This window comes from Physella acuta, unplaced genomic scaffold (assembly GCF_028476545.2).
Source record: "Physella acuta isolate Inbredline_101_S28 unplaced genomic scaffold, ASM2847654v3 ptg000190l, whole genome shotgun sequence".
In the NCBI taxonomy this organism is placed as follows: Eukaryota; Metazoa; Mollusca; class Gastropoda; family Physidae; genus Physella; species Physella acuta.
The window spans coordinates 63,280-135,368 of NW_026731709.1; the positions used below are offsets into that span (position 1 = coordinate 63,280).

Here is a 72,089-nt window from a genome sequence, read left to right on the forward strand (position 1 = left end):
CGTGAGGTCAGATGACATAAACACGAGATGTGTCATACACCTACACACAGGTCAGATGACATAAACACGAGATGTGTCATACACCTACACACACGTGAGGTCAGATGACATAAACACGTGATGTGTCATACACCTACACACAGGTCAGATGACATAAACACGAGATATGTCATACACCTACACACAGGTGAGGTCAGATGACATAAACACGAGATGTGTCATACACCTACACACAGGTCAGATGACATAAACACGAGATGACAAGATGTGTGACCGGGCTACAGACAGACCTCCCCCGCCCCCCTAAAAAAAACAATGCACGTGACATAGGCGAGAATGACCCAATCTTCCCCTTGGCCTCAGGAACTTTTGTTTAAACTCGTGGCATTGCAGGCCAAACTGACAGGCGGTGAAATGAAACGTTAACGATTTCCTGGCCAAGACAACTAGGGGTGACAACCTGTTTGCCGCAGATGGAGCCAGACTGGCCAGATTTTGTAATAAAAAAATAAAAAAACTATTGCGATATATATATATATATATATATATATATATATATATATATATATATATATATATATATATATATATATATATATATATATATATATATATATATATATATCAAACTATTGCGTGATATATATATATATATATATATATATATATATATATATATATATATATATATATATATATATATATATATTACGCAATAGTTTGATATATATATATATATATATATATATATATATATATATATATATATATATATATATATATATATATATTACGCAATAGTTTGATATATATATATATATATATATATATATATTTACAGCTATATAAATACATTTATATATATATATATATATTAATTAAATTATAAAGGAAAAATCATACGTGATGTATGAGTACAGGCTAATACGACCTCCTTATTAGGCAAGAAGTAGTATCTCTTGCAGGAAACAATGCCGACGCATTTCATTTGATGTGGCACTGATACTTTAGTAGGACTAATTACCATGATATCTTAATGAGGCGTGACTATGTGACGGAGCTTCCAGCCAATCTATCCTGCTACAGCTAGACCGGTTCTAACTTAACACAAAGGTTGATGCCATTATCTGCGAGGATTTGAACCTTGTACCATTGAGTCACGAGACAACACTCTGCACCTAAGCACGGTGCTTCAGCATGCTGCCATTGACTTCTTCCTCTTTTTTTCGTTCTTAATTGTAATGTTGGAAGGGGTTACCTAACACAATTAAGTATTACATGTCTATGTGCCGTTGACTCCGATTTCAGCCTTATTTTTTTTCTGGGTTTGCATCCATACCCTTTGCCCAAACTAAGAACAAACTACGAGGCAGTAGTTGTTTGATTTTTGAGTTCTGTCATCTAGATTCTAGATGATTTGCTGTACCCAGTTATCGAGCCACATCTGCCCGGGGGTTTGAACTTGAGACTTTTCGATTTAGCAGCCTTGAGCCGAACCCACCCTCTTTACCCCCTCCCCCCTCCACCCATTTTACCACCCCCTCCCGTCATTGACAATGTTTCCTAGATCGTTATGTTCCTTTCTATACCTAGATCCGATAGAATTGAAAATTCCCGGTGTGTAATATTATGTGAATGTAGCATCTCCAGCACTACACACCATTACCTCAGGATTGTATTCCTCAAACCTCCATCGTAACGATTTTGTGTTTCAAAAGTAGTTTGTCTCGATCTGTGACAGTCTTCTAATCAAGGCATCAGGCGGGATAATATTATAGGTCAGGCAGCGGTCAACGACTGCCCTCATCTGTCAGACCAGGGGTCAGCTACTGGTCAGTCTCCGACCAATACCATGCCAGGGGGAGATAAAACACGTTCTATCACAGCTCCATCCCGGGCATATGCCCGTTGATGCCCATCTCGCGTGCGAGCGGGAGATAAAAGCCGTTTTGTGTCGAAAGAAGATTTGGCCATTCCACTGCGCATGCGCTGTTTGACCCGCCGTAATGTCCTTCATCAGAGAATCAGATAGGACCCCGTCAATCAACGCTGACCTTGAGAGCCCAAGCCTCCCTCATTAGGGCTGCATGTCGCTGCATACAAAGGGATCTTTAGAGAACTAGCGCCGACCACAGGGGCAACGACTGAACATTCCTTATTTAACAGAACGATGGAATCAAAGACTTGCTTCACATGGTATCAGCAGACGGCACTGTTCTATTAGCATGTCAGATTGCACCTCACATGGACGCTGATTATAATTACACGTTTCCTTGAATAATACATGAAGTCATTTTATAAATGACTTTAAATTTGCATCTTGGGTACCAGCATAGCTGACTTATGACTGAATCAGCTGTGTGGTTGTCTTATAGCTGGTAAGTCGCAGCTAGAGATGCCGACTTATGGCTGCAGCTATACAATATAGGTAATTTTTGTTGAAATACACACAAGCTTCATTAAAACTTGGCACATATACAGTTTTTAATTTAATAACACATGTCAATATCACGTGAACTTCTACAATCTTTGTATACTCACTCACCCCTCCCTTTGTATACTCATCCATCCCTTTTTATACTCATCCATCCCTTTTTATACTCATCCATGCCTCTTTATATTTATCCATTCCTTTTTATATTCATCCATCACTTTTTATACTCATCCATCCTTTTTTATACTCATCCATGCCTCTTTATATTCATCCATTCCTTTTTATACTCATCCATCCCTTTTTATACTCATCCATCCTTTTTTATACTCATCCATCCTTTTTTATACTCATCCATGCCTCTTTATATTCATCCATTCCTTTTTATACTCATCCATGCCTCTTTATATTCATCCATTCCTTTTTATACTCATCCATCCTTTTTTATACTCATCCATGCCTCTTTATATTCATCCATTCCTTTTTATACTCATCCATGCCTCTTTATATTCATCCATTCCTTTTTATACTCATCCATGCCTCTTTATATTCATCCATTCCTTTTTATACTCATCCATCCCTTTTTATACTCATCCATGCCTCTTTATATTCATCCATTCCTTTTTATACTCATCCATCCCTTTTTATACTCATCCATGCCTCTTTATATTCATCCATTCCTTTTTATACTCATCCATCCCTTTTTATACTCATCCATCCTTTTTTATACTCATCCATGCCTCTTTATACTCTGCCTTTCTTTCGAAGACTCACCTAGGCTGCCACTCGTATAAATCCCATTGTTAACACACGCCAACCCTTCATCAATGCCGCCCACATTAATCCCATTTTTTCAGGGCTCACTAGTTTCTTCTCAAAAATTATTTCCATCCCATCCTCATCTATTTTTTGCTTTATGTTAAACCTCTATTATTTTCGTTAAACCTTTCTTTACTGCAACCATTGTTAACCCTTATTTACTTCAACCACTGTTAAACCCCTCTTTACTTCATTCATTGTTAACCCTCTCTTTACTGCAACCATTGTTAACCCTCTCTTGACGATATAATCAAACTCAACAGTCGACATTAACACAATGTACCACAGATTACCACAAAGTACCATAAGAGCTCTTTAATGGTTATTTGTACAATTTTAGCTTCATTTATATCAGATAAACACCGACCATTATTCAAACTACTGTCCCCATGTGAACGAACATTAGTCTATTTTAAATTCATTCGCTGACCAACTTTCATTCGAGCTATCCGTATTTATACTTCAGCATCCATTACAATGTTCTAACATTGTAGTTATAAAAAGCAAAATCGATGTACTCCGGTTGTTTAAAAAAAAATCTTTTGTTTTGTTTTTAGATTCTGCATCCTTAATGAATTGGAGTTGTCGCTCTTCTGTTTCGAGAGTTAAGAGGATCGTTTCAGGTTACTTCCGGTTTCGTTTTGCTGCACATCACGAACTCTTTTCTCTTAAAGTTCAGATCACGTCGACAAAATTTTTGCCACGATTTCAGATCAAATTTTTGCGTGACGACATGGTTTTTTGATGACTTTGCAGAACTTTAGGGAAGAAGAGTTCACGATGATTAAATGGACGATAAACATTTCTAACAAAATCTCTTAGTTCTCAAATCTTAACGCAGTGTACATCAGCATAATGAGAAACATTTCTTACAAAAGCTCCTGGTTCTCAAACCTATGGAGAGTGTACCCCAGTAAGACATAACGAAACCTGAATCATCACAAACAGTAGACAAACATTTAATGAATTTTCGAACCAGGGAAATTTATTGTGATGAAACTAGACTCTAAATAGATTCCATTATATTGGAAAACGTTAAAATTGGCATTTTAATTAACCATCATTTAAATTTGTTAAATTAATGTTGACTATTAAAACTATGGTCTAACGCTAAATTTTACAAACATGTAATGTAAATCTAGGCCCTTGACTTAAACCTAGTTCATTAAGATTCAAGCTATAAAAGTATTCTAAAATTACTTTTCAATACCTAACCCATTAGCATCTATAAACGTATCTTATATCACATATAATACCTAATACATACTCAATCTGTCATGTATTCCATACCTAAGATCAAATATGTATGTGTGTGTATATATATATATATATATATATATATATTACCTTAACCAAAAACATATTGTTAAAATGTCATCATCGTTAGAAATTCTATTGTTAAGTGTTCGGCTATAAATGGACGGAGCTATAAATAGCAACCAATCACAAACTCGGCCACTGAACGAATATGTAAACACGAAACGTCAAATCACGAATTCAGGACACAGGAACGGGGTGACATGCGTCACACAGTCAATGACGTCAGCCCACGCGTTAATCATCCGCCCTAATGACCTCACTTCCGCCCCCCTCTCCGCTGACCACGTGGGTCTAAAAGCAGACGACCGACGATTAAGCTCCTCTAGCGCTGTACAGAGTCCTCAGACTTTGCCTAATCGCCGCTGTTGTTCATGAACTTTGCCCTCTAATCTGCGTGGGCGTCAGTCCCTTTCTTCCAGTCAATATTTAGCGTTCAGTCCTACTCTAAACATTTACCAGTAACTTACTGTTGTATGTGTCTGTGAGCATTCAACCCACAAATAGAACATTGACCATTATTACATATGGATTAAAACGTCCAAATCTTACGACACACAGTTCGATGTTATTGAAGCTTTATAACGAAGCAACTACTTGACTGGAATTAAAACTTCGATTTAATGTAACTTTATCATTAGGGCGGACATCCTTTAACAAAAATCTCATTTTGTAAATAGTATTTTAGCCTGCCTTTTTAAAATATGGATACACTGAATCACATAAAACACAGCAACTAAACGTGTGTAGAATATTGTAAAAGAAATGGAATTGGCTAATCGAGTAAACACCATTAACGAGTAAACACCATTAATATAATGTTTGGTGTGCGTAAGGTGTCTAGACAGTTTTAGTATTCTCCCTGATGCAAATATTCACCTCTAGGGTTTAGCGCGATCGTTTAAAAATAATAAATTCTATTATTTTATTTTGTAAAAATTCACACATTCATGGTTACAATTTTATACAGTTACAGAGGGTGATATTTTACTAACAACAATATTTCATTCTCGAACAACACGAACAATCACTCCCAGCCTTCCATAAAATTTCTACTGAACATTGACACAAAAAGCTAAACAGTTATTAACAATCCCAACACCATCACGCAATGAGATTTCTTGTACGTCCGCGCTGTTACTGTCGCGCTGGACCCGCTGTCAACAATCGTCATTTGATATTCATACATTCCTCTTTCATCCCGCCGTCCGAGTTATGACGTGTCAGGGTTTTGTTTGAGGATTTATGACGGGTCAGGATTTTGTTAGGCCGCCCACGTGCGCTGGCCACACAATGACCGTGCTCATTTCCATCGTATTGGCACCGTCTCTGGCATTACCCGTGCGGCAACTCCAGCACGGCCAGGCACGATTCCCGCCCCGGCCATTGTTATACCGAGGGTGGGGTTGTCATCAAAAGCAGATTGATGAAGGGGGGGGGGGGGTGAAATTTTTATTTGATGGCTGTGAATTTAGTGCTGAGGTTAAATTATTTTATCGTCTGTTTTCTATACAGTCAACTACAGTGTTAAGTTTAATAATTTCTTTTTCTTCAATTTTGGAAAAAATAATTTATTTTTTAAACTAGACATTTACAAATTAGTTGAAGGTGCCCTTTAATTTATCACCAGCCGTGGCGCACACTTAAAGGTTAGTTATATGATCAATCACCTCTACTTTCTGCAACTATTTGAAAATGCACTAATAGAATTGTTTATATCCTCATTAACGTCCTTCGTTACCAAGATCATTCGAAGGTCCGATGTACGTCTGACCTATCCATTAAAGACTTACTGTCCCATACACGTCTTTAAAGTCCTACTGTCCCTTAAACGTCTTACCCATCTATTAAAGACCGATTGTCCCATAAACGTTTTACCCATCTATTAAAGACCTACTGCCCCACTTCTTCTTTTTCTTCGTTCTTAATTATTAGTGTTGAAGGGGATCGAGATTTATCTGCTGATTTCAGCCTGCTTTGCTTTTTGGATTTGCTTCCATAGCCTTTGTCCAACCAAGAACAAACTACAGGGCAGCAGTTGTTTAATTTTGGAGTTGTCTCTCCTAGAAGAGTGGCTGTCCCCAGCTAACTAGCCTCATCTGCCCGAGGGTTCGAACTCGAGGCTTTTCGGTTTAGCAACCATGAGCTTTACCGACTCGACCACGCCGACCCCTATTGTCCCATAAACGTTTTACCCATCTATTAAAGACCTACTGCCCCACAAATGTCAGAGATTCCCAAAAGTATCCCTAATAAACATGCAGCCCTACAATTTAAAAAAAAAATTATCTAACTTTAAAATTATAAAAAAAAATGCATAAACAAAATGTTTAACAATCTAGTCTTACATAAAAATAGAAAGTTTCACATAAAATAACAGTGAGTACACTAACATAGAACATGCGGAGGATATTCAGTGACACAAACCCGATATATCTCTAGGATATCTTTATTTCAATTCGCCATTTAAAAAAAATTAACGCAATCAAGTTGACTAAATTTTATAAAGGCACTCTCACTAGACCCATACACAATCGTGACAAGAATCATCAAATATATCACATCATTATACTAGTCACAATTGTGACAAAATCATCGAATAGTTCACATCATCATAGTTATACTTGCCATAATTATGACAAAATCATCGAATATTTCACATCATCATACTTGCCATAATTGGGACAAATCATCAAATATTTCACACAATCAAGCTAAACAGGAGTGATTAATGAAGATAAGTTTGAGAATTATGCCAGCGAGCAGGTTGGTGCTTTGTTTGTATCTGGGAGAGACCAAATTAGAAGATGACGTGTACGAGAATGACGACGTGTATGTGAACTTTGTGAGGTTTATGCCATTTTGTATGTTTGTAGATGAGTAGGTCGGTTGGTAATTAAAAATGGGTAGGGGATGCTTTTCTTCACAAGAGCAAGGATTTGTCCAAAGGATCAATGAAGTCATTTTGTTCGTCATTTAAAATTTTAAAGTCAAGATGAGTTTGTTGTAAAATTCAGAAACGTGGATAGTAATGTGGATAGTAATGTGGATAGTAATGTGGATAGTAATGTGGATAGTAATGTGGGTAGTAATGTGGGTAGTAATGTGGGTAGTAATGTGGGTAGTAATGTGGATAGTAATGTGGGTAGTAATGTGGATAGTAATGTGGGTAGTAATGTGGATAGTAATGTGGATAGTAATGTGGATAGTAATGTGGGTAGTAATGTGGGTAGTAATGTGGGTAGTAATGTGGGTAGTAATGTGGGTAGTAATGTGGGTAGTAATGTGGATAGTAATGTGGGTAGTAATGTGGATAGTAATGTGGGTAGTAATGTGGATAGAAATGTTAGTGATCCTTTGTGTTTTAAATATAATTCGGGAATTTAAACTATTATAACACTTTAGGACCTTGAAACATATTTTTTTTTCATCATGAAACATTACAATATTTGCTACCCAGAAAAAGCAAAACAAATCATCAATGAAAATATTATCATCTGTAGTTGTTTTTACGCTTGGTGTAATCTTTTAGACGCCATATCACGTGTAACTAAAGCATCACGTGACATACTACAATAAATTAAAAAAAAATTAACTATAAAGTTTTAGTCACAATATTCATTATACAAACTAGATTAGTCTGTAGTTAATTCAAATAATTTGAAAATAATGTTTCCTTGTGGGTGTTCCATTCCCTTTTAAAACCTACGACTTTTAGATACAAATTAAAGATTCCTCTTCATGTTTCTTGACCTCGGCATGTGAAGGCTCGGTGTGGTCAGCAGTCTGCCAAGACTTTACTCTTCCCAACCTAAGCCTGGTACCCATCAGAGCTGGGTGGACTCAGGGACGTCTTACAGTCACAAGTCAGAACCGAGATCCGAACGTGAGACCTTAGGACTAGCAGCCAACTGTTCTACTACTCGACCATGCCATTCCACACGACTGCCATGTACTCTATATTAATTTTAGCAACTCTAAATGATTTTATAAAACATGAACAATTACAGGCGTCATACGTTACTGTTATATGACTATCATTAATGGGCTCTGTAGTTTGGCTTGTACACACTTACTACATGTACACACTTGAAATACATATTGAACACACTTAGTACACTCAAACACTTTGAAATAAATATTGTACACATAGTATCACAGACAAAAAAAAACAGCAAAAAAATTATCATTTTCAATTTATATAACAATTAAAACTATTATATACTTGGTACAAAATTATTTACAATAAATTAGTATTAATTAGTAACAAGGAATTATATAATCGTCAATATAAAATCTAACAGAATAAGGTATTAAAAAATTGAATTATGAAATCGAATATTTTATACAAAGTGTAAACATGTATATATTGATATGTACAGCGAAATTGATTTATTGTAAAACAATCCGCAACCAGGGAATATCAGAATGCGCCAGGGCGATAGATAGGATCTAATTTTGTTTTCTTGATTAAAGAGTCAGGCTAGTCCTATTCTAATTAGCCTTAATTAGCATTCCCATCTGTCATTTTAACTTGTCAGTATCTCCGTGTCAATTGACAGCAACTTATGTCATATCATGTCATTTGTACGTCTTAACGTCTGATCCATAACGTCTAAAATCGCTGAAGATTGATCTGTTAAAAAAACAATATAGATTTTAAAAAGTAGCTTTAACAAAACCCACATTTCTGAGCCGTGCTTTATAGTAGAGAAAACCCAGTGTCAGGGAACTTTGAAGGTATGGAACAAAACTATCAGGGAACTTTGAAAGTATGGAACAAAACTATCAGGGAACTTTGAAGGTATGGAACAAAACTATCAGGGAACTTTGAAGGTATGGAACAAAACTATCAGGGAACTTTGAAGGTACGGAGCAAAACTATCAGGGAACTTTGAAGGTGTCGAAAAAAACTATCAGGGAACTTTGAAGGTACGGAACAAAACTATCAGGGAACTTTGAAGGTACGGAACAAAGCTATCAGGGAACTTTGAAGGTATGGAACAAAACTATCAGGGAACTTTGAAGGTATGGAACAAACCTCGACAGGTGATGCAGGTAAGCGTAGACCGGGTATTGCCAGGTGGGAAATGAGCCACCGCCAGTAACGGATTTTTCTGGACTATTTTTAGAAGTGCGGATTTTCCGGACTATTTTTAGAATCTCTGTGTTTTGCTGTGGCGGAACAACCAATGACGCCACGTAAACAAACTCTCGCGAGACTTCACTGAAGCGTCATTTCACGTGACTTGTAGCTTTGCCATTTGCTCAAGGTTTTGCAAATATTATCGGCAGGTCTGTAGCCCCGACTTTATTAAGGCTATAGTCCTAACTCTAGTAAGTCTACAGCCTGAACATCAGTAAGTCTATAGCCTGAACATAAGCAAGTCTATATCCTGAACATAAGCAAGTCTATATCCTGAACATCAGTAAGTCTATAGCCTGAACATAAGCAAGTCTATATCCTGAACATCAGTAAGTCTATAGCCTGAACATCAGTAAGTCTATAGCCTGAACATCAGTAAGTCTATAGCCTGAACATAAGTAAGTCTATAGCCTGAACATCAGTAAGTCTATAGCCTGAACATCAGTAAGTCTATAGCCTGAACATAAGCAAGTCTATATCCTGAACATCAGTAAGTCTATAGCCTGAACATCAGTAAGTCTATAGCCTGAACATCAGTAAGTCTATAGCCTGAACATAAGCAAGTCTATATCCTGAACATCAGTAAGTCTATAGCCCAGCATCAATAAATATATAGTCCCAACATTATTTAGTCTATAGACTAATCCTATAGCCCCAAAAAACAAAATCGGCATCTCTAAAGACCCAACGACGTGACATATGGCACCGATCCCGTCCCCCAGCCCACCGATTCCCAGGTATGACCCCCAGGGACACCGGAACCTGAGACGCCCATACACAAACAGGTGTAAACAGGTGTAGAAGGGATCAAGGTAAATAACCACATACTTGAGAAAAATGTGATAATAAAACAAACAAAAATGGCGCCTAGGCCCAGCGCTACACCCACCTCACTGGTTAGCTAAAGCAGCGAATCTAAACAACAATATTTAGGTCGCACGTCTAGAACTGACGTGCTACCACCCTATGTTCTGTATCTAAATAAATAACATACAACTGTTGAATATAAGCCTGTTAGATTTGTTTTCTTAATAATTGTATGCCATTTTCACGCTCAGCGTATGTGTGGAGGTACATATGTCTCCCCAAGAATATCCTTCACTTGGAGGAAAAAATAGATGGAAGCGTGTTGGGGGCTGTATGGTTGACATACCCCCCCCCCCCCCTGTGCCCTGCTGAAATTGTGGTCCTGGTTCACAACCTCCTCCTGTGTCTACCTGAACTTTTGGCTCTGGGTACTCTACCCTTTGACTAGCTGCACATATACCCTGGACATTACGCCACCTGCTGTAGCTGGCAGCAAGTTTTATATACCGTAGTAACTTTTACGTATGTCCCAATATTCAAAAGTATGTCTGATTGTTGGCTGTTGGTTTTGTGGTCAAATCTAATCGCTCAATTATTTTTATTCGTGTTAGGGATCGGTTTAATCTAGAAAGACCTGAATAGAAACACAGTACTAATTTTATTTTTAAATATCGACATTCCCTTTTATCTTTAAAATATCTAATCACTAAACAAATATAAAATGTAATAGTAACATGTTTAAGCGTGCATACAACGAAGAAGATTCATAGATCTATTTTCTCTATAAAGGTAAAAGCGTTGTCGCTAAGTGGAGCCACCCAGACTATATTTATTTTTCTTTTCTTGTGCATTTTAAAGTTTTATTAACGAAGTTTTTCTTTCTAAATCAGGAGTTTGCAAGGCATTTATATCTAATATTCTGTATTGTTTAATACAATGTATTTTTTCAAACCGTAAATACGAAGGTAGATTTAGATAAAACACTCACAGCATGCTATTCAAACACAGGGCTTATAATAAAGGCATGATATTCACTATTCGGAGAAGGCTGTCATTTAGTGCTAGGGGAAATCACTCTCAGTGGAGAAGCCTCACAAGAACAAAGCACGCAGATTACCCGCCCTGTTCGGTATTGGGTCTCGCTATCAGAATCGCTGAACTTATTCCCAAGCCACTTTTTCATTGTTTTGTGCCGGATATTCCGTATAACCCGGCTTATGATAACGAAAGTACGGGTATGTTTATACGTCACTTCCTCGGGGAAATATCCAATCATGACACTGATGGTAAAGTATGGGGAAATGTGACTGAGTGCAGATAGGTATTGTGCAGGGGTTGGCAGTGTAACCGGGTGGGTGGGGGGGCTCAGTATAGCAGGGGGGTGGGGGTTCAGTGCAGCATGGGGTCTCACTGTAGCAGGTGGGTCTGTTGAAGAGGATGGGTCTAGATGAAGGAGGGGGATCTCTGTAGAAGGGGGGTCTTAGTTTAGCAGGGGGGTCGCGGGGTCTGTTGAAGAGAGTGATCTATGCGAAGAAGGGAGGTCTCAGTTTATCAGTGGTGTGCTTAGTGTCGCGGGGGTCTCAGTGTATCAGTGGGGTGCTTAGTTTTGCGGGGGTCAGTGTATCAGTGGGGTGCTTAGTTTTGCGGGGGTCAGTGTATCAGTGGGGTGCTTAGTTTTGCGGGGGTCTCAGTGTATCAGTGGGGTACTTAGTTTTGTGGGGGTCTCAGTGTATCAGGGGATCTTTTAAAGAGAAGGGGTCTTGGCAAAGCAGTGGGTCTTGTTGTCGCAGGGGGAGGGGGGTCTCAGGTAGCTGTGTGGGTCTCAGTGTAGCAGGGAGGTCTTAGTGTATCAGGGGGTCTCTTGAAGAGAAGGGGTCTCGGCAAAAAAGTAGGAGGGGGTCTCAGTGTAGCAGGTGGGTCGGTATAGCGGGGTGGGAGGTGCAGGGGTTATGTGTAGCAGAGGGGTCAAGCACCGGCTTTTCTGGCAAACTCCCCCCCCCCCCTCGACCTTTGTATAGACATGGGCGTGTTTACAAGAAGAGGATGATGTAGCCTAGTGTAAATGTCAAGAGCCTGTCAAATTTATGTAACATTTGCATGCTCTTACCGCCTGATCAAAATATTGCATCTAATGAGTGCACCATCGTTAATTAGATGGCCAGATAAATTATTTGATAGGGTTGGGGTGTCGGGTACTGTATACACACACTAAAGTGTATAGAGACGTCACCAGTCACGAGTTATTTGTCTCTCACAAATTGTTTGAAACAGTTCATAGGGTATTTCGTTCACTGACAGACACCTTTTGAGGGTCACTGTTGTTATACCAGGACAAGAGGGGGTGGGGGGGGGAATAAACAAGACAAAATTGCGCAACGCAAAAGAGAATAAATCCTTTCAAAAAATTCAAATGTAGATAAAAAAAGTCACGGTTTTGGAGGTGGTATTATAGCGTTTTAAATGTGGTAATTTAAAGGTTTTTAATGTGGTAATTTAAAGGTTTTAAATTTGGTAATTTAACGGTTTTTTAAAGTTGATTTTAAATGTTTTAGACGTAGTATTTTAACGGATTTTAGAGATGGTATTTTTAAAGTTATGAAGAGTTGGTTTTTCACCTTAGGTTGTAGGTGAGCGACCGGGGGGGGGGGGGGTTAGGGTGTGGGGAAGGGGGAGCACTAATTCGCTTTGTTAAGGGATAGAAATGTTCACACTGTACACACTTATCAATGTCGTCTGTACATCAATGTCGTCTGTACACACTTACCAATGTCGCGTGTACACACATACGATTAGAGTCTGTAAAATCCGCATTGTTTTACTTCGTTGGGTGTTGATAACATCGATATTCTCTATGTGAATTGCTAAGATTCGAAGTTGTAAACAATACAAAATGTTGTTAAATATATCAATGAATAAATGTTTCAAATAGCTAATTACAATCACAATATAAAATGTATAATTATTTTCAGTCAAGTTGTGCTCATTTCTCTGTTACATAACCGTCACTTTGTGACGCTTTTGTGATACAGTATCGTCACATTACACCCCCCCCCCCCTTTAACTCTAAGTTACTTGGAATAAAAATAAATAATATGGATGTTAAAATACTTCTCCATTACTTGACAATCCATTATAGACAATCCGATTCTAGGAAATCTAATTATGGACAATTTTATTTAGTCGATATAGACTTTTCTAATACCGATCTAGTAATTTAATGTATCACTAATGTAATATGCACTTATGCGCTGAACTTGCCCAACTCTCACTAACCTCTCGTCCATCTAACACAACTCTCACGAAACTCTCGCCCAACTCTCGTCAAACTCTCGCCCAACTCTTGCCCTACTCTCGCCCAAATGTCGCCCAACTCTCGTCAAACTCTCGTTAATCCCCCAATGATAAACTCGTCATCCCGCGGCGTCCACGGTACGGGTTTGTGCCGCTGTGTGACGTCACACTCCCCGCCAGAAAACCTGGATCCCAGCAGCGCTATCTCCGGCCCGCTGTCTCTCCTGGCTCCAACCCTGGCGGCGCCTGGAGCCGCAGACGGCGGGGTGCCGTTGGTTTTGATGATGTGGATGTTGGCTATCAACGACCCGGATGAGAACTCCTTCTGCGACAAAGGTGAGGTGACAGAATCCACCTCTGAAGGTTCCGTCTCTTCTGATTTAGTGCGGTGCTGCTCTTTTAAATGTATGGCGTCTTCGTTGGCGAAGAGCAGAGTGTTTTTGTTCAGTTTTCCTTTACGGTTAGCTTTTGGTTTTTTGTGTAGCGAAGGAAGCGGGCTAAAACGGAATTTGTTTAAAATAGAAAACGTTGAAGATGATCCCTGTTGTTGCGGCGACGGTGCCGACACGACGGTGACGTCGGCAGGTGAAACCATAGACGGGGCCTGAGAGTGTGTTGGTTCCCGGTTGATGTTCCGCTTGCTGGTGTTGTTGGTGCCGGGGGCGCTGCTGGTGTGGCGTATCAGCCTTGACCTCACGCGGTCAAGAAGCTGGTGCCTCTCGTCTGAGTACTGTCTGTGTTTGGTTCCAGTGGAGGTCGCTGGCCGCTTGGTGCAGGTGACGAAGGCGATGAGGTACTTGAGGTGGTACTGGCGTAGGGTGAAAAGGCCGTACAGGATAGGGTTGAGCGTGCTGTGCACCATGACCAAAAACTTCTCGAGCACTTTGATCGTGTCTAATTTCACTTGGTAGTCGCTGTATATCCGGACTAAATTGATGAAGAAATAAGGCGTGTGGCAGATCAGGAAACTCATCACCACGCTTAGCGTCATAATCAGCGCGCGTCGTTTCGACGCCGTGACCAGACTCCTCCTGACGCTCATCCTGGGCGAGCCCGGGTTCATATCGTCGCTCAAGTCCGACAACTTTAACTTCTTCTCCTCGGGGTTGTCGTTCGTGTCTTTCTTCTCCTTGACATTCCTCGCCCACCGGACTATGGGCGTGGTCGAGGTGTCCCTCACACTGACGTCACTCCCCTCACACCCACACACCACACTGCTGCTCTTCTCCTCGCTGTCCGACAGTTTCTTCCCCTGCGTTGTGTCCGTGGCCGCGGTTACCCGCGGGGGGACGAGATTCGAGGGACGCCGTCGGGACTCGTTCTTGGCCCGCACCCAGACGACGCGGATGATCTTGACGTAGCAGTACAGCATGATGACCATCGGCACGACCAGGATGTACACGGTGGTGAAGGTGAAGTAGACTTTACGCTGCCACGGGGCGGTGTAGCCGTTGCTCCCACAGATACGGCGCGGGCTGCCGTCGAACTTGACGCCGTCGTTGTACTGGACGAAGATGAAGAGCTGGGGGATGGGGAAGATGAGGCTCAGTATCCAGGAGATGGCTATCTTCAGCCAGATCCGCGGACGTTTGGCCAGAGACTGCATGGGCTTGACGATCACCTGAGTGGGGAGTTAAAAAAATGTATTAAAACATCGTTTGTTTTTAGAGCTCAATGGGCTATAAAATCATATGAAGGATAAAAAAAAATCATGAAAACTTTCTTCATTTTTGTAGCTTGTGTTTTTATAGGCGTAAAGATCACGAGAACAAAGAATTAAAAAAAAAACTTCTCTCATTTTTGTACATTTATATAAACCAATATAGTTGACTAACATGTCGGAATACGCAATATCTGTATAATTAGTTGAGCGTTTCACTTGACTAACCCCGTGCCACATCAATGATTCCATGTTCCTTGCTTTGGGTTGTAACTAAATTCACATTCTAATAAAACACATTCATTAACTACTCCCAAAACTATTTCTGTAAACTACTTTTTTTTGCATTCTCCAACATCTAGTGCCAAAATGTATTTTCACAAACCGCTCCTACAAACCACCTACACCTAGACCATCTGATGTACACAATATGGCCTCCAACATAAGGGAACAGGATACTCTTCTATCTTACACCCCCCCCCCCCTCCTGTCTCACACTCAACCCCCACATACCAGCTTCGTTGTGTGTGTATTAATGTATGTGTGTGTGTGTGTGTGTGTGTGTGTGGTGAGTCAGCAGTCAACTAGTTCTAAGTCAAGTCGATGACCGAAAGACAAGAGACTTGAGCAGACATGACTTCAATCTCCCCCTGACGAAAGTCTCTCATGTGTAATCCCACCAGATATTTACCCTCCACTCGACTTACACAACATCCGCGCTCAATTGAGGAAATTATTTTCCCCCGCCCTCACAGAAGTTGCCAGTCAACTGGCTGGGGGGGGGGGGGGGCTTTGTGGTTTGTTTGTGTTAGCTAGTCACAAACAAGAACGTCTTAGTATCGCGTTAGAGAACTGTGAGTAAGCTAATGCTGAGATTCTGTCTACTCACACTGTAAAAAGACAGGTAAGTAGATTAAAGAAACGGGGATATTTCTCCGTTAATCGGCAACACGCATCAACTAATTCTTTAGAATTGAGCATTTATTAATAGGACATTTTGAAATGATGATTAGTTTAGTTAAAATGCTGACTAGGTTAATTGTAAATATAGATCAGATGAAGTAGAGTTCATCTGATTCTTTGACCTCGGGAGAAGATGGTTGAATGGTCATCACTTTGACCAGGCGCATTGAATCAGGTCCTATCAGTGTAAGCTGAAGCCAATGGCTCTTCATGCTAACAACAAGGGCAGCATTCTAAATGATTTACTTAGATAAACAGTCACTTCTTCTTCGTCTGTTTCAACTAACAGTGCAGCATTTGCTATTTGCAACATCCTTCCGTATTTTAAATCTTCATTTCTATTTTACTTTCATTTCTATTTAAATCTTCCTCGAATTTCCATTGCTATCTAGTTCTTGCCCTCAATTTCCATTTCTATCTAAACCTTCCCCTTAATTTTCATTTCTATCTAAATCTTCCCCTAATTTCCATTTCTATCTAAAAATCCCCCTAATTTCTATTTCTATCTAACCATCCCCCCTAATTTCTATTTCTATCTAAACCCCCCCCCCTTAATTTCCATTTCTATCTAACCATTCCCCCTAATTTCCATTTCTATCTAACCATTCCCCCTAATTTCCATTTCTATCTAACTCTTCCCCCTAATTTCCATTTCTATCTAACTCTTGCCCCTAATTTCCATTCTCAGATGTTGACACTTCAAACTCATCTCTATTTACAATTTGTTTTTTTTTAAAACTCAATCTGATCTCGTATATTCTGTTCAGGCATTTCAAAGCGTACAAACTAATATTGTATTTGTGTGAATGATTTCAACTTGCCCCTTTAATGTTTGAATCATTTGCGGTCAGTGCACTCACTAATTTATTCAAATCTTTTTTATTTGCGGTCATTTGCGGTCAATTCACTCATCAATTTGTTCAAATAAAAAATGGTTATGTAATGTTTATCTAATAAACAACTTTAATAACGGCATTTATGTTGAATAGCTTATAAACCTTTCATCATTGTAAAGAAAAAAACAATTCATTTCTAGTTCAAACGTTCAATTTAGCTTCACACACACGAGGTGCGCTTTTATTCTTTCCAGGTTTTGTTAGCACGAGTCTACATTGTACCGGTATCAAGTCTTAAGCAACATTCCTACGTGATATAAGTTTCATTGCATAGTGTCTTAACTTTATTTTTTTAAACCATTGTTTTAAAACCTCGACCTTTTCTCATCACGCGTCAACCCTATATTTATAACACTAAAACAGCGTAGATCACTATCTAGTTTGACAAGAACAAATCGTCTGTCACATTTAAATGTTTTATTTATAAGGAACAGAGAAAAACAAAAATTAGGATTGGAAATTAAATTAAAGAAACGGGGAAATCTCGATGAAATCAATGACCCAAATTATAAGCAAAATAAAACTCAAAGTTAAAAACAGACATGATCTGAGCTAAAAAAAATTGTAAGCACTGCTGTAAAACCTCTCTATCTCGGGCATGAAATAATTCCCTTCCTCTCGTGAGATGAAAATATTCGTGAAATGTACCGCTCTATTGTTAATTAATGGAGATCGTATTGTTTGATAAGACCACCTTTACAGAAAAATAACTAGAAAACTAACGGTTCAATAACTTACCTGATATCGATCGATGCTCATCGATGTCAACAAATTGGTTGTAGAGCTCAGGCAAATCATCTGGGGAGAGAAAAATTAATTAATTTTAATTAATTAATTAAAATATGTCACAGCGTTCATCTGTTCTGAAGCTCTGAAATCCTTAATATAATTTTCCCCACAAAATCTTTCAATACTTTCATTCATGTGGGAGGACACTTACAAAAATTGAGTTAAAATTTCGAGGTTTTTGAGTGCGGTGGCTAAGTTGGAATAAAAGTCTGGCGGCATCTGGGGGATGGGCGTGAAGAGATTTGTCTGTTTAAATGGGATCTGTCTAGTTTCACGACAACCCACATTTCTATTTATCTTTTCTTGGAGATTCATTGACCAAGGTCAGGATAGAGCGTAGCAACATTGAGTAGAGCTTAGGTCGTGCTTAGTGCATGGCCTTAAGGAACAAGCCTCTATCTCACTCTAGGTCCCGCATCTATCTTTTTGTACACATCTAATTAAAGCCTCATCCCACCCCCCTCCCACTAAAGGTCACATCCATTATTACCTCATGGCCCAGCCCTTGACATGGCCCATGGCCCCGGCCCATAGCCGGAGCCACCAAACCAATTCTACTGCTTTCCTCTCCATGACCGAGATGGCCAGAAAAAAATTTCTCCCCCGCCCTAAACGTCACATTACTACCCCCCTCCCCCGCCCTAACGTCACATTACTACCCCCCCCCCCCCCAACGTTGAAAACTTGACAGGTCTATTTAGACGATAGACTGGCTTATCCGGTCAATAGACTAGTCTATTCTGAAGATGGACAGTAGTGAAATGTACATCCTCTGACCAACGCCCATAAAGCTCTAATTACATTCCTTATTAATTGTGGACCCCAACGACTGGGTCGCCCGATCTCATTTAACTGCTTCAATGGCCGTCTTCAACTTTCGATTTCGTCTAATTGCTCTTCAGTTCATCTGATTTTTTTTTCTGTCTATTTTCTAAGCTGGACTCTCGTGATAGCCCTTTTCTGTCTCATCTATTTTACCAGTCTATTTTATATTTCTGATATATTTTACTAGACTATTTCGTGGGTATAACCTCTATAAATAGCAATTTTGTACACACAATCTGCCGTCTATTTGACCGATCAACTGTTCGTCCCTTAGCGTTGTGTACGTCCATCTATCGAGTCTAGCCCTAGGGGAAATAGCTAACACGTCGTCTTCGCTAACTTAATAGCTTTTTAGCTCATAGAGCTAACGGCTAATGTGTCATCTTATAGCTACTAGAGTCGAATTAGCAATACTTTAACATGGGTCGATGTAGCAATACTTTAAGATGGGTCGATGTAGCAATACTTCAACAGAGGTTGATGTAGCAATACTTTAACATGGGTCGATGTAGCAATACTTCAACATGGGTCGATGTAGCAATACTTCAACATGGGTCGATGTAGCAATACTTTAACATGGGTCGATGTAGCAATACTTCAACATGGGTCGATGTAGCAATACTTTAACATGGGTCGATGTAGCAATACTTTAACATGGGTCGATGTAGCAATACTTTAATATGGGTCGATGTTACAATACTTTAACATGGGTCGATGTAGCAATACTTTAACATGGGTCGATGTAGCAATACTTTAACATGGGTGGAGGTAGCAATACTTCAACAGAGGTTGAGTTAGCAGAGTTAGCAATACTTACGTATCTTTTCTCAGTATATAAGTTTAAATAAAGCAAATGGCAATCAACATCTCCCAATTTTCACCCTTGCCATAGCCCCCCAAATAGGCCTCTACAACATACACACACAAACCTCACTTAAACAAATCCTGTCTCCACCCCACAAGCAAGTCCCCCCCCCCCCCCTGCACTCACGTATGCACATTTGAGCAGTTATTAATGCAGCAGAAACTGGGTCACGATTGTTTTCAAATGCTGGGCATCATCATCGCACTTGGAAAATTGCACGCTGTAAAAAAAAGTGCAGTTGCACCGGCCTTGCATTTCTGATGCGAATTAGGAAACAGAAAGGTATGGCTGGGGGGGGGGGGGGGGGTTGAGAAACAAACTGTCATTGTGCATCAAACGGGCTGTGTCAGGCTGATAAGACACTCAACAATCTCTAATTTACGCTTATGTTTGGGGTTAAGCTTAAAGCCAACATTAGGCGACATGCCCAATCATCTTGTGTTACATTTTTTTAAAGCCATGTTTTATAAACATGAAAAGAAAAACGGTCTACAGAGAGCCAACACTCAAGTGTGCCAAAACAAATTTTTAACTAGCGAGAAGAATATTTGAGAGTTTACTTAGCCGTCGTTACGTTAAAAGATAGAAGGAATATATTCAGATGGATGAACATTTGTGCCCATCAATGTAAGCTTTTGAAAACCAGTTTCAAAATGCTAACGCTGAGTTTGCAGATGAAATCTTTAAGAGTTGCTCTTTCTCGTGTGTGCCCAAGACCCATGGGACAGATAGAACTAATTTGTTTCAATGCCATCGGCATACGAGAGTATAGAGTGGCCATTGGCCAGCGCCATGCCTAGTCGCACTTGTTTTGTTGACTTTCTATAGAGTCAAGCCTGGGACCTGAACTCGAGAATCTCGGGTTAACAGTCGTGTGCGCTACCAACCGACATAGCCGTTGAGTTAAATAATGACAAAGGTGTAGAGGAGAGCGACTACATGCTGATTTTTGTGTCACCACTATATCTGTGATGTCACCACTAGACCTGTGATGTCACCACTAGATATGTGATGTCACCACTAGATATGTGATGTCACCACTAGACCTTGATGTCACCACTAGACCTTGATGTCACCACTAGACCTTGATGTCACCACTAGATCTATGGTGTCAACAGCTTTTTAATAATGCTGTTCAACAGTTATTTATTATCCTAAAATGTACAGTCGTTCACTGTCCCATAGCGAGCTATACATTCAAAAACCCACAACGGGGATGATATAAAAAAAAATGTCTATAATATTTCTCTTGATATTAGCCAGAAACATTTCTGTATAATTTCACTTAATGTTTGTCACAAGAAGAATGGCCAACTGTCGTTGCTTATGTCCACCTAATGGAGTCGTCATCTACAATTCGTAATGGCGTTTTAAAATCAATCTTTGGACGTGAATAGAAAATTCGCGAGAGGAGGGGGTGGGGGTGGGCGGAGGTCCACTTGGGGTGTAAGTGTTGCTGGGCTGTATAAAATGTTTGGGGGTAGGGGTGTGAGATGGCGAATGGGGTTTATAGGGGTGTGTAAGTTGTTAAGTGTAAAGAGGGATGTTGGTAAGATGTGTGGGATGGGGATGTAGAATTGTTGTAGTGATGTGTGGGGGAGTAGTGGTTGTGATTGTAGGTTTGGAGATGTTGATGCTTAATGTGTGTGTGGATGGGTTTTCATGTTTGTATTTGTGTGGTTGGGTTGTAGAGGTGTGTAAATGTTTAATATAGTGTGTGTGTTTATGTGTGTTTGTGTGTGGTGGGGTGAATGTGTGGGTGTAGTGGTTGTAGTTGTGTGGTTTGTGGATGTGTGTAAATGTTGCTAGTGAGTGTGTGCTAAATCGGTAGCAGCATTGGAAGACGTAGGTGTGTGTGTGTGTGCATTAAGTCAAGATGTTATACATGTAAATATGTTATTTTAAGTATTTTAAGTATATATGTTAAGTATAAAGGGCATTCGTTTTCAACTAATTTGTAATTTAACTTTTACTATAATGAGATACACAATAAACACAAAGGGTTCAACAAATACGAATTCAGATATAATTTATAAAAAATATATTTTGATACTAAGAGTGGAACCATGGAAGAAAAAAAAAACATCGTTGATTTAGTGTGTGCTGGCTGGGAGAGTGGTGAGGAGGGTGTGTGTGGGGGGGGGGGGGGCAGGGAAAGGAGGTGGGGGGGGGCGGGGTTTGTGGAGAAATATTCCAGATCCGGCATCAGGTCAGTTTCAGCATTTATCTTTGTCAGACGTGTCGTCAGATTCAGTAGTCTTTGGGTGGATGTGGTAGTGTGGACGGGTGGATATGGTAATGTGGACGGGTGGATGTGGTAATGTGGACGGTGGATGTGGTAATGTGGACGGGTGGATTTGGTATGGACGGGTGGATGTGGTAATGTGGACGGTGGATGTGGTAATGTGGACGGGTGGATATGTGGACGGGTGGATATGGTAATGTGGACGGGTGGATGTGGTAATGTGGACGGTAGTGTGTGTTAATGTGGACGGGTGGATGTGGTAATATGGACGGGTGGATGTGATAGATATGGTCGTATCGACGGATGGATGAAGTGGATATGTTGGTGGGGACGAGTGGATGTGATAGTGTGGACGGGTGTATGTGATGGATGTGGTCGAAAGGACGGATAGCTGAGGTGGATATGTGGTGGTATTGACGGGTGGAAATAGTCGATGATGTGGAAGTGAATGAAGTTGTGGTACGGCGTGCGGACGTGTAAGAAGAAAAGAAAAGCGGATGAAAAAAATTTCTGCAAGCAGCTATCGATAAAACTGTTTCTAGCAAAACTTGACCCCCTAAACATCTGCCAGATGGCGGGATAAATCTCTACCTAATCGAATTAATTGATTGTTGAAATACGCCTGGGAGAATATACAGACGACATTGTCTAGACTGTAAACTGAGATACCCTTAGACACACTCCAAGAAATATCCCTGGCCCATTGAGACAATCCTAAGACATAGAAAAAAAAAAACATCGTTTGTCTCGAATGTTATCATAAACTTCCTTTAGAAAATCTCCACTCACAGCGGTAAATGAACTATCTGCACCTACTGCTCAAAAGAACGATTGTTGTATTTTCAGCTTAGAAACCCAAATTAGAGTTTAATTGACCTGAAATTCTTATGGACTACTGAAACCGATACGTCTGTGCGCTCTTTTAGTTTCAATTACCAGGGAGATTTCAGTTCAGTTTTTTTCGCTACTCAGACACACCGGCACATAGTTTAGTCCATACGATACTTCAGTGTACACAGACGATTATAACCACCCCCCCCCCCCCGCCCTATCGCGTGCGGTCTACATGATTGAGTTGTTGGATCCTAGGATACAGGCCAAGCTCATGGAACTCCAGATATCTTGACTGACTCAGTCGGGAGATTCTTATACTAAGAGTATAGTCTAGTGCCGTCTTTAAATCCGACGTGAAACATTTATATAGACGTGAACATGTATAGAGAAGTGGACATTTATATAGACATGGACATTTATATAGGCGTGGACATTTTTATTCACGTGAAAATTAGAGGTTAAAATCCCTTAGGTGTAAACACAACGGAAACGTGAACACAATGTAGATTTGAACAGCACGTAGCAGTGAACTAAAATGACTTTTTCAAATCCAAAAAAAAAACTGACATTTTTCCAATACAAAACACGTCAAAATTACAGAATGACACAATAAGAAAGAATTTGAAATAATTCACTAAATCTAAAGTGTATAGCATTTTATTTTTGTTAAACTAGAGAATTTTGAATAATTATATAAACGGGAGGAAATGGGAGGGGGGAGGGGGAGGGGCGGAAAGCAAAGACAAAAGCTCGCACCGAGCACGGGATGCGTCGCTAGGCCTCTGTCCTTACCCCTACCCTAACACCACACTATGTTCAAATATTTTTTTCATTTATTACTAGAAAAATGAACGTCAATTTAATGAGCAGACCCAATAAACCAATTATGTACATCCAATACGAACCCCCCTGTAATAATATAAAGAAAGTAATTATATTCAAGGGAGAGCATTGCGTGTGGCCAACATGTTCCCTGAGTTGTCCTCCCCATCATCGACTTCTGGCACCACTCGCAGTCTCCCAGCCCAACAGGAACCGGAAATGTCCCCCAAGACAGAACAATCACACCCCCCCCCCCCCGTCACTGGCAGACGAACAAACTGGCTAGAGACAAACCCCAGACCAACGGCCAAAACACAAGACACCGTTGCCATAGTTACCTGAACGTAAACACTGATTTTGCACATCAGAGGCCCGAGCGCCCAGTCGCCGAACGCGATGAAAAAAATCTCCGTGGAGTTGACGAACAGGGCCACGGCCAGGTCCCCGATGGCCAGGTTCATCAACAAGATATTGACCCTCTTGATGCGTCTTGACCTCTTGCAGAGGAGCACCAGTATCAAGGTCATGTTCCCGATCAGCGTGACTGGAGAGAAAAAAAAGACACAAAAAAAAAATGTGATTCACTCCCTTTTTTTAATGCTAGAAGGCGAGATGAATTCAATAAATCGGGAGTGATCTCCCCTAACTTTCTCGTGTGTTTGTATACAACTATGAATGCTGGGAATTTGTCTATAGATCTAGTAATGTTAGGCAACTAGAGATTATTATCGTCAATTTTTTAAGTTTTTTTAAAAAACCTAAAAGTACCACTTCCGCTTATCGGAAATTGCTCAAATGTTTAGAGAAACCTACATTTAAAAAAATAAATAAAACGATACTTATGTTTTCGTGTTCACACACAAACACACACACACACACACACACACACACACACACACACACACACACACACACACACACACACACACACACACACACACACACACACACACACACACACACACACACACACACACACACACACACACACACACACACACACACACATATATATATATATATATATATATATATATATATATATATATATATATATATATATAATATAGATACAGAAAAAGTCAGAGAAAGAAGAGAAACAGAGACAGACAGAAAAACAGACAATGTTGAACAACTGAGATTTCCGAATAAGCAATGAGTAAAACGTCAAGATTTCTTAAATTCTCGACTTCGATTTTATTTTGCACGATTACAATACATCCAGCCCTAACTTTCATCTACGAGAAAGTAATAATCACCATCCAGCTTATTTATAAAGCTGTAGAAAATAGCAACATTTAAAACAAAGTGAAATAATGAGTCAGGAGAAATGTTCATTTAATAACACCAAAGCGCGCTGTTTTATTATAGGGAAATATGGAAAAAAAAAGTCTTCAGTGCATTAAGTTAAGTAGCGCCCTTAATTTGACATACTGTCGATATTTAGCCTAATTGAACAGCGAATTTTAGCTTGTTAACACATTAGGAACCGTGAGGTGTGTGTGTGTGTGTGCATTTGTGTGTGTGGTTATCTAAACTGTGTGTGTGCTTGTGCTTGCCCATGTGTGTGTAATTAGCTAAGTGCGAGGTGTATATATATGTATGTGTGCATGTGTCTGGTTAGCTAAGCAAGAATACTGATGACGTCAGCTAAGATTGGTAGATAATTCTCAATGGTACTTTTAATTTCATCACGGTAAATTCGGTATCACCTTTTTGTGGATATTTTCAAAAACAAACTCCGTTACGCTTAGATTAATTTTGCACGGAGCATTTTTTCCAAAACATAATTCAATTATTCCCAAAGCACAATTTAATTAGTCCTAAAGCACAATTTAATTAGTCCTAAATTTGAGCGGTATTTTGTGCATACTATACTTTTGTTACTCATTCAACTGCAATCTGCTATTTTATGAACACACATATGTCATGCTTAAAGAAACGCTAATAATGACTACTTCAGTGACGCTTACTTTACTTAACCAACGCCCACTTAGCCAACGCCCACTCGGCCAACGCCCACTCGGCCAACGCCCACTCGGCCAAAGCCCACTCAACCAACGCCTACTCGGCCAACGCCCACTCAACCAACTCCCACTCAGCCAACGCCCACTCACCCAACGCCCACTCAGACAACGTCCCACTCGCCCAACGCCCACTCAGACAACGCCCACTCGCCCAACGCCCACTCAGACAACGCCCACTTAGCCAACGCCCACTCAGACAACGCCCACTCGCCCAACACCCACTCAACCAACGCTCACTCAACCAACGCCCACTTAGCCAACGCCCATTCAGATAACGCCCACTCGGCCAACGCCCACTCGGCCAACGCCCACTCGGCCAACGCCCACACATAATTAGAAAGAAGTTGACCCAAGACACACACGCCACATGAAGTTGACATTGAAGGCTGGACAATATTTGTCATGTCTGATGTAATCCTAAACAGCTCGTGGGGGGGGGGGGGGGGGCGCATCGTCTCACTGTCTTACACGGTTTTAGCGTGTCTCATTTCAAGACAGTCTCTCAGAGTCTTTCATAGAAAGTCTCAAAAGTCTCCGAGGGTCTCACTGTATTTCCAGTCTCAAAGGTAGCGTGTATGTCTCATTTTGTCTCACTGTCTCAAGATGGCCGTCTCAAATATTCTCACTGTCTCAAGATGGCCGTCTTAAATATTCTCACTGTCTCACATTGGCCGTCTCAAATATTCTCACTGTCTCAAGATGGCCGTCTCAAATATTCTGTCTCAAGATGACCGTCTCAAATATTCTCACTGTCTCAAGATGGCCGTCTCAAATATTCTCACTGTCTCAAGATGGCCGTCTCAAATATTCTGTCTCAAGATGGCCGTCTCAAATATTCTCACTGTCTCAAGATGGCCGTCTCAAATATTCTCACTGTCTCAAGATGGCCGTCTCAAATATTCTCACTGTCTTACATTGGCCGTCTCAAATATTCTCACTGTCTCAAGATGGCCGTCTCAAATATTCTGTCTCAAGATGGCCGTCTCAAATATTCTCACTGTCTTACATTGGCCGTCTCAAATATTCTCACTGTCTCAAGATGGCCGTCTCAAATATTCTGTCTCAAGATGGCCGTCTCAAATATTCTCACTGTCTTACATTGGCCGTCTCAAATATTCTCACTGTCTCAAGATGGCCGTCTCAAATATTCTCACTGTCTCAAGATGGCCGTCTCAAATATTCTGTCTCAAGATGGCCGTCTCAAATATTCTCACTGTCTTACATTGGCCGTCTCAAATATTCTCACTGTATTCTCACTGTCTCAAGATGGCCGTCTCAAATATTCTGTCTCAAGATGGCCGTCTCAAATATTCTCACTGTCTTACATTGGCCGTCTCAAATATTCTCACTGTCTCAAGATGGCCGTCTCAAATATTCTCACTGTCTCAAGATGGCCGTCTCAAATATTCTCACTGTCTTGTGATGGCCGTCTCAAATATTCTCACTGTCTCAAGATGGCCGTCTCAAATATTCTCACTGTCGTAGGTGGCCGTCTCAAATATTCTCACTGTCTCAAGATGGCCGTCTCAAATATTCTCACTGTCTCATGATGGCCATTAACACAATCACACAAAGCAAACGTTAACAACGTCACCCAATCACTTAAAACAAGTTGCACAATATCACATTAACAATCAATAGCTTCTTTGTATTACATCACCCAACCCTCCTAAAGTGCTCAAATCCTTTTTCTAATAGCTAAACTTTGATACCCCACCCGTCTACCGTCTGCTATCATCATCATCCTACCACCAACCATATTACCCCCGCGGGGAGAAAGTTTTTGTTTCAGACAGTCGATCCCCACCCAGAACTAAATTCCTGCATTGTTGAGTTGATGGGTTTGACGTTTTCAGACTACAAACCCGACACACATTGAATATTCCATCCATTCTAGACTTAATGGAGAATCGGAGATGTTCCCAGTGGTGTTGTCTCACTTATAATTACCTGGATTGGGTGATTGCTTTGTCAAATGTCAGCTAATTATCTTTGTTTAACGTACAACTACGTTAAATGTCATTTTTTTTTAAATGATCACTGCTTTAATAGATTTGAGTTGGGTTACATGAAATTTATAACTGCATAGAATGACACTTTTAAAATATATTGCACAATAAGTTAAATGATAGCTTCTTAAATAAGTTATTGTTTAAATGACAGCTGAGATAAATGCCATCTCTTTGTTCTAGTTAGAACGACAGGTGTGATTGAACGCAGCGAAAAAAACAATAAATAATTCGTTGAGATATTTCGCGTCCGGTTTAGTGAGATGACACGATGGCATTTAACAGATGCCAATTTTCTGTCACGACTTTATGACATTCAACAGATGACAACTTAACTTGCATGCCACGATGTCATTTAAAGATGACAGCTTAACTTGCACAGCATGATGACATTCAATTAATGACAATTGAAATGACATTCGACAGGCAACAACTAAAACGACATTTGACAGATGACATTTAACAGATGAAAAATATATGCAAATATGACATTCAGCATGTGACACCTAAAATGACATATGACAAATGACAACTTACATGCCATGATGACAGCGATGATGATGACCCTGTGCTTGTCCGCGTCACGCATGACGTAACTCTTGCTCTCCGTGACGTTGTCCAGACCGCTCGTGACGTTAGCGGCGCTGGATGACGTCACAAAGTCCGAGTAATTGAACGATGACGTGGACACACGACTGGGTGTATCCAGTCCGGTTATCTTTTCCATGTTTGTATCCAGACTTTGTTTCAATATATCCACGAAATCTCCATAAAACTACTCTTTCAAAAAAAAAACGAAACAAAAAAAATTCTCATTTTAAAAAAAAATTAACACGAAATTCTGACGAATTGCTGCTGAAATATCCATGAACTGCATAGATAACTATTGATCAAACAGATCTTCAGGTAATGCCAATCACTGCGTGCTAACTAATCATTCCATGCCGATGATAAAAACAATCGAATTAATTCCAGATTTAACCCATCGTTATGCAAATTATTCATTGAATGAAGTTCTCATTAGCAACTAAAAAACACAGAGCAGACGACACAATGCCATGTGACACATTCTGTGCCTGGGGTCATCTATCACGTGATGGGGTTGTGTCCTGGGTCATCCCTCACGTGACGAGGGTACAGAAACAAACCAGTGTTAACTCAAACACTAATCCATTGTTGACATCCGTAGTAAGGCAAGGTATTTCGGGCTAACGGATTAGGTTAATCCAGAGGGTAGATAAGCTGTTTGTAGAACAGCCTGGAGTAGAGACACTCCATGTCTGGCAACAACGGCAGACGGCGGCGTTTGTTTGAGGCTGACCACTTCACTGTCCGGAGTCTCTGCTAGCAGGGGCACTCTGAAAGAAAGATCAGTTTTCTGAATCAACGGTCTGGAATCTATGTGGGGGGGGGGGGGAGTTTAAGATTTGTTTAACATCTAGTCGGGGATACAAATTCCAGTCTTTGTTCAATAGTCTAGTCTTTGTTAAAGGCTACCGTTAGTTAAAGAGTCTATGTTTCCTGAAATAGTCTAGTCTTCATTAGGAAACGTTTCGAGGGAGGGGGCAAGACACCCTCCTTCCGGTGGGGGGGGGGGGGGGGGGAAGGCATCCTCCTACCACGAAGCACATCCACTCTCTCACTCTCTCTCTCTCTCTGTCTCTCTCTCCCCTTCGAAGAAAACAAAATATAATATATATAGAAAATAACGTAATTTAACTCGTATCCCCCCCCCCCAACGCACACACAAAACAAAAAACACAAGTCAAGGACCCTCCTCCGAAAGTTTAAATTACCCCCCACCCCTCCCCACGGAGGAAAATATCTGATAGAAATACTGATTATTCCATCGTAGTCTTTGCTATCAGTTTACTGCCTCAGTGAAAGAGCGGTATAATTGGTTGTTACCGGTGTTTTCCTAAGCTGTTGTTTGAAAACATCGGATAGCGTGGAGTAATTATTTAACTGAACGGCTGTCAGAAAGTTCCAGATTCTTTGAGCGGTTGTTGATACAACAGTAGCGAGCATCCTGTAAGTACAGTCAGCTGCCCCCCCCCCCCACATACAGCCCCATCCCATCCGTACCTGTGAACATCTTCAACCACTAAAACCAATGCTGATGTTGTCCATAAAATTATGACTATCAAACACTTAAAAAACACATAATTTAAAATAAAGTTGTTGAGACACTAAGTTAGTTTAGTGTCCACCGTATTTGTTACCTGTCGATATTAAGTTTTATTGTACATGGATGTAGTGCAGTGGTTAGTATGAAACACTTTCAATAGAAAGTAATGTTTTCATTAGGTCAGCTGCTTCTTATGTCGCGGGCTAGGCACCCCATGGCGGTCTAGGTTGTAACCCATTAGATGTCGCCAGTAGGTGCCAGTACATGAGACTAACACTACAGACTGACCATTCCAAGAGACCACACAGTAGACTGACATTTCCATTACACTAGCTGTAGGTGCAAGTAGACTGATGATCCCATGAGATCGCCTATATGTACCACTAGACTGACAATTCCATAAGACCAGATGTAGGTACCACTATACTGACCATTCCATAAGACCAGCTGTAGGTACCAGTAGACTGACCATTCCATAGACTGCCTGCAGGTACCAGTAGACTGACCATTCAAGTCTCGCTACTCTCCTAATAAGGGGCCGCCTGCTATTCAACACGTCTACCCTTTCCAGCAGTACCGTACCGTCTAGCACCGTTCTGGTCCACCGTTCTGGTTCAACCGTTCTGGTTCCACCGTTCTGGTTCCACCGTTCTTACTCCACCGTTCTGGTTCCACCGTTCTGGTTTCACCGTTCTGGTTCCACCGTTCTGGTTCCACCGTTCTGGCTCCACCGTTCTGGTTCCACCGTTCTGAGACCAACGGCCTCCCCCACACCTTCCTCCATCACAACAATACGCCGCCATCTTGAAGCTGCCTCGTTTTCACCCATTCACGCCTGTCTCTCCACTCTTCCCGTGCAATTATAAAATCACGTGACTGTACCACGTGATTTTATTTATTTTAAACACGTTGCGTTATCAATTCGAGGGCGCGTGAACCCTCGCCGTAGTGCAACACAAAAACAAATCCTAATGTAGTTCTCTTCTGCGTGGTCTTCTGGCTCTACAGCTAAAACCCAAGTCAACCCTGATACATTCATTTGGATGTAATCGGATGTAAGCAGCACTTTATAGTCGATGTTATAATTACACGTCTGGGTAGCGATGGGGATGCGGAACTAGTAATTAAGCGAGGTTGGTTTAACTGAAAAACTAACGGTCTATAATTAAGTCAGGGAATGAAGCTTTAGGGTTTTAGGTAGTTACATTGTTATAGTCGACGGTAACGATTGTTATCATCAGTTTTTCCCGTTCGTGCCCCAACATGACGTAGACGAAGTAGAGTTCATCTGTTTCTGAGACCTCGGCATATGAAGGGATAATGTGGTCAGCAGTATACCCTGCCGCCTTTATTTCCCTAAAGTGAGTTAGGTACTCGTTAGAGCTGGGTTGACACAGGGATATTCTACTGACTTGAACCCGGGTTCGAACTCGAGATTGTTATAGTTCTCATTAAGTTGTTCAATTGTTATTGTCGCCAGTCGTAAGATCGTTATAGTCGCCAGTTGTAAAGATTGTTAAAGTGGCCAGATATAATTACACACTGTCTAACAAATTGTAAACTTGAAACAATTCAAATCAAACGTTTGAAATCGGATATTTGCGGTAAGTTCGATCTGTTTTCTATATCAGCAAAAGTGCAACTATTTTCGGAACACACCTAAGTTAGAGAAATTGGTGAATACAATTAAAGGTGCAGATGTCGTAGGTTTAACTTGAGAGATGGGACGAAAGCGAACAGGTGAGTTATCTTGACGAGGTGGGGAAAGTAGTGGCGAAGGAGGGAGGGGAGTGGGGCGAGAGTGGGGAATGGTGGGGAGGGAGTGTAATTTTACCTCGTAGCTCAAACAAATACTAGAAATACTGGTAACAAATGTCTTAAACGTACCACTTACAAAATCTTATTAATGTCATTGTTTTCCATCACTATAGATACAATTCATAACCCTAACCTAAACCTAACATAAACCCGTAACTGTTTGTGAAAGCATAGATAATTAGTTTTTAATAAGAAAACTAATTAAGTTTTTAAGTTGGCGTCTTTAGAAACAGAATGTTCCCTATCTGGGAGACTAACGTTTAGGTCTCATGATGATGTATAAGTAGGATCATCGTGTAGTTGTCGTTGTGTACAGTAGGATTATCATGTAGTTGTAGTTGTGTACAAGACTAAAAGTTGACGGAGCGGCCTAGTAGGCGCTAGACTGCTAACCTGTAAGTCTGGATTTCGAATCTCGGTTCAAGTCAGTAGACCTTTCCAGATGATGGGTACCTAACTTGCGTTAAGAAAGTAAAGGCGGCTGGGCATAATGCTGACAACACTATCCCTTCATATGCCGAGGTCACAGAAACAGATGCACTCTACTTCACTTAGACCGTCAGGTTCGGAAAGGGAACTTTACTTACCATACTAAAACACTATAAAGTATCCGACTTGTCGCAGATGTATAACTTAGAATATATATCCCAATACGACAAATAAATCCAGTATGTAGATGCTCATTACGAATGCATTCTGCTCTCATCTTTATATTTACTCAATTTAGAATCTTAAGTCGCATCAAAATTGCACTAAACACATTTTATTTTGTATAAGCTAAATTGTTATCACTTTAAAAAAAAAACTATTGGATACTTTACTTTGTAGAATGCTAGGCACCAAATGAAAACCAAATATCAACTACAATGTACTAATATATCTTTTATTTCTTTGTCTGGCCTGATAAAGTCTCAGATAATCAATTGTTCCTTACCACAGGTAACTACACCCATAGGTGTTCTTTGTGTACAGGAAGTCTTTGATAGGTGGGGTACCAGAAAAAGAAGGAAACCGTTGCCTAGGAGACTAAAGTCTTTGTTGGTCTAATATAGAAACCATACCTGGCTAACGCTGGGAGACGGTAATGTTTTCCAAACCGTCATTTTTCTGATGAGTTCGTGACGTCATGAATTGTAAGTAAACCGTGGGGAGGGAGAGGGGTTATGCTGGTTGTGGGTGGTAGTAATATGCGTGTAGATGCTTTGTGTATAGTTATGTGTGCGTGCCTGTGTTTATGTATGTGTGTTTATGTACATTTTAATATGCATACGTTAGTATGTATATGCATCTATGTGTGTATGTTTGTTGGCGTATACTCGTATATGTTTTTGAATATGTATGTGAAAGTAAATGTGTACTTGTACACACACACACACACACACACACACATATATATATATATATATATATATATATATATATATATATATATATATATATATATATATATACATATATATCTATATATATCTGTGTTTGTGCAAGAGTATGAATATCTGTTTTTGTTTGTGTACATGTGTATGTGTATGTGTGTACCACACGTTTTCATGTTTTACTTGGTCATTCGCCATCACTAGTACATTGGCCATCACAAGTACATTAGCCATCACTAGTACACTGGCCATCACTAGTACATTGGCCATCACTAGTACATTGGCCATCACTAGTACATTAGCCATCACTAGTACACTGATCTTCACTAGTACATTGGCCTACATTAGTACACTGGCCACACTAGTACATTGGCCATCACTAGTACATTGGCCTACATTAGTACATTGGCCATCATTAGTACATTGGCCATCACTAGTACACTGGCCATCACTAGTACACTGATCTTCACTAGTACATTGGCCTACATTAGTACACTGGCCACACTAGTACATTGGCCATCACTAGTACATTGGCCTACATTAGTACATTGGCCATCACTAGTACATTGGCCATCACTAGTACACTGGCCGCACTAGTATACTGGCCACACTAGTACATTGGCCATCACTAGTACATTGGCCATCACTAGTACATTGGCCATCACTAGTACATTGGCCATCACTAGTACATTGGCCATCACTAGTACATTGGCCATCACTAGTACACAGATTTGGCCATCACTAGTACATTGGCCATCACTAGTACACAGATTTGGCCATCACTAGTACATTGGCCATCACTAGTACATTGGCCATCACTAGTACACAGATTTGGCCATCTTTAGCACCACTCAAGACGCTAGCCAGAACAGCCAAATCTGAGTCTGGCGAAGAAAACCTAAATTAACCCTTCTACGTCTGACTGGCGATGTCTGATACAGGAAAGTCAATAATGAAACCGTTATTAACCCTTTCCCTCCCTACCTGCTTTTTTTTCTAATCCTGGCAGAATCAAAGGTCATAGGTCAGTTTCCGCTATCTGACATAGCGAGGGAAACTGGTTTTTTAACAAGCTTTTAATTATATGACTTGTCATACATACATATGTATATATATATATATATATATATATATATATATATATATATATATATATATATATATATATATATATATATATATATATATATATATATATATATATATATATATATATATATATATATATATATATATATATATATATATATATATATGCATAATATATATGCATAATTATATATCGGCCTATATATATATATACATATATATATATATATATATATATATATATATATATATATATATATATATATATATATATATATATATATATATATATATATAAAGAGAGAGTTTTAATTATGATTTTTGAATGTGGCTTTCTCTGGTTAAGTAAAGAATTTAGGTTAGAGTGTTTTATTGCTTTGGGAACTTGGGTTTTAGTTTGTCGTTTAAACAAGATTTTGGTTGGGCTTACATCAAGCAAATCGTGCAGGAAACGGTACCAAATCAATCTCGTCAAATCCCGCGCGTGCCAGGATATCAAGGGAAATCCGCACACACAAGTACTCACATTCGGATGACGTAGAACGAGACATACTACACATAGATTGATGACATAGCAAATTTAAAGACTATGAAAAAAATGTGCACAGTGTAGGAAGACTGCTGAAATTAATACGGGACCACTTTCATTCTTCTACCGCAGTGTAGTAGGATAACTTTTTTTTTTTGCGATACTCAAAAATTTCTCGTTAAAGATTTGACCCTAGTCTACATTTTTTAATCGCTAAGTTTTTCAGTTTAGAATCTCTTTTAAATATTTATTAACTTAACGAGACATTTCAGCTTACAACCCTAATTTCAAATTCAATCTTCACAAACATAAGTTATCATCTCCACACCACCTATACACACACACATACACACACACACACATCTCGAAGCAAGAATTTCACTTCATTTCATCCCGAAGTTTCACACACACACACACTCATCCACACATACAAAACAAAAAAAAAACACCCATACAAATAATAATGTGATCTCCACCTTTTTCATGGACCTGTATTACCTGCCCCCACAACTCACCCCTCACATCTCCCCTCACACCTACCTACACCCCAGGGGTAACAACTCTCCACTCAGACATTACACTTTACGATAGTGTTCCGCTTGAATACACCTCATCCGAAGCGCTCAACCACATCCAACAGCCGTAGGCAATAACCTGCCTACACTCAATATTCGATATCTCCGTCCGTCTTCTTCTAAACGAAACGAAACCGGAAATAGACCTCTCCTTGGCGAACAACTCACCAGCATGTAAACAAACACAAAGGTCAACGACCTAGACACTTCCACAGGCAGTTGCCCACGTGACACCAAACGCATGTTTTGACGTCATACAAAATAGTTTTGACACCACGCGAGCCATGTATGTAAATAAAGTTGATTACCTTCATAAGCTTAATAATTTTTTAAAGTATTTTTTTTAATCAACAGGGAATTTCGTATTGCCTGTTAGCAGATAAAAAAAGATTTGGTAAAACCAGACTTAAAAAAAACAACAGATTTTTACCTGGCCTGTCTTCATTTGCATAATTTAATTAATGATTTAAGCCTAAGGCAGAAACCGCCATCCAGACGTAACAGAGTTCTTTTCATGCATCTCTTCGGGTAAGAGGGCGGGGGGGGGGGGGGGGGGGGGGGGGGGGAAAGGGGGGTGAAGGGAAAAGGGGGTGGGGGCACTGCCTCCTGAAGCATCACCCCCTCCCCGAACGCAATGGAATCTATTTTGATATTATAAACTTCAACCAATGTCTACACCCCCCTCCCCCCCCCCCCCCCGTAATTTTTAAGTGCAACCCCTTCCCTAAGAAAAATGTCTAAAAGAAACACTTTAAACTACTGACGATAGGAAAAGTAAAGGCGGCTGGGCATACTGCTGACAATGATATCCCTTTAAATTCCGAGTTCACAGACTTTCTACTTGACCTGCCCCATGAACCGTCAAGTTCGAAAAGGTAAACTCAAAGGTTTTTTTGTTTTTTAGAAATTCCATGTTTGCGTGCCGTTTTTTCTTCTGTCTAAGAAATATTTTCAAGCCTAGCTAAGAGTGCGAACGACAGAAATCACAGACATAGTAATTTGACAAGATCTCTCCCCCTCCCCCCCCCCTCCCCCCCCCCCTCCCCCACCCATCGTTCCGTCCTTCTGATGACGTCACGTTATCGTCTGTTGCTGACTTCCGCCCCGTCAGTTACCTAACAAGAATCATCCCCTAACAGAAATAACAATAATCAACTGCGTCATAAATCTGCGCGATGACGTCACACGCCGTAGCTGATAACGTCATGGCGGACGGAAGTGACGAAATGACCCCCCCCCCCCTAGCAGCCGCTTCAAGCGTCGGCAGTCAGTTGAAATTTGCAGACGGGGAAGTTGTAACTCTCGTTCCAGACTTCTCTCGAACATTCCGGGGTCGAGGCTAATTCAATCCAAATGTACGTCACGGCTAAATATGACGGCCGAAATAGTGGATTCGATACCAACTTACTAGACAGTGTGAGCTATAAAAAGTATTTATGTAAGACGTAGTAAGAAATTACTAACACGCACAAATATGTATAAATAAAATGTATTTTAAATAAAGCGGGAGTGATCTCCCCTAAACTTTTACGTTTATTACCCGTTTATTCTGACATAAAGGAAAGTGAATCACTTCTAGTGCATCCATGCAATAGAAATGTTTTTTTTTTAATGCTTTTTGATAATTTTTTTTTTAATAGAAGAGAATTGCGCAGAAAAACAATCTCGCACCAAGTGAACTCCAACAATGTGTGTATAAAGAGAATATTGATCAATTTTTAAAAAGTAAATCAAACTTCTAATTAAGTCATATTTTATGTCAAAGGGGATTGTTATCGAGCCTTGACCTACGTGACAAGTTTGAAAGAAATAGGTCCAGTAGAAGAGTTATTTTTAGAGAAGTCAAAAAATACTATTTTCAGTCAGCGGAAATCAAACTATGGTAGAGTCAAGAAAATAAGATCTTTTACCTAACATTTTGTTCACCTAACAGAAACAGTGCTTATGTTGTTGGTACTTTAGAAACCGGAAATAAAGTCTTATAATAAAAATATCGGGGCTCACTCAAATTTGAGAGTAGGCCAAGAATAAGATCTTTTATATATATGAAATTTCGTTTACCTAAATCAGGGGTCTCCAAACTAAGGCCCGCGGGCCGGATGCGGCCCGCAAAGTCCTCTCATCCGGACCGCGGAGATCTTTTTGTCCAAGAAAAAATCGTTTGTTGGTGATGGCTGAGGAACTTTGCCCAGAAAAATCAAAGACATGCCTGAAAGAAACTGGCCCCCGAACTGAAATTTGATAGTTAATGCGGCCCTCGGACTGAAAAGTTTGGAGACCCCTGACCTAAATGAAAAAGTACTCAGTATTGAAATTGAGAAAGATATAATTTTTGTTTACGGAAATCGCTCAAAATTTGGTAGAAACATGCACATACAAACTTTTACTCGTATGTGAAATTTCGTCTATCTAACCTAAACGATGCTCAAGTTATTGGCTTTTGAGAAACCGGAAGTAGAGTAAGTACCACTTCCGGTAAATGAAAATCGCACAAAAGTTGATAGAAAACCCCAAATCTGGTCAAACTTACTGAAACAGTACTCATATTATCGTTTTACATACACACAGACAGTTTTCCGGAACCGGAAATGGAAACTTAAAGTGTCAACAAATAAAGAAAAGCGTGGGTCACTCATCTAGTAGCGTTATTCAATGCTTAACAAACAACCCACGCTTTTCTTTTGTTGTAGTTTTAATTGTGGCGTTATATATTTATGTAATTTTCATCTTGTTAGTGCATATGTGCACTTGTTTCGTCAACTTTTGTTTTTTATTTTTTGTTGAAATAAAGTTAGCTTTGACGTCAGTTATTAGCTTTTAAAGTCTGTGTTGACGTCAGCTATACTATAAAAAAGTCTGGTATGACTTATTGTATTTCCAATTAAACTAATTTGGCCACAGAAAGTCTGGCTAGCATAAGTTAACATCTTTTAAAAAATATTTGCGAGAAAAAAACAACGGTGTATCTTAAAAAATGTTGCATTTGAATATTTTAAAAACAGACGACTCGCTATCTAAACATATTAATTGCACGACGTATACATATTTAATTTTACCCTCAGAAAAAAAAAATTATTATTAACTCAAATACCAACCGAATACATTCGTCTTTAAATAGATGTCTACGTCAAATCCTTAAGATAAGAAGACCAGACAAATTAGGCAATGAAGGCCTATATCGAACCCCAAAGCAACAACCAACTGACACGGAGTTATGAAAGTCCGAATGGGGATAGACTGGGCACATCATGAGGTGGATGAGGACAACATCGCGAGGCTAGACTTGTACTGGAGCCCATAAGGGAAAACAATGGTAGACCGGCCTAAAGAATCATGGAGGACAGTGGAAGGAGAAGCAAGGGCGTCTGGGTTTACATGGGCTCAACTAAAGAGAGCTGCATTAGACTGAGTTTGGTGGAGAGGTGTAGCTGTAGCCCTTTGTTTCTCCGGGGCTCCAATGGAAGAAGTCAATAGTACATTAAATAATAAAAAATACATGCACAACTGGGCCAACAAAATACAAGGCGAAATACCAGCAGATTTATGGTGATTATATGCACAAATGTGCCGACAAAATACGAAATACCAGCAGATTTATGGTGATTATATGCACAAATGTGCCAACAAAATACAAGGCATAATACCAACAGAGCTATGGTGATTATATGCACAAATGTGCCGACAAAATACAAGGCATAATACCAACAGAGCTATGGTGATTATATGCACAAATGTGCCGACAAAATACGAAATACCAGCAGATTTATGGTGATTATATGCACAAATGTGCCGACAAAATACAAGGCATAATACCAACAGAGCTATGGTGATTATATGCACAAATGTGCCGACAAAATACAAGGCATAATACCAACAGAGCTATGGTGATTATATGCACAAATGTGCCGACAAAATACGAAATACCAGCAGATTTATGGTGATTATATGCACAAATGTGCCGACAAAATACAAGGCATAATACCAACAGAGCTATGGTGATTATATGCACAAATGTGCCGACAAAATACAAGGCATAATACCAACAGAGCTATGGTGATTATATGCACAAATGTGCCGACAAAATACGAAATACCAGCAGATTTATGGTGATTATATGCACAAATGTGCCGACAAAATACAAGGCATAATACCAACAGAGCTATGGTGATTATATGCACAATTGTGCCGACAAAATACAAGGCATAATACCAACAGAGCTATGGTGATTATATGCACAATTGTGCCGACAAAATACAAGGCATAATACCAACAGAGCTATGGTGATTATATGCACAAATGTGCCGACAAAATACGAAATACCAGCAGATTTATGGTGATTATATGCACAAATGTGCCGACAAAATACAAGGCATAATACCAACAGAGCTATGGTGATTATATGCACAAATGTGCCGACAAAATACAAGGCATAATACCAACAGAGCTATGGTGATTATATGCACAAATGTGCCGACAAAATACGAAATACCAGCAGATTTATGGTGATTATATGCACAAATGTGCCGACAAAATACAAGGCATAATACCAACAGAGCTATGGTGATTATATGCACAAATGTGCCGACAAAATACAAGGCATAATACCAACAGAGCTATGGTGATTATATGCACAAATGTGCCGACAAAATACGAATTACCAACAGAGCTATGGTGATTATATGCACAAATGTGCCGACAAAATACGAATTACCAACAGAGCTATGGTGCTTAGAGTGCTGAAGATGTTCTAGAGCGCCTTGACACATTGCTTCACCTGTACACATAAAAATATTTATGCAGTTTATGCTACGATAAAAATTATCTTAAAAAAATGCCAAGCGTCAAAAGATATACTTTCTATCAATAAAAACTGGAAAAAGTAATTAAAAAATAATCTTTGGCAGTTTTGTAGCCCAATAGATGTCATTCTTTGACGGAATGTGGGTTGGCGTGGTTGCCACTGACGTCATTTCTGTCGTGTTGTCTACGTCATACTTCGGTGCTGATAGTATGGTAATCTCGAAGTGTCGCGCAAAAGATGGTTATTATAAGACATTTTTCTCTTTTGTTGTTGTTGTTTTGTGTATAGTTCAATGATGGCAGATAACAGTAAAGAAATGGGACACTTTCGGGCATTGTCAAGAAATATCTGGAACTTCAGCTGAGATGTACCCCCCTCCCTCCCTACCCCCGCATCACGTGGTGTGAAGCAGGCCACGGCCGCCACGAGAAATATGACCTCTATTAGCAGCAGACGTTGACCGGAACTGACTCTGGCAGTAAATGGAACCGGAAATGTCTTTTGTTTTCGACTGAGGTTGACGTGTTTTTTTTTTCCTGTACGAGTCTCGTATCGCTCCATATTGGTAGCGGTCTTTGTGTGAGTCAGCATGTCGTCCGTCATTTTGTCTGTCATTTTGTCTGTCATTTTGTCTGTCATTTTGTCTGTCATTTTGTCTGTCATTTTGTCTGTCATTTTGTCTGTCATTTTGTCTGTCATTTTGTCTGTCATTTTGTCTGCCATTTTGTCTGTCATTTTGTCTGTCATTTTGTCTGTCATTTTGTCTGTCATTGTGTCTGTCATTGTGCCTGTCATTTTGTCTGTCATTTTGTCTGTCATTTTGTCTGTCATTTTGTCTGTCATTTTGTCTGTCATTGTGCCTGTCATTTGTCCGTCATGTCATCTGTCTTGTCCGTTATGTGGTCCGTCATTTCGTAACTCATGTCGTCCGTCATCTCGTCCATTAGTAGTGCGAGCTTGCGAAAGAAAATTGTTCCCGCTTGCCCCAACCAATTTTATTCAAACTAGTTGGTCAGGTTTCCATGAATACGCAATATGATATAAATTATATGTATATACATACATATGGATCACATTTTAAAAATATTATATTTTTTATTATAAACGAAGTTTTTATACATTTATTATTCTATCAAACCTTCTTCAAAATTTGATAGATCCACATGAATTCTAGCTTTACCCTTTAAAGTTCAGTCTCCAGCAGAACGAATATAGACGGCAAGTTCTAAAAGAAGATGTCATTAGAACCCCCGCCTAGTTAAGTCAAGCGAATTTCACACCACCGCACAAATGGTGCGTTACCGTGCACTCCACCAGCGATGTGTTCAACATGACACAACCCACCAACCAGCGACCAGGCAGGTTGTCAAAGGATTTAGAAGACGCTGACTCGGCACTTAAATGACGAACATGTAAATTTGGAAGCTGTGAGTTGGTAGCGAGAGTAACGTGGTGTAATCATTATTGGAGTCTCGCGGGATCAAAGTCTCGTGAGATGTGAGTTGGATGGTTGAAAAAACATGAGTTTTGTAATGACGATTAGTAGAGTGCAGATGGCATATATAAAGTGCTGAGTGTAAGACGTGTGGTCAAGTGATTAGATCACTACAGATAAAATTAGTTCTGAGGTGAAAACATGTGGTCAAGTGTTTGGATCACTACAGCTAACCTTACGAGATTTGGACACGGTGTTTATACAGTGGACACTAGTTAAAATGGTAGGATACTAAAGCACCACCACACACCTCATGTTACAAGGTTGATGGGAGTATGGTGTATCTATGAGTGACACACAGTACATTAGGATCAAAGATAGTGTGAGCTGACACTAAAACATCCCATCTCAAGCACATTTTCCCACCTAAACTACCCCATCTAGTGGCTATTTGCAGGAAGCTAAAAAAAAATAATTACGAAGAGCTGAGAAAATCTAAAGAGACTGGCATGCGACTGTGGAGATCTTAACCAGAGACTCCATCTTCCGCAAGTAACCCAAGGAAATGTTGATGACGATGATGACAATGATGACGATATTGATTAAAAAGGACGATGATAATAACAAGGATGATGATGATCACGACGATGATGATTCTGATGAGGATGTTGGTGATGATGGTAGTGAAGACGATAATAATAATGATGTTGATGATGGTGACGATGATGGTGATGATAATGAGGAGGGCGAGAATTATGATAACTATGATGAAAATCAAGACGACAATGATGATATTGATGATGATGGAGATGATGATAATAAAAGCAACCCAATTTGCAGGTGTTGTTTTAAAACAACAAAAGCTGTGGAATCAAACCCAAACAGAAAAGCAGGCTGAAATCGGAGTCAGCGGCCTATACGACGTATAACAAGTTGACACGTTATACTTTATTGTGTTGGAGGCAGTTTAGTTGACTGAAGTGTTTGTGGTAATGTTAGCGTTAGCACGCTTAGCGTTTAACTCTAGACATGTGACTACGTATCAAGCTATGTAGATGACTCAAGTGTTAGCGTTAGCACGCTTAGCGTTTAACTCTAGACATGTGACTACGTATCAAGCTATGTAGATGACTCAAGTGTTAGCGTTAGCACGCTTAGCGTCTGTGTAGATGACTCAAGTGTTAGCGTTAGCACGCTTAGCGTCTGTGTAGATGACTCAAGTGTTAGCGTTAGCACGCTTAGCGTCTGTGTAGATGACTCAAGTGTTAGCGTTAGCACGCTTAGCGTCTGTGTAGATGACTCAAGTGTTAGCGTTAGCACGCTTAGCGTCTGTGTAGATGACTCAAGTGTTAGCGTTAGCACGCTTAGCGTCTGTGTAGATGACTCAAGTGTTAGCGTTAGCACGCTTAGCGTCTGTGTAGATGACTCAAGTGTTAGCGTTAGCACGCTTAGCGTCTGTGTAGATGACTCAAGTGTTAGCGTTAGCACGCTTAGCGTCTGTGTAGATGACTCAAGTGTTAGCGTTAGCACGCTTAGCGTCTGTGTAGATGACTCAAGTGTTAGCGTTAGCACGCTTAGCGTCTGTGTAGATGACTCAAGTGTTAGCGTTAGCACGCCTAGCGTTTAACGCTAGACACGTGACCACATATCAGCATACCTAATTAAAATTTCATCGGTTGGGTTCTCTCATTAACTCGGTCTATAAATTAGCCACGGGATCATAATGAGAGTTACGCCACAGGGGAGCTAATCCTCACCATTTAAACCACCCTAGCCTCACCTGACCTCTTCCATGGACCCCCAGGGGATTGGAATTAGCATATTTAAATTAGAAAACGAGTGAAGAATTTCACTATTTAGTACCGAGGCTACCTAAGGTCAGATGTTGATGTTCCTCACAAGTGCTGGGTGCTGTTCAGGTCCCGGTGAAATATGGGAAACCATCAAACTATCAATAGATTGTATGAGTTAGTGGACTTTAATTTTTTCCACGATAAGTCTCAACACTCCCTAGCAAAAATATTAGATTGTGTTATAAATAGCATGTCTAGTCGTGTTAGGATCAACGGTTCATACATCGACAAGTTCTCGGGATCTAAATCGTGGATAAGCATGCAACCATGTGTGTACTGTGTATGTAATGTAGCCACGTACCATTTTGTTTCGTCATTAAGAATTACAGCGACACATGCTTACCATATCATCTAACATCAACAAGAACTAACCCTAAAACGACTTATTATTAATTGTCTATTCCAAGCTTTACCGATAGTCCTGTAGTACAAAATTAACGCTATGAGATGCCCCCCCCCCTCCCCCACCCCATTCCCCCCCCCCACACACACACACCTCCACTACAAATTATAAAGCTAATTTTAAGTAATTCCCGCTGAATAGAAGACCCTGATACTACACGGAGATATAAGATGGCTGGTTAGCTGGGGGCAGATGCCTATTTAAAACTCAGGAGAGACAACTCTAAATCAAACTACTGCTGCCTTGCAGATTGTTCCTTGGTGGACGAAGACTATGGAGGCAGATCAAGAAAGAGAAGCAGGCTGAAGTCAGAGTTTACCGCCCCCCCCCCCCCCCCCCGAATGAAATGAAACTTATATAATTTATATAGAAAATATATACCGAAAAAATTCAACTACCCCCACGGAGAAAAAAGTCTGGAAGAAACACTGGTTGAAGTCATAGCCAAAGGGACAGAAGGCGCATAACTTAACATTTAATTGTGTTGGAGGAAATCTCCTCTAATTAGGAACACACAAAAAAGACTGTCTGGATTAAAATAAAAAACTAAAAATTTAAATAAGTTTTACCTGTGTTGCAACCATTTTTAAAAATATAAATCATACATTTTTCATATTCTTTTAAAATTTATTTTATCAGATGAAGAAAAATATAATTCAGAAAAGGAGCATGCAGACATCTCTCTTTGGCTAGATGCGAGGCTAACGAAGAGTTTAACGATGATTTTCTGATGTCAAGGTAGCTCAACTAAGCTAACGAGCAGAAGTGACACGCCCACTTCCGTTGTGTGAAATATGGAGCGGGAGCTAACTCCACTAATGACGTCACTTCACTGCAGTTTTTCGGCCTCGTTTTAACCGCCATTTTGACTTTTTTGGGATTAGAATCGTGATCAAAGTTGTGATCAAAGTTGTGATCAAAGTTGTGATCTAAGTTGTGATCTAAGTTGTGATCTAAGTTGTGATCTAAGTTGTGATCTAAGTTGTGATCAAAGTTTTGATCAGAAGTTTTAATGAAAATTGTGTGAAATGTTGAGTTAAACCTAGGTCGACATTCTTGTAATGGCTGTGCTAGAGCTAGCAGTAGACAATTAAATATTGTTTTTAGAAGTCCTATGATTATACACAACACCTTTTCATCAGAAATACTATATTACACATCACAATGTGGTGTCTATGTCCCTTATGTCACCAAACTACCAAAATAAATGGTGAGACAGTTTGTGTGATGGTGACATCACGCAGTCAAACAGGCTTGGTGCGAAATCTGATGACGTCAAACGACAAGTTCGATGAATTATTCACATGTACGAAATCCTCCACCGTTAATTCTAACACCAACTAAAAGCGAACACCAACGCCGGATAAACGACCGCCCAGTGAAGCGGCCTATTGATTTGAACCCTCTAATGAAGGGGTGATGAGGGGGTGACACTTTTCAAACCTCTCCTCACAGTGCTGGGGAAACTGTTGATTGCGGAATTTACGGCTTACTTCCCTTTATAACTTCTATTTAAATGCTGTGAGTTATTTTTTAAGTGCCGTTTTATGACGATACTCTTATCAAGTGGTTAAAGGGCAATAACACTGAGTGAGTAATGGTTTAAGGGGAGAGAACATATTTTCTTTAGACAATCGACGACCATAGGTCTGTTGTGTGTGATGGTGTGTAGGTTCTGGGTAGGGTGATGTGGTGTGTGGGGGTGACGATGAAATGTGGGATGGTGGTAGTGTGAGAGTTTCAGCGGTGTGTGGGTGAGGTGCTGTGTGGATGACATCGGTATATGGGTGACATCGATGTATGGGTGACATCGGTATATGGGTGACATCGGTATATGGGTGACATCGGTATATGGGTGACATCGATGTATGGGTGACATCGATGTATGGGTGACATCGATGTATGGGTGACATCGATGTATGGGTGACATCGGTATATGGGTGACATCGGTATATGGGTGTCAGCGGTGTGTGGGTGAGGTGCTGTGTGAATGACATCGGTATATGGGTGACATCGGTATATGGGTGACATCGGTATATGGGTGACATCGGTATATGGGTGACATCGATGTATGGGTGACATCGATGTATGGGTGACATCGATGTATGGGTGACATCGATGTATGGGTGACATCGATGTATGGGTGACATCGGTATATGGGTGTCAGCGGTGTGTGGGTGATGGTGCTGTGTGAATGTTTTTGCGACCTGAGTTGGTGATCCTACTGTGTGGGTGACTCTGCTATGTGGGTGACTCTGCTATGTGGGTGACTCTGCTATGTGGGTGACTCTGCTATGTGGGTGACTCTGCTATGTGGGTGACTCTGCTATGTGGGTGACTCTGCTATGTGGGTGACTCTGCTATGTGGGTGACTCTGCTATGTGGGTGACTCTGCTATGTGGGTGACTCTGCTATGTGGGTGACTCTGCTATGTGGGTGACTCTGCTATGTGGGTGACTCTGCTATGTGAGTGACTCTGCTATGTGGGTGACTCTGCTATGTGGGTGACTCTGCTATGTGGGTGACTCTGCTATGTGGGTGACTCTGCTATGTGGGTGACTCTGCTATGTGGGTGACTCTGCTATGTGAGTGACTCTGCTATGTGGGTGACTCTGCTATGTGGGTGACTCTGCTATGTGGGTGACCTTGCTATGTGGGTGACTCTGCTATGTGGGTGACCTTGCTATGTAGGTGACCTTGCTATGTCTGCTAACCGTACCGGCCCATTACTGTGCCACGCCTCTCACCACAAATGTCGTGTTTAGCTGAAATAGAAGCGTTAACCCTCTCACCACAAATGTCGTGTTTAGCTGAAATAGAAGCGTTAACCCTCTCACCACAAATGTCGTGTTTAGCTGAAATAGAAGCGGTAACCCTCTCGCAACAAATGTCGTGTTTAGCTGAAATAGAAGCGGTAACCCTCTCGCAACAAATGTCGTGTTTAGCTGAAATAGAAGCGTTAACCCTCTCACCACAAATGTCGTGTTTAGCTGAAATAGAAGCGTTAACCCTCTCACCACAAATGTCGTGTTTAGCTGAAATAGAAGCGTTAACCCTTTCAGACTCGCCACAGTACTGATGTCAGATCCAATATGTACAACCCGAAGATGGGTCCCCCCCCTCCCCTTCCCCACTCCCCATCTGCCGCTGATTTCATTTGCCCTCTATAGACAGTTTTTCCCCATGGTCAGAGCTCATCTGTCTGACGATTTAGGGTCATGGACAGAACATTCTAGGTGTCTCTAGGTTTTTTGCTGCGGTTAAAAATACCGTAGATCATGTAACTATACACAACAACCACGCCAATGTCTTGCGAACAATAAATACGTTAAAATCGTGTATACAAGAAAAATGTTAAGACTTTCTGTACAAATAACACAAATACACAATTAAGTCGATATTAAACTCCATCTTCTTTTCTACTCCACTTATTTCCGACCCCACCCCACCAATCTAACTCTCCCGTCCCTTACCCCCTCCCGTCGTCCCCACCCCAGGATCTATGCTATCCCCCATTAAACGTCCCGCCAACACCATCTTAAAATAACCCACAATTAAAATAACATTTGCTTTCATTTGTATTCGTCATCAGGTCATAAACTGCCATCATGCACATTATCTATCTCTCCCTTAATTAAAACGTGATTAATTATTTCGTCTGAATGTTTTATCTCCAGTCCTGTATTTGTTAGCGTCAAACAAATCTTGCACTATCTCAACCTTTTTCTTCTGGTTTCAATACAATAACTAAATTATTTTTTCTCTATGTGCATACCTCCATCGCAACATCAAATAATAAACTAACGTCGATCTTAACATCAAATAAATTATTTTCTCTACCGCCGACGATATCGTGTATTTTCTTTTTCAAATGTAATTTGTCTATCAAAACATTTTGGCTTGCTGTTTTGTTTTACTAGCGATGCTTCCTCTTGTAGCTAAATCATTACAAGACACGTTTTGATTTTTAACACGTTTTTATTAACTCAGCTTCGCGTTTGTGTGTTTGTTGTTAAAATTGACATCGAAAATTAGCCCACTTCTGATTGCTCTATAGATCTGAAATTTGGCATGCAGGTTACTTTCGCCTAACAATTTCAGATGCAATCATACAAACTAGCAATTAGAGACCGTAATTAGCTTAATTTAATTACGCCCCAAGGACCATAAAATTGAGGACATGATTTCTAAAGATACCGACAAGACTGGAGGATTATTGACACAGTTACTTCGGCCCCAATCGATGTGAGCGCGCTGGCCGTGATCGTATAGTGGTTAGTACTTCGCGTTGTGGCCGCGACAACCCAGGTTCGAATCCTGGTCGCTCAAGATTTTTTTAGTCCGTGTATTTATAAACACTTAGTCAATTCATACTTAATCAAGTCATTAGATAAAGTAGAAAATAAACTATATAAAAAACTTTTTTAAAAACCACGTTTTTCATGTGTAGCAACGGACTAAAAAGGAGAAAATAAAATACTTAAAAAAAACTTTTTAAAAAACCACGTTTTTCTTGTGGACTAAAAAGTAGAAAATAACTATTTACATACATTTGATGACAAAAAACGTGGGTACGTTCACCATCAAATTTCCCGACCCATCAGCCCGACCCACGTTTTTTGTCATCAAATGTATGTAAATAGTTATTTTCTACTTTTTAGTCCACAAGAAAAACGTGGTTTTTTAAAAAGTTTTTTTTAAGTATTTTATTAAAAAAAACTTTCTTTTAACTCACTATGAAATTTAAACGAATCAAATAAAATTGTGAACATTTTTGGCGGCCTTTTGATATTAAATAAAAACAGGGAAAATAAAAGTCCTAAAATCATTAGAAATAAATATAAAAGTTTAAGTTACTTCTAAGAAAAACACAAATTTCCTAAAGAGGAACACACAGGTGAAAGTTCCTAAACTATACACAAGAAGTGAACAAAAGACAAAATTGAAATTTCTTTAAACACAAAATTTAAAGTTTCTCAAAAGAAACACACAAAAAAATAATGAAGAAAACACAAAAGTGAAAAATGCTAAAACATAATGGTGAACTTTTCTACCTAACGCATCGGTTACACTGGTATGAACGGATTAAAAAAAATAACAACATTGCTTTATATTTGTACGTTATCCTGTATCAACATTTAGGTAGTTTTCACATGTTGCGGGATGCTCAAAGCCTGAGAGTGACACGAGAAAAACACGTGTAGCCTATCAAATGTCCAGCAGCCATAAATATTGACGTGCTCACGATTTCCTGATTAGCAACAGAAAAAGTTGCGTCCCTTACACTAAGCGATTGTAGCGTATGTTAATTAGAAGGGGAAAAAAATCTTGTTAATTTTTTATCCCATTCTATTGACCCTTGACGTATAGGAAGTGACCTCCCCTCGCGTCTTTTTGATATTTCCTACACCGGATAATGAGACATTTTTGTGACGTTTGCAATTAGATGGGCTGTTATCTCTTAGTGCGCATGTCCAACCTTCACTGTGGGTGTTAATGCAAGTTTTTACCATTTTATTACCTCCCCATTTTTTATGCGAATTATCACCCCTTATTTAGCCGGCATCAATTTTTTTATGTTGCATATCGTCATGTGACCTAGAAACAGCCTCTCTTCCGTGAAAGTTGGCCAGATAAATATCAGCTTTCAGTGGACAAGTAAGAATGAGTTATTGAAACAGGATAAATAATAAAGCAGTTTAAAAGTAAAATTTGCACGTAAGTATAACTAATTGAATCGCGTATATAACCTTCATGAGCCAACATACCGTCCACTCTTTAACTTTAATAAATATACGTGTAGGTGTGTTGACTGCATGTTGTCTGAAGGTCTTCAATGCCTGCTAGTGAACCGTTTATGAACAGTTTTTATCGGATATGTATAATATATGCTTTGTCGAATGCAGTGTGTTTTGTAGTATTGTTTTTTAAAAATGTAATATTTTTAAAAATGTAATTTAAAAAAAAAATGTAATGTTTTTTTTTAAAAATGTAATGTTTTTGTTTAATGTTATGTGTTTAGTTTAATGTAATGTGTTTTGTCTAAAGTAATGTGCTTTATGATTTTGTCTATAATGTCTAGATTCCAATGTTGGACGAGATTTCCCTCCACTGTGTCAACCTAGAAAGCACCTTATAGGTCGTTGACTCCGATTTCCGCATACTGTTTTTTTTTCCTTATTTACTTACTTTGTCTAACCACGAACCAAGTACAAGGCAGCAGTTGTTTGAGTTTAGAGTTGTCTCTCCTGGGTTTCTGTTACCATCTATGGTGCCTAACCAGCACGGAGTGTTCGATCTCAGGACTTTCGGTCTTGCAGCCATGAGCTTTACCGACCCAACCATGCCTACCTCCTATATTTTGTCTAATGTAATGTTTTGTCTAGTATGTGATATTTTGTGGAGGGAAGGTTAGCTCGATGCTAAATTAGCGTTAGTATAACTATTAAATCGTCATGACAGTTATTTTTGCAAAAAGAACGAGCCAAACCCTACCCTACACTTATCCTACTCTAATCCAACCTTAATCCTCCCTTAATCCAACCTTAATCCTACCCTAAATTCTACTCTAAACACTAACCACATCTCTGACTATAACTTGAAACCTGAGCGTATCGCTAATCCCAAACGCAAACTAATCCTTGACCCCAAGGAAGAAAACTACCAAGATACAATTAGACCCACAAGATACAACAAGATATAATTAGACCCACAAGATACAACAAGATACAATTAGACCCACACTATACGATTAGACCCAAAAGCCTACTCAGAAGAACCCGCTACCGTGTATTTATTTTTAAATCCTAATCTGTGGACTCTATCTAAACCTGTAGTAATGTATCCAATGTTTCTTCTTCGTGTAATCCTAATATATAATAGCCCATGTGCGCACTTCTCTCTCTCTCTCTCTGTCTGTCCGCAAAATATTTTCGCCGGATATCACGTCAGAATCGGCAGCGATATATGGATACCTTTATACGGACTTTTGTTGAAAATAATATGTTAGATGTTTTAAATGTATAACCACAATTTTATTTAAAGAAGAAAAATAAAAAAATAAAGGCGTATTCGAATGTACAGAAACAGTTTTAATTATGCAACAGGAAAAGCGTTTATAGTGGTGAAAAAGAATGCATAAAACAGTGACGTCACTAATGTTTATACATTAAATAATAACGTCATCTGCCGTGTTTAGAATAAAAAGAAATGAACTATTTCATTCAAATTTGATTTAGATCTACGTACGCTATAAAATTTATGCAATACAATTTTGCTCAGGCTAAACTTTAAAAAAAAATTCTATTAGGATTCTAGATCTAGAGATTCTAGATCTATTTCTAGATCTAGATGATCTAGATCTACGGAAAAACTAGACTTACACAGATGTAGACCCTACCTAGATCTAGAATCTATTCAAATAATACATTTCTCTACTAAAGTATTTCAGGCCTTAATTACTTTATTGAAATCTTTGTTTATCTATGCAATTTGCTAAACTATAATATATAAAGCAAAGTTGTCGGGTGCCCGATAGGGCACTTCCCGGCGCCGCAGGCGCTTCAAATTTGGCAGGATCTTGCCTTGGGGCGACAGAACACGGGGGCCGGTTGGCCGAAAAGTCTACGATGAGGGAGTCAAAACTGACCTCGACTGACCGGCGCCTTATATGAGCTATAAATCGAAAAAAAATGTCCACGTAGGAATCTCTTCATAACTCCTGAGGTTGTAGACCGACCCTCGGGCGAATTAATTAAGCATTCAAATTCTCAATGTTTTCGAAAGCCTAAGCGAAGCTGGGCAGCATGCCTAGTCATATTATGTACAGCCAGGGTGTAATTAAAAACAAGGCCGCACTTTATTTTAACGAACATATATATATATATATATATATATATATATATATATATATATATATATATATATATATCTACAGCTGCACTTTACTTCAGACTTCGCACAGTTCAAATATCCAGTCAATTTACAAAATTAACATCTCCCATTAGTGTAAATAACTGATATGTTTTTACTGCCCTGAGACAGTAATATATATTTTAATTAAGTAATCTAAAAATAAATTTGGCAATACACACCGAAATACGTTTATTTAATTAGGTGAAACCTGTGCTTATAATAGGACAAAGTGGAATAGATGTACGGGAATAGCCGTTAAAATAACAGCAAGGGAATAGTCTCTAAAAAACCGTACGGCTATCGCCTCTTAAATAACCATACGGCAATACCCTCTAAAATAACCGTACGGCTATCGCCTCTTAAATAACCATACGGGAATACCCTCTAAAATAACCGTACGGGAATAGCCTCTAAAATAACCATACGGCAATACCCTCTAAAATAACCGTACGGGAATAGCCTCTAAAATAACCATACGGCAATACCCTCTAAAATAACCGTACGGGAATAGCCTCTAAAATAACCATACGGGAATAGCCTCTAAAATAACCGTACGGGAATAGCCTCTAAAATAACCATACGGCAATACCCTCTAAAATAACCGTACGGGAATAGCCTCTAAAATAACCATACGGGAATAGCCTCTAAAATAACCGTACGGGAATAGCCTCTAAAATAACCATACGGCAATACCCTCTAAAATAACCGTACGGGAATAGCCTCTAAAATAACCATACGGGAATAGCCTCTAAAATAACCGTACGGGAATAGCCTCTAAAATAACCGTACGGGAATAGCCTCTGAAATAACCGTACGGCAATAGCCTCTAAAATAACCGTACGGGAATAGCCTCTAAAATAGCCTCTATAATAATCGCACGGTAAAAACCTCTAAATAACAGTATGACATTAAGTGACAGATCACATGACCTGACGACCTGTAGGTTTGTTCTCAAAACCTGTAGGTTCACATCAAAACCTGTAGGTTCACATCAACAGCCCTACAAAAACATTTTCTACACCGCCGAATACCCTCCAATGTGTTTATTCAAGTCAATGCCCAGGTAACTCACCAAGTCAAGAAAACTCCAGGTAATACTTTCAGCTGCCGCGTCGTTTAGAGATATATGTTTTAATGAGTCGAGATATGTAGCAGTTAAGAGTGGCGTGATACTTTTTAAATCACCCCATTACACGCAGAGTGCTGTCTATTCTCGGTCTGTAAAGTACAGTGTAATGTATCCCTAGTGGTTTGATGGGGTCGTTGACTTATCACATTCCTGTTAGTCTATTAAACCAGTCTTGGAGATGTGGAACCATATCAAAGATAAACGTAGTGTCGTCCTGCCTTAGTATGGACGGGTGGTGAGTTTATCAATCGACTCTATATGATGGATGGTACACACTGTCTTGAATAAATCAACTCTATATGTTGGATGGTACACACTGTGTGTACACTGCCACTGCCACACTGAGGTATGGGTGCAACTATGTTCATGTGGGGAGTTAGGTCTATGTTTTAAGTGAGGGAGAACCATCTGAATTGGGGGGGGGGGGGGAGGGGGCAGGATGATACTGTTAACTATATTGAAGGGGAAAGCAAATGGAGGTATAAATGACTCGAAAACAATTATTACAAATTAGAACTAGAACTTACAGAATAGATTACATGGGGCTAAGTCACTGGTAGCAAATAGTCAAAGTAGCTTACTTGAGTTACCGACAAAACTACTAGCATCAAATTATGTGACAGTTGTTTACGTAACTAACTGACAAACCTACCTACATCAAATAATGTTACAGAAACGTATCTTAATAACTGACAACCCTACTCACATCAAATAACGTCACAGAAACTCACGCGAACAACTGCTAAACTCACCAGCACCAACAGCAGGACACCAGCTCACGTGCATCGTGTGTCACTGTGTGAGTACTTCTTAACCTTGACCTTTTACTTAACCAAATTCAACGTGCGCCATGTTTCTAGTGGTTCAATTAAAGACAAATGTAATTACAACTTACGGGAGCGAGCTTGGCCAAGTCTAAAATCCGGTCATCTTCAATATTATCCTCCGTCGTCAGTCAATATTTGCTCTTAATCGATACGTTATTGATCGGTCGCGAACAACATCGCCGGAAACATACCGGTAACATCTTGTCTTGAGGGGGGGGGGGGGGCTGAGTGTACAGGGGTATAACTCACGTGTGTCAGGTGTACACAGGGGGAACTATTCAAGTCAGGGGAAGACAATCAAGTAGAGGGAAACAACTCATGTCATAGAAAGTAAAGTCAAGGGAAATAAATAAGGCCACGGTAAGTAAAGTCAGGGGAAATAAATAAGGCCATGGTAAAGTCAGGGGAAAATAAATAAGGCCACGGTAAGTAAAGTCAGTGGTTAAATTAGGTCAGGGGAGGATACTCAATGCAAATAGAACAACTCAAATTAAGGGAAAGGACAAGTCAGGTGAGTAATTCACGTTAGGAGAAACAACTCAAGTCAAGGGAAACAATTCAGGTAATGGGAAATAAGTCAAGGTAAACAAACCAGGTCAGGGGAAATAAATCTGGTCAGGGGAGACTACTCAAATCAGAAGGGACATAAATAAGGAGAACTCGAATGTATGAATTATAGACTCGTCACATATGTGATAACAGCTTAACTTTAGCATTACAAAACTAGCTTTTAAAGTCTGCAGTGAAGTAGCATGTATAAAAATGTAGCTCATCCTTTGTTATATCAAACTTACATACAGTTTAATAATTCACAGTTTATTAATTTAAAGAATTCTCAAGAAAACAAGGTAGAAAGGTTATTTTTTTATTATTGTAAAATAAATTATTGTTAATGTCAATGGTGTATTTTTATCTCTTTAAAATCCACACTAACGCTATGATTACAAAAATAGTATTTTCAATTCAACTGCTGAAATATGATCTAAAAAAATAGTACTTAAAATTCACGCTACAACTGCGCAACAGAATCTCACCATTCTCCCAGTGAAGTGCTCGGTAACACGGTGCTTGCACAAGATGCTGCTTATAAAATAACATTAATCAAATATGGAGAAGTGGAACAAACCGACAAAAACATGAGGGGGCGGGACGGATGAGAGGTCGGGATGTATAGACAACCCCATCAACTTACAGTGCATTTGATAATTTCTATTCCTCAAAATCAAGTTTACCAAGACATCAACAGCTCTAATCCTCAAATTTTCCCTGCCCCGACCATCACACCCCCCCCCCCCCCCACCCACCCACACATCTTCCTATACGGACGCCAGAGAGTGGTGAAATAAAAAAAAAGCGGGGGTTAAAACTATCACCCTATACCAGACCGGACAAGTGTCAGTTCCAGTTCAGGTCCCAGGCCAGCGAGGCACCGGAAGTGGCATAGCCGCGGGTCCAGTCACCCGATGCGGGTAAATAAGACATGACTTTGACGGATGACTTGCAGCAGATGGACCAATTGGACGCGAGCGAGTCGGACGCAAAGTGATGACGTCAGGCGGACGCATTAGGGGCGCGGGGTTTTTCAGGCGTCTGCTAATGTCACTTCTGGTCCGAAGTTCGAGGGTCGCCTTTGGGGGGGGGGGGGGGGGTGGCTAGACCAGGAAGTGAGCTGTGTGTTGAAATCTGAGGGCTATAAATAAACGGACTCGACACATTTTCTCAGCGTTTTGGGAAGGTTTGGTGACGGAATGTGTTTGGTGCTAGAAAATTGTAACTCTCAGCTAGTCTCGTGGTGTCTCAGTCAACTGAAAGTTTTGTGTATGACCAGTTAATGACATTGTCAGTCTTGTTTGTGGTCAGCTAAGGACATTGGCGGTCTTGTTTTTGGTCAGTTAAGGACATTGGTGTCTTGTTTGTGGTCCGTTAAGGACATTGCCAGTCGTGTGCGTGGTCAGCTACGGACATTGCCAGTCTTCTATGTGGCCAATGAAGGACATTAGAAAGTATTTTCAACGCTAAACTTGCAAAACAAAACGACCCAACTAGAGCTCCCAAACCTTCTAACAGCTGGATGTGTTGAGCAGTACCCAGTCCCACAAGTATTCCAACACCATATGTCAATAACAACATGACCACGCTGAACTACATTCACGAACGTGATCATACATTCTGCACATAAACAAGCATAAAGTATTAGCCATAACCCCACGGAAATGATAAGATCTCATGATCATAAAAAAACTAGCACACGATAGGGAATTCCCAATCCTATCATAAAACCAATCCACGATTAAATCAGCCAATCGCAATGAAGTAAATTGACCATAAAGGAATCCGGGGTGCTACGGTCTATAAAACGACCCCAAAGTTGAAGAGAAATTGACCTAGAATACTGGCCTCGTTTTCAACCAAGCAATCTTAAACCGTGCATTATGATAGGTTGCATTATTCTCCTCACAGGAAAAAAATGGTCTAGTTTTTAATAGAGGTAACAGCAGAATGTCGTATATATTTCTTGAGCTAAGGAACTAATTTGATGCTGTGATAAATAGAGCATGACAGGAAGGTCTGAATGTCTTGAGATTTAGATAAGTATCGAAGACGATGAATTGTCTCGCTATGTGAGACATGTAATGAGGCGGTACTCTGATGAAAGGAATATTTGCTTGACTATTATAAGATGAACTAGACGAGTAATATGCTTAATTAAACATCTTATGTTCAGGGGCGTAAAACCCGTTTGTTCCGCATCTTTAGCTGGGTGGGTGAAATAGTAAGGAGAAGGGAGGGGCGGGGAGCTTTGGGAGTGGGTTACGCAATGCAATATGGTTTTCTTATAGGTCTTTGTATGTGACATACGGTTTATTTATAGGAATTTGTATGTGACAACGTATGATAAGGCTTGGAAATGAAACTTTCAATTGATGTCAAATGGTGCAAGCATTTTAGGCAGTTCATTTATTACCGCAAGCCCCTCACGCCCACCACCACTCATCACCCCACACCATCAATCACCAGCCACCACACCACCACACCACCCATCACCACACCCATCACCATACACTTTACCCCACATATCACCACCCATTACCCTACAACACCAATTACACCACCCACCACACCACCCATCCATCACCCCATCCATCACCAATCACCCCACACCACCCATCACAAAACTCATCACCACCCATAACATCACCCATCACACCACCCATCACCCCCCCCCCCCCATCACAAAACTCATCACCACCCATAACATCACCCATCACACCACCCATCACCCCACCCATCACAAAACCCATCACCGCCCATAACATCACCCCCTCACCGGTCACCCCACCCATCACCCCACCCATCACCCCACCCGTCACCCCACCCATAACCCACACATCCGTCCATCTCCTAGTGACCTACACTCCAACCCATCTCGCCTTAAATCCCCAGCATTAAAACGACAAGACGTAGGAGCCTGGTGTCTTTAAACCAAACCACACTAACAACACAAAGGGAAGTTACTCGCCATACACACGATAGGGAGCAGCTGTCGTTATGTGATCAATGGACACGGTACTTAACTTGTCTTTGGTCGTCTGCTTGTGTTGATGAGGGGTGGGAGTTAAAGGTAGACCTACTCGATTACAACGTCTCTCTTTATATTCGCATATATATATATATATATATATATATATATATATATATATATATATATATATATATATATATATATATATATATATTCATTTATTGATTTCTCCTTTAAGTATCCGTTTATTTATTTATTTACGTTTATTGTATAGACTACCATAGACCAAACAATCGCCCCCCCCCCCCTCTAAAGACAGTAACAGTACATTGTTGTCACCATCTGTATCAGTGCATTTATTTATTTATATAAGTATATTGTATAGACCACTATAGACCAAATAATCGCCCCCCCCCTCTCAAGACGGTAACGGTACATTGTTGTCGCCATCTGTATCAGTGCATTTATTTATTTATATAAGTATATTGTATAGACCACTATAGACCAAATAATCGCCCCCCCCCCTCTAAAGACAGTAACAGTACATTGTTGTCACCATCTGTATCAGTGCATTTATTTATTTATATAAGTATATTGTATAGACCACTATAGACCAAATAATCGCCCCCCCCCCTCTAAAGACAGTAACAGTACATTGTTGTCACCATCTGTGACGCCCACCAACATCGGCGTCAACACAGAACAATCGAGATGCGTCAGGAGTCTATAAACAACCGTTGTTTATCTGATGCCCTACGCGATCTCCTTTAATGAAACATCTGCTGCCACAAAAACACTTGAAGGAAATCGATTCATCCGCCGGGGAGGGGGGTCCACACCCCACGTAAACTAACCCCACCCCCATGCGCCACCTGTAGAAACTCGAGGTGTTTACACAGAGGGGTTCCCCCTTCAGCTTTCAAACATGCCGCCCTGACACAAAATTCTGGTGCCGGTAAAAATTCCAGGTATGTCTGCAGGTAGAGAGGAAGGTAATGGTGCGGATCGTTCTGCGACACCTGAAACTCAGGTATTATTGTCTAGAAACCCAGGTATTGTTACTCTCTAACACCTGAAGATTTGCCGTGTGTGAAGACTTTTTGCGCCTCGTTCAATCCAAACTTATCTCGTAGATTCACGTTCTACCGACACTAGGTTTAAGTGCACTTAGTTCAAACTGTGTTAAGGCTATACATTTTAAACACCGTATTAAACACATAACATACGATGTCAAAAGAGAAAAAGTATTTACAAAAAGTTAAAAATATTTTTACTATGAACGAAAAAATATGAGTTCAAATGCAAGAAATAGATTGAAAGAAAAAAAAATAAATAAATAGATGTAAGAATTAAGTAAGTTCAGAATTTTTTTTATTAATGTAAAGATAATTTATTAACACTAGCGTTTAGGTGTAAAGCATGGAATTGTAGTTTGCTCTGATAACTGTTGGTTGTATTCAACAATTTGAGGGTAACAACTTGCGTACAGTTATGTAATTATATTGTGAATAGCAGTTGTAATCTAAGACGTGCCAATAAAACATTGCTGTTTATATCTGATCACTGGTCTGGGTGACAAGTTATGTAATCAAAGATGTTGTGCAGCTTACATTAATGTGTTTATATCTGATCTCTATGTGACCAGTGATGTAATGAAAGATGTCCAGCTTACATTGGCGTGTTTATATCTGATGTATATGTGACCAGTGATGTAATGAAAGATGTCCAGCTTACATTAATGTGTTTATATCTGATCTGTATGTGACCAGTGATGTAATCAAAGATGTCAAGCTTACATTGGCGTGTTTATATCTGATCTCTAAGAACCAATCAAAGACCGTCTTGTCCACGAAACCAACCAAGGGTGATTGGATTGTGGGCGGGGAGGAAATGGGGAACCGGAAATAGGGAACACGTGATCGTAGTGATGCACTAGCAGACCGGAAGTGGGCTTGTGTATTGATGATATCTGACCTTGTACAAGGTCACTCGACTTCTGATAAGGTGACGTGGACAATGATTCTAGTGGAGGCTATTTGACAGGGTTCGATTACACGGGTCAATAATTTACTGGGTTAATTGATTGATCCAAACGCGAGGTATTTTTGTCGGATTGTTTGTATGGTTGCTATGGTTGCTATGGTGACAGATAAATTATGGAATAGGTTGTGAAAATACTTTTTTTATTGAAGAATTTTAGTTGAATTGAAACAATCATCATTGGAATCAATTTCAAAATTAAATTAAACAGAATACAAATGTGTTGCCGTGTGAGAATTACTTTTATTACCATCCTAACACACATTTGTCTATAAACTCACCAGTACCTTCATCCATAGAATTCCTTATAACCTAGAGCAAGATCACGTAAGATCACTGTATAACCTAGAGCAAGATCATGTAAGATCACTGTATAACCTAGATCAAGATCACGAAAGATCCTGTAACATCCTTATAACCTAGAGCAAGATCACGTAAGATCACTGTTTAACCTAGAGCAAGATCACGTAAGATCACTGTTTAACCTAGAGCAAGATCACGTAAGATCACTGTTTAACCTAGAGCAAGATCACGTAAGATCACTGTATAACCTAGAGCAAGATCACGAAAGATCCCTGTATAAAATGTAGCAAAATCACGCAAGATCCTGAATCATCCTTATAGCCTAGAGCAAGACCACGCCAAAATTTCCAGTCGTACGGAATTCAAATAGCACGATTGAATTGAGAAATAGAAAATCAGACCGCTTTCACTCCCGTACTTTGATTCCCCCCCCCCCCTATCGTTCTCTGATATCCCCACCCCTCATCTCCGCCCCTCTGATATCCCCGTCCCTCTGAATGACTTTGCATCTTGAAGATTTCGGTTATTCCCCCTATAAGCCGTAACGCCAGACAGGGGACGTAAGAACGTAAGAGGATTTGTCTCAACAGTACAATCAAGTACACGAACCTTGCCGGGCTTTGTCGCCGAGTGGAACAATCGTGGGACAAGATGACGAGAGACATTTCTCCTTTCTCTCACAATTTTTAATCACTTTCTAGAAGGGTATTTCCAAACTCCTTCAACAGCAGTTTTTTTTCGTTTTATGAGTCAAGAATTGCCTTAAACATCTCGCGTTTCGTGGACTCATCTTCAAGCGGGACTATTTATCATGGGCTTAGTAGAATCTTAGATGTCTCGCGTTTCTTACACAAGCATACATTAAATTAAATTAATAATTTGAATTATTATTTAATTTACATTGACTTTTTTTTTTAGGCAGTCGTAATTTCAGCAAATAGATGCATATGGTTATCAACAATTTAAGTTCAGCACCTTAAAAATAGATTTTAATGAATAAATAGGGGAAACTAATGCAATTAGAACAACAACAAAATTGTTTGATCAAGAAGACAAGGAGTGCGTTACTTTAAGTAAAATAATCCCTCTCACAGTATTTTTCATTCAATGTTTATATTGTACTAGCCGTCCCGGCCAGGCCCTGCTCTGGCTTCTGTGAAAAACCTTTCTGTTAAAGACCATTACCTGTGTGTTTAGTAATCATCATAAACCCGGCATTGCACACCAAAACCTAAACCAAAACAACAAAACGCAAACATAACGCTAACACAATTACAAATACAAACGAAAACAAAAACCTAACAACTAACCCAACCACAACCACAAACACCAATACGAACACAAAGAAAAAAACAAACGAAAAAGCAAACGAAAACAAACCAAATACAAACGCAAAACCAACCACAAACACAAATACAAACACAAACGCAAAGAAAATAAAACACAAACGAAAACGAAAAAAGAAAGAACAAAAACGAACCAAATCAAAACGCAACCACTAACGCAAACCCAACCTAAACACAAAGAAAACACAAACGCGAACATAAACGCACAGTGCTCAGAGTCTAGCCCGGGGCGGAATCGCCTGTTTCAGCTTAATAAACGACTATAGTACCCCAACTTATTCATAGTCTTTTGCACTCACTTTAATGAACGTAGGCCCGGGACCCCAAATAGCACCCTGTCTGGGCGCCAGAGGACGCACCATGACGTCACCGCCTGATTGAACTTAGTAAACGACTATCGTACATAACATATTCATAGTCTTTTGAACTCACGCGAACGTATATACCATAGCGTACACCGGAAGGCCCGGGGCGCCAAATAGCACCCTGTCGGGGTGCCGGAGGACGCCCGGATTTGATTCACTTAAAGACTATAGTAACCTTTCTTATCCATAGTCTATCGCACTGTTAAAAACAAAATTATGCAGCATAGCGCTCACATGATAGCCCAGGGTGCCAAATCGAACCGTGCAAGGGCGCCGGCGGACGCGCCTGTTTCAATTTAGTGAACAAAAATGATAATACTCCAAGCTTATCCGTAAATGGAAAGAAATAAACATATAGGATTTGTAGGACCTGGCTTATTAAATGTTATTGATTTAAAAAAAAAATATTGAACAGTATGTTCAGTGTATAGAATAAATAAAAGGCAGTGTTAAAAATACCTAACGACATTGCACTTAATCAATCCCCGCTAATTACGTAATTATTTTTTTTTCTTAACACCAAAAACAAAGTAATAAAATGTAAATTCTTTCTTCTTAAGAATTTTTTTTATTAAAGGGAAGTAACTGTGCAGTCAATACATTTCCGACACAATTTTAGAAATTTTATAAACGTCGATACACTTTTTAAAAATTTTATGTCGCGTTCATAATTGAAAATTATTCTTCTAAGTAAATAGAGTGAAAATTGTTTTTAAAGACTTTCAATGGTAATTTTTTGACTCGTACATTTAGACTATGAGCACGATAAAAAATCTAACACTTAAATCCATAGAAGTGTCAACGACAAACTTTTTTGCCACACGTTACAGAACTGAGCTTTATATATTAGATTGTTCAGGTTCAAACTTTTATAACGTAGAATTATGAAAAAAATGAGCAAAGAACTAAGCTTAAATTATAATTAGTGTAGGTCCGTCTTTTAAGATTTTACGGTAAACCTAAGGATTTAGTCATGAGTCGACTCAGCTCTATTTAGTATCTGACATGCCTGACTCGAAATGTGAAATGGGGATTGGGAATAGCTCATGTAAGGTGTGAAAATAATTCAGACGATGCCTGGAAAAATTCAGGTAATGTGTGGGAATAGCTTAGACAGTTTTTGTAATTTGCTTTTGAAATACAAACCTCCCTTACGTCCGCTTACGGTAAGGATGTGATCATAATGGCAAGGGAAGTTATCAGCGAGCTGAGCAACTCCAGAACAACGGGCTAATGAACCAGCAACAAACATCTGAGTTGTATCAACTCACATTTGTCTCCCCTTACAACAATCTTCAGCAGACTCGGTGAACTCTAAACATCACAGTACACACACACACACACACACACACACACACACTGAGTAACCTTAATGTAACATACATACACACACTGAGTAACCTTAATGTACCTGTACACACACACATACACACTTAGTTACCTTAATGTACCTGTACACACACACACACTGAGTTACCTTAATGTACCTGTACACACACACACACATACACACTGAGTTACCTTAATGTACCTGTACACACACGCACACACACTCAGTAACCTTAGTGTACCTGCACACACACACACACACTGAATAACCTTAATGTACCTGTACACACACACTGACCAACCGTAATGTACCTGCATACACACACACACTCACTACTGTTAAAACCATACCAAACGTCCCATGCTCACAAACACACATATTACCTTCCTTAACTTACCTGCATACACACATATACACACAAAGACCCTTAACGTTGCACACCTAACATACAGAAACCGCACCAAAGTACGCATACAGTCTACAGTAAGATGCTGCCGCTATCATCCTCTATTCTTATATTGTATGAAGGCTAGTATTGTATACCTCGCCATCCCCTTATAACACAAGAAAGTCTTTACACGTTTTCAGTAAATTAATTCAACTTATTTTTGGAAGTAAAATAAAACGATGCTATCAACGGATTTGATTATAAAATTAACACAGATTTTGAGTGGACAAATACTTACATGTGTTATAAGGCGGGGGGGGGGGGGGCAGTGAGTTCCTGGAAATGTTTAATAATGAGAACCGAATTTTCTATCAAATGATCTATAGCGTTAAAAGTGGTTGGTCAAAATTTAGAATTCTGTGTTATGTAACATGGTCACGATTTCTAATCATGTCTGTTGTCTATACAATAGTCGAAACAGAACGTGTTAGTGTCTTCAACATCCTAGACACATTAAGTCAGGAATTTGGGAGATAGTCTATTGTAATTATCTCCCCTTTTAATTTAATTGCACTTCTCATTAATGACGTCTAGAAGAGACCGTCGACAAAAACTCGGTCAGGGAAAAAAATAATTGAGCACACGAGAGGTCAGACAGATCGGACAAGTTGTTGGAAGAATGGGGGGGGGGGGGGGGGAGAGGGGGGAGAGCTCGAACTTCAGCTCTAAGTTAAGTGGCTCCAGCAAGGGGACTTAAATCTGAGCGGACCAAAACACCTAGGGGAGAAGACCGAGTCGGAATCAAATCTGTACAGTACACTTGAAAGGGCGATAACGGGCCTTGAAGTGAGGGTGTGGGGGTGCTGAGTTGTGAGGGTAGGAGAGTTAATATGGTAGGGGTGGGGAGCTGTTGTGTGTGTGGGGGGGGGGGGGCAGTAGATCCTGATATAACGAGAGGTAAAGAAATATTTCAGACAACTTTTCTGTAGGAGATAACGAGCCAAACTATCAAGGTCAATTTTCCGTTCGGCCGACTCCCAGTTCACCACTTACCATCACAAAGCTTTTATACAGGCCATATATATATATATATATATATATATATATATATATATATATATATATATATATATATATATATATATATATATATATATATATATTGTATGCATGTATGTAACGGAGGATTTGCAAACTACAGAAGGGAAATAACTTTTTCTGAACTCCTATTCTGGCGGCCCCCACTAACGAGGTATAGGCGGAAACAATTACTTCTGATCCAGCTGTTTTTGGCGGGCTATTTGACGACACTGTTTGGACGAAACGCTAGTTTGGTCTCATTCTATTTATATCGGTTCGGGATTTCATGTTTGTATTAGAGCGATAAGATATGAATATGATGAGTTATGGCACATGGTAAAACTTGGATTTTTGGCCACGGCATAAATTGCCTAATTTATAGCACATAATTAAAACAAATAGTACATCCTGTGGGTAGGATATTGGGGGGGGGGGGGGGCTAGGGGCTTAGTGTCAAATAAATACATTGGGTGGATTCTTTTATGGTGCCTACATAGTCTTTTATTCAGACTATGTCAATATAATTATTCCATCTCGGATCCAACCAGGCTATTTCCAGACAAGTTTTCTTTTTTACTTAGACTTAAAGGAGTAAACACTAACGGTGCCATTTTGTTTGATGCTGAGAGATTCGCTGTTCGAGACTTGAAGCAGGCAAACTGAATGGATTCATTGTTTGAATGTTGAAACAGACAGACCCATATTGGTGTTTGTAACAACATGAATTCTTTGTTGTTATTGTGGGTTCTTCAATATACTCATACGAGCAACAGTAGTTGTGAAACAATAACTTTATTTACACTTTGTACAGAGAATTAATAGACCCATAGTAAATCCATGGTCACAACTGGTATAAGTACAATCACAGTCAAGAAACAAAGTGTCGTAGTAACATCCTACATTCACAGCCACAGTCCTCAGGTTCAAGTTCTAGCACACAACAACCGTTCACCTTTTTGCTCTCCCTTTTATTCACTACTTTCTCTCCCCTTACGTACATGAGCGATCTCACCCAAAAACATGGAAAAACACATGACGATCGCTCAAACAGTTCTTCCGCTAGCCAGGTACTCTTCATTCATGCAACTTCATGTAAAACACAATAATATAAACATACCTAATTATACAGTCTGTGACACGTCCCCCCTTCAAATAAAATTTTGTGTAACAAAATTTATAAATACAATATTGGTAGGGCAGGATCATGTGCCAGACAACAAAAAATTGTGTACAATTCAAAGTAGAGTAAAATATATTCATTTTAGACTAAGCACTTGTAGTCATAAATTTATAGTGCATACACAAACAACAGTATGTAGTGACTATATCAGTGACAATTAAAATATGTCAGTGTTTTGAACAAAAACTTTAAATGTACAAGCATTATATGTAATATTTAATGCATCAATATACATTCACATAGGAGAAAAAAACATTTGTGTAACAAAATTTATAAATACAATATTGGTAGGGCAGGACCATGTGCCAGACAACAAAAATTTTTATACATCTCAAAAAACATGGAAAATACATTCTTTGTAGACTAATGCACAAGCATTATGTGTAATATATTCAAATATGAGAAAGAAAAACATTTCAATTACCCAGTAATTGTAGTATAAACAAGACAAATGAGTGTAATAAATTACCAAACCAGTCTGGTAAATGACTTAATTACCAAAACATAATACATAGTTGAAATTATCAAAGACTTAATTCAACTCATAATTTAAATAACTATTTCCTATGTAGTAAAAAAACAAAGACTTCCTTATCATCAAGGTATGTTATTACCACGCATGAGTAATATACTTTGTTGTCTCCCCTAGTCGACCCATTTCAGTCATATCTAGGTCACAACACAACAACATTGCCTTTCACAGGTATGACTAACACACAATTCATCATTGAGACTTCCGTCTTATTGTTATGCGGAATAATAGTCTCTAACTTTTACTTGATTTACTTTATTCACTGTTAATTAATAGTATAGAATAGGTTTAACATAATACAGTTTACATTCTTTAGATATAGTACACAATTTATGTTTACTCAAACACATTATTTGATATTTATATATTACAGTTACAGACTGTATAATATTAATAAACTGTCAATTGATAATTTATCTTAGCATCCTCTATAGCATGAATAATCGTTCTCGTGCAGTTGACGATGACCTGTATGCCATCTCTCCCTCAAATTGTAGCTTTTAGCTGTGCTACCATAATCATTTCCTAGATTTCGTGTAACTTGTGTTACTTCATTTGTTTTAATATTCTCCTCTGGTTTCTGAACAACGTCAGTGGTTATCTTGCTTTGTGTATGTTGGTTTGGTTCATCAACCAACTCAATATAAATATTATGGCATTGCTTTGGCCTCTCATAATATGTGTTGCGTCGGTAACTTCCATTAGTATACCTATTCACACTTTTGTTATTCTGATTTGAAGTTGATACATTTCTTAAATTACTGTATTTCTCACATGACTTTCTGTGTACATAATTGTTTCTTCTCTGATTTGCCAACCTATGCCAACATTGATTTTGGTAATGACCTGTTTTTCCGCAGTAAAAACATCTAGATTTTGGCTTCTTATAAACATGGTGACTGTATTCATAGTTTGCTAAATTTCTTTTTCTTTCATTCTGTGCATTAATGACATTAATGACATTCTTATTAACATGTTGACTGTATTCATAATTTGCTAAATTTCTTTTACTTTCATTCTGTGCATTAATGACATTGTAGTTTCTAGTTACTGTTTCATCTTTCTTAACTTCCTTGTGCTTCTTTATTGATTCTAATTCACACATAAATTTCTGTGTTAATTTCTCCATTTCTTTGTTAAATTTATTCTTGAGTTCTAGGATATCTTCTTTAAAGTTTGACTCCAGATTTCTAAGTAACTCCTCAATAGGTACGTTCTCTTTATTGTGGCTTATTAAGTTCACTGATTCATTAATCATCATTAGTTTATCATGATTCCTGCCATTCTCCGATGGACTTATTAAATCATCACTGCCATTGACTGATGGGCTTATTAAATCATTTTGACTACCATTCTCTGATGAACTTGTTTCTTGTTGACTGCCATTCTCTGATGGACTTGTTTCTTGTTGACTGCCATTCTCTGATGGACTTACGATACAACTTTCAATAATATTCTCGTGTACCTGCGTATCATTCAAAAAAGAGTCAATCTTAAGACATACTAATGTATCTGTCACCTTTAAATCATTATTAAGTTCAACCTCTGTTTTATCCTTGGGTTTCAATTCTTCCTGGACTATGTTACTCTGTTCTTCATTCCAAAGGTTGCCAATATTTACTTCTTCAAGTTCTGCTTTAAATTCTGTCTGTTCACTTTCTAATTTTGGTTCATTTGTGTCTGTTATAGCTTTCATTTCTAATAGTTCTTGTTTATATTCTAGTTCATGTAGGCCAACTTGTTTTTCCATAGTTTCAGCCCTTTTATCTGCTCTCTGTTTTCTGTTTCTTTTTTTCCGCTTTCCTTTTGGTTGTACAGTCTCTTCTACTTTATCTAATTCTGAAATGTCTTCTTCTTTATGCATGTCTGTAATAGCTCTTGATCTATTACACACTATTTCTATCATATCATCTAGTTCTCTCAATACATTTCCATGAGCTCGTCGGGGTTGGTCTGTTTCTTCGTCCCATGCTTCTTTTGCTTCTTCTATGTCTTTTTCAAGTCGATTGGTTGCCCAGGCTATCTGCTTATTCATCTTCTTAATGCCTTGTGCCCTCGCCATTTCCATATATTCTTCCAGTTCTGTTTCATGCTTGTGTTTTCGTTCATCATCTTCTATTTTCCAATTCCTTTCCTCTAACCTCCTAGCCCTCTCTTCTGCCTTCCTAGCCTTCTCTTCTTCTTTTTCTTCAGCTTTCGCCTTAGCAGCTTTTTCTTCTCTAGCCTTCTCTTCTTCTTTTCTCTCAGCTTTCTCTTTAGCAGCTTTCTCTTCATCTTTCTTTAGTAGTTCTTTTATAAATGCCAACCTGTCTTCCTTCGGAATGTCAAGTTCCTTCACAAGTGCTGTATATGTTTCAAAATTTGACATTTTGATATATTTTCTATGACATAAAATATAAATTCATTAGTTGACAATAGATAAATGTTAATTAATTTACAATACCCTTTCTTGTATTCTGGCTTTGTTCAGTTGATTAGAGACATCTAGTAATCCAAGAAAAGTTCATAGTACATATATAGTACAAAAATAGTTCACTTTGTTGATTCCAAAAAGTTGAAAAAATTCAAAATAGTTCTAGTAGCCTGTTACAGAGTAGAAATTTGTCCAGTTTTAGATAAGACATCTTTAGGAACAGTTTAGGAACAGTTACAAAAATAAACTTGATCTGCTAAATCCAAACAGTAGAAAAACTTGAACAGCTAATCCATATAGAAAAAACTTGAACAGCTAAATCCAAACAGTAGAAAAGAAACACTAAGACTTGATCGGCTAAATCCAAACAGAAAAAACACACAGACGATATTTACTCGACATTGGTGAGACAATATCGAAATAAGGTGATAAAAATTATCACGTTGATGACTTGACTTGAACAAAACGTCTGACTTGACTACAGCAACCCTTCTGACTTGAGTGTAGATAGATGACTTTCAAGAACTTGACGTACTTGGTAAACAGTGGAAGACCACAGACTGTAATATCTCCATTTCTGACATATGTAGCACCAATTCTTCAACCACTTGTGACATCATAAGTAACAGTAATACAATGTAGCAACATCACTTTATTGCCTCCACTTCTGACACCATATGTAACAACATGAATTCTTTGTTGTTATTGTGGGTTCTTCAATATACTCATACGAGCAACAGTAGTTGTGAAACAATAACTTTATTTACACTTTGTACAGAGAATTAATAGACCCATAGTAAATCCATGGTCACAACTGGTATAAGTACAATCACAGTCAAGAAACAAAGTGTCGTAGTAACATCCTACATTCACAGCCACAGTCCTCAGGTTCAAGTTCTAGCACACAACAACCGTTCACCTTTTTGCTCTCCCTTTTATTCACTACTTTCTCTCCCCTTACGTACATGAGCGATCTCACCCAAAAACATGGAAAAACACATGACGATCGCTCAAACAGTTCTTCCGCTAGCCAGGTACTCTTCATTCATGCAACTTCATGTAAAACACAATAATATAAACATACCTAATTATACAGTCTGTGACAGTGTTAGAGCCTTACAATCTATGGAATGAACAGTTTCAATGTTCGAACCTCGAAACAAGCGAACCGAATATTTTACTGGTCGAACCTTTAAACAGCCGGTCAGATGACTACGTTGTTCGAAACTCGAAACAAGCGAACCGAATATTTTACTGGTCTTTAAACAGGACAATTAAATTGTTTCTGCCCGCACATTGCTAGTCTAGATAGAAAACAATTATTTTTTCTTACATAAAACAAACATCACCAGCCCTTTCATGTTACCGTCCATCTATTTCTGTAATGCTTCGTTGTTGCCATCTTTCTATGTGTGTCAACGACAAGGCATAAATTAAAATTCATCGTAGCTGGGCCACTCAATCCATTCAGGAACATTGACTCCATGCAAAAAATTCTATGTCTATAGAAATAAATTTTCTGAGGTTTGTCTGGCACTAGACAGATCGAGAAACAACTCAATAAGAGTTTGGGCATCTGAATGGCAGTCTGACATCTACTGACAACACGACTGTCAGCCGAAATACTGACACTGACAACGTGGCAGTCGGCCGAAATAGTGACACTGATGACAGCCAAATTACTGACATTATACTGTCCAGTAACCCAACCGCTTCTTGCAATGGTAAATTAATTAAACAATTAAAAATATGTAACATTCGGGCAGTTTGCGACAAGTGTCTGGGGTGTTGGATAAAAGGCCGATATGGACAAAGGCCGACATGGATAAAAAGCCGACATGGACAAAGGCCGACATGGATAAAAGGCCGACATGGATAAAAGACCGACATGGATAAAAGGCCGATATGGACGAAAGACCGACATGGTCAAAGGCCAACATGGATAAAAGGCCGATATAGACAAAGGCCGATATGTATAAAAGTCCGACATGGACAAAAGGCCGACATAGACAAAATGCCGACATTTCAAGTGTGTGTGCTTTAACATTTCCCGTTGCTACACATACCTCTGTCCCCCATGTCATGTGCAAGGGTTAATTATCTACTCAAGGCTAATTAGTTACGTAACCATCTCATTGGGTCAGATCGAATCATTGAACAAATTAAAAAGTATTTAACAGGGAATAGAAAATAAATGCCAATCTATATTTCACGTCACGGGTTTCTATATCGCTGATGAAATCAAAATATAAACACACCCGGAGCTAACTGTTATGGAGCATAAATAAATATTCACCGATAGCGTTTTCATTTTTTTTTAAATACAAGTACTCTAACCCTGATGGACGGGGCGCATTAAGGGCATTTGAGAACAAAAAGTTCCATAACTCCGGGCCGACACGGCAATATATTAAAGAAAAATGTGATTTAATGACAAAAATAGCAGGCAATTTTTGCCGCCCCAGTTATAGAAGAGCCTATGGCTACGGGAGATTTTTTGACAGGGGCGCTAACTCCTGCCGGCCATAGATCACAAGGGCACACACTCGGCGTGGAGGTACATCTTGAGGAGGGGAGGAAGAGGGCTGCTCTACACCAGGTGATCTGAGATTAACGAATTCAAAAGCTGCTGTACACAATGCGGGGTCTTGTTCCCCGCTGGTCTGGTGTAGGTCAGTGTGACCTCACGAATCTATTTTTAACCCCTCACCTACCGTAAACCCGTTTCCCATTGGTCAAAAAACTTGTGGACTCAGCACAGGACCCGTCTTATTAACCCCATACAGAACAAGGCTGTCTCATTATCCCACACACAAGTCTGTCTCATTATCCCACACATAAGGCTGTCTCATTATCCCACACACAAGGCTGTCTCATTATCCCACACACAAGGCTGTCTTATTATCCCACACACAAAGCCTGTCTCATTATCCCACACACAAGGCCTGTCTCATTATCCCGCACACAAGGCTGTCTCATTATCCCACACACAAGGCTGTCTCATCCCACACACAAGGCTGACTCATTATCCCACACACAAGCCTGTCTCATTATCCCACACACAAGGCTTTCTCATTATCCCACACACAAGGCTGTCTCATTATCCCACACACAAGCCTGTCTCATTATCCCACACACAAGGCTGTCTCATTATCCCACACAAGCCTGTCTCATTATCCCACACACACGCCTGTCTCATTATTCCACACAAGGCTGTCGCATTATCCCACACACAAGGCTGTCTCATCCCACACACAAGGCTGTCTCATTATCCCACACACAAGGCTGTCTCATTATCCCACACACAAGGCTGTCTCATCCCACACACAAGGCCTGTCTCATTATCCCACACACAAGGCTGTCTCATTATCCCACACACACGCCTGTCTCATTATTCCACACAAGGCTGTCGCATTATCCCACACACAAGGCTGTCTCATCCCACACACAAGGCTGTCTCATTATCCCACACACAAGGCTGTCTCATTATCCCACACACAAGGCTGTCTCATCCCACACACAAGGCCTGTCTCATTATCCCACACACAAGGCTGTCTCATTATCCCACACACGCCTGTCTCATTATTCCACACAAGGCTGTCGCATTATCCCACACACAAGGCTGTCTCATCCCACACACAAGGCTGTCTCATTATCCCACACACAAGGCTGTCTCATTATCCCACACACAAGGCCTGTCTCATTATCCCACACACAAGGCTGTCTCATTATCCCACACACAAGGCTGTCTCATTATCCCACACAAGGCCTGTCGCATTATCCCACACACATAAGCCTGTCTTATTATCCCACACACAAGGCTGTCTCATTATCCCACACACAAGCCTGTCTCATTATCCAACACACAAGTCCTGTCTCATTATCACACACAAGGCCTGTCTCATTATCCCCCACACAACGCTGTCTCATTATCCCACACACAAGGCTGTCTCATTATCCCACACACAA

The 72,089-nt window shown here is 39.6% G+C and overlaps 1 protein-coding gene across 1 annotated transcript; it reads right to left on the bottom strand.

Annotated features, from left to right (window-relative positions):
• Positions 1–13,891: 13,891 nt before the first annotated feature.
• On the bottom strand, positions 13,892–28,429 carry LOC131936846 (neuropeptide S receptor). Its single transcript, XM_059293945.1, has 5 exons — positions 28,284–28,429; positions 24,049–24,254; positions 18,069–18,128; positions 15,119–15,432; positions 13,892–14,881 (listed from the first exon to the last, which is right to left on the bottom strand). Exons 1-5 carry the CDS (start codon positions 28,333–28,335, stop codon positions 13,897–13,899), a joined length of 1,617 nt encoding a protein of 538 aa, XP_059149928.1. The 5' UTR covers positions 28,336–28,429; the 3' UTR covers positions 13,892–13,896.
• Between the last annotated feature and the right edge of the window lie 43,660 nt (positions 28,430–72,089).

Bases quoted from the DNA above. Each gene is read 5' to 3' on its own strand.
- LOC131936846 (XM_059293945.1), bottom strand. From the start codon at position 28,335: ATGCGTGACGCGGACAAGCACAGGGTCATCATCATCGCTGTCATCATG. The intron at 18,129-24,048 runs GTAACTATGGCA...TTCTCTCCCCAG, and splicing joins AAATCAGTGTTTACGTTCAG to ATGATTTGCCTGAGCTCTAC. The intron at 15,433-18,068 runs GTAAGTTATTGA...CTCCCCACTCAG, and splicing joins TGAGCATCGATCGATATCAG to GTGATCGTCAAGCCCATGCA.